The sequence below is a fragment of the Rhinolophus hipposideros genome, assembly GCF_964194185.1.
Source record: "Rhinolophus hipposideros genome assembly, chromosome: 6".
Classification (NCBI taxonomy): domain Eukaryota; kingdom Metazoa; phylum Chordata; class Mammalia; order Chiroptera; family Rhinolophidae; genus Rhinolophus; species Rhinolophus hipposideros.
In genome coordinates this window covers 72,671,027-72,741,986 of record NC_138052.1, presented here as the reverse complement: position 1 = coordinate 72,741,986, position 70,960 = coordinate 72,671,027, and the positions used below count along the sequence as shown (strand labels likewise).

The 70,960-nt window shown below is 35.7% G+C and overlaps 3 protein-coding genes across 42 annotated transcripts in view; 1 reads left to right on the top strand and 2 right to left on the bottom strand.

Annotated features, from left to right (window-relative positions):
• The window catches only part of ABI2 (abl interactor 2), a 95,059-nt gene extending 88,214 nt beyond the window's left edge, over positions 1–6,845 (bottom strand). For 27 of the 37 annotated variants that reach the window (XM_081050824.1, XM_081050848.1, XM_081050856.1 and 24 more), the window contains exon 1: positions 6,420–6,773. In XM_081050824.1, coding sequence (XP_080906950.1) covers positions 6,420–6,536 — 117 coding nt within the window. In that variant the 5' untranslated portion in view covers positions 6,537–6,773. Of the gene's footprint in view, positions 1–6,419 lie in introns of all 37 variants that reach the window. The other 10 variants (XM_081050839.1, XM_081050827.1, XM_081050853.1 and 7 more) reach the window with 7 other exon arrangements.
• Positions 6,846–18,773: 11,928 nt separating this feature from the next.
• Positions 18,774–70,336, bottom strand: CYP20A1 (cytochrome P450 family 20 subfamily A member 1). Of its 4 annotated transcripts, XM_081052048.1 has the most exons (14): positions 70,184–70,336; positions 66,158–66,207; positions 65,376–65,542; positions 62,616–62,758; positions 50,836–50,874; positions 50,488–50,655; positions 42,125–42,203; positions 38,542–38,657; positions 37,705–37,759; positions 34,850–34,970; positions 31,325–31,436; positions 30,086–30,150; positions 20,626–20,715; positions 18,774–20,478 (listed from the first exon to the last, which is right to left on the bottom strand). In XM_081052048.1, exons 1-14 carry the CDS (start codon positions 70,253–70,255, stop codon positions 20,328–20,330), a joined length of 1,428 nt encoding a protein of 475 aa, XP_080908174.1. In that variant the 5' UTR covers positions 70,256–70,336; the 3' UTR covers positions 18,774–20,327. The 4 variants fall into 4 exon arrangements, with proteins under 4 accessions (XP_080908174.1, XP_080908175.1, XP_080908176.1 ...); XM_081052049.1 differs by lacking the exon at positions 50,836–50,874 and having other exon boundaries at positions 70,184–70,308; XM_081052050.1 differs by lacking the exon at positions 20,626–20,715 and having other exon boundaries at positions 18,783–20,478; positions 70,184–70,308.
• LOC308499040 (histone H3.3A-like) lies at positions 56,714–57,124 on the top strand (the record flags this gene model as incomplete). Its single annotated transcript, XM_081051825.1, has 1 exon — positions 56,714–57,124. One exon carries the CDS (start codon positions 56,714–56,716, stop codon positions 57,122–57,124), a length of 411 nt encoding a protein of 136 aa, XP_080907951.1.
• Positions 70,337–70,960: the final 624 nt, after the last annotated feature.

Here is a 70,960-nt window from a genome sequence, read left to right as displayed (position 1 = left end):
AAGTTGTGGTACATTTATACAATGGAGTATGACTCGGCCATAAAAAAATGAAATCTTACCATTTGCAACAACATGGATGGACGTAGAGAGTATTATACTAAGTGAAATAAGAAAAATACCACATGATCTCACTTATATGTGTAATCTAAAACACAGAATAAACAAACAAAACAGAAATAGATTCAGATACAAGGAAAAAAAATTGATGGCTGCTAGATGGGAGGGGGATAGGGATGGGGAAGAAGATGAAGAGATTAGAAAGTACAAATTGGTAGTCACAATATAGTCATGGGGATATGAAATACAGTATGGGGAATATAATCAATAATGTTGTAAAGACTATGTAGGGTGCCACATGGGTACTGGACTTATCAGGGGGATCAGTTCATAGATTGTGCAGATGCCTGACCACTGCATTATACACCTGTATATATATACACACACACACACACACACACACACACACATAAGGTACGTATATATTACATAGTACAGTATAGAGAATGTAGTCAATGGTATTATAACAGCAATATACAATGTCAAAGATTAGAGGGTTATCACTTAGTGAGGAGTATAAATGTCTAACTATTACATTGCTTTGTAACTAATAAATAAAAAACTAATAAAGAAAACTAATTTTTGAAAAAAGGTTCACAAACACGAAACAAGGAACATCTGGCCATAGCATGCCCTGTACCTTTTGCTAAGCAACCCAAAGGCCAGCACTAGTAGCAGCCAGCCTTAGTTCACAGCTTAGCCTTTCCCAGGCATCTCCAAGCCCAGCACAAGTGGCAACCATCTGCAGATGACTTTATAGCTCATACTAAATGGCCCTGAGCAGAGCACAGGAAGCAGCTGACCTTGGTCTGCAACAGATCCCCTCCCCAAAGGCCCCAGAACCAACATACCTGGTGGCCAGCTTCAGACCAGACCAAAGCACCCCCTGAACACCTCCACAAAGGACACACCCAAATAACAGACTTGGCAGGCACCAGAACCCTGCTACCAGGAGTCCTACTCCACAGGGTCAGCCCCTACACAACAGTTCCTCCACTATAGTCACAACCAGTCCTCACAACCAATCAGCCTGAGGGTTAATCCCTCCCATTGACGTCCAAACAGCATGCAAGGCTAGCTACAACAGGAGGTACACACAACCCACACAAGGGGCACACTGGAAGCACCCAGCAATGGTGACCAGACAGACGTGCCACTGGGCTTCACAGAACACTTACTACATAAGGCCACTCTGATAAGACTGGGAGATATAGCAGCTCTACCTAGCACATAGAAAAAACACAGGAAGGTAGCCAAAATGAGTAGACAAAGAAACATGTCCCAAATGAAAGATCAGAACAAAGCTCCAGAAAAAGCTAAACAAAATAGAGATAAGCAATGTACCAGATGCAGAGTTCAAAACACTGATTATAAAGATGTTCAATGACCTCAGGGAGAACTTCAACAAAGAGACAAAAAACAGAAAAATGGAAATAGAAAACACAAAAAAGAACAAGTCAGAAATGAAGAATACATTAGAGGGAATCAACAGATTAGATGAAGCAGGGGATCAAATCAGTGATTTGGAAGATAATGTGGCAGAAAACACTCAATCAGAACACAAAAAGAAAAAATTAAAAAACTGAGGCCTCTGGAACAACATCAAGTATACCAACATTCACATCATAGAGGAACCAGGAGGAGAAGAGACAGCAAGGAACTGAAAACCTATTTGAAGAAATAAATGATGATGCAAAACTTCTCTAACTTGGCAGAGGAAATAGTCATACAAGCCCATGAAGCACAGAGAATCCTAAACAAGATGAACCCCAAAAGGCCCACAACAAGACACATCATAATTAAAGTGCCAAAGATTGATGACAAAGAGAGCTTTTTTTTTTTCAATTTTTTTTCAATTTTTTTTTTTTTTTTAGTTTCAGGAGCACAAAACAATGTAATAGTTTAGACATTTATCATTTACATCCCTCATACAGTGTCAACACCGCTCCCGACAAAGAGAGAATCTTAAAAGTAGCAACAGACAAGCAGTTAGTTATCTACAAGGGAACTCCCATAAGACTATCAGCTGTTTTCTCAACAAAAATTTTGCAGGCCAAAAGGGATTGCCACAAAATAATGAAAGTGATGAAAAGCAATGACCTACAACCATGATTACGCTACTCATCAAAGCTATAATTTACAATCAAAGAACAGATAAAGAGATTCCTAGACAAGGAAAGGCTAAAGGAGTTCATCACTACCAACCAAAAAAGATAAAAAAATATGAGTAATAAAATGGAAATAACTACATGTCTATCAAAACTTACTTTAAGTGTAAATGGATTAAATACTCCAACAGATAAAATGGCTGAACAGATAAGAAAACAAGACCCTTACATATGCTGCCTACAAAAGACTCTCTTCAGATCAGAAGACACACACAGGGGTGACCGGTTGGCTCACTTTGTTGGAGTGTGGTGCTGCTAATACCAAGGTTTCCAGTTCAATCCCCACATGGGCCACTGTGAGCTAAGCCCTCCTTAAAAGAGTCAACTATGCCACTGTAGCACGAAAGCGATATGTAACCAATGACCATGGCTGTTTCCCAATAAAAACAAAAAAACAAAACAAAACAAAAAAACACACACAGAGACTGAAAGTAAAAGGATGACAAAGGTATTTCATGAAAATAAGCACAAAAAATCAAAAAGCTGGAGTAGCTATATTTATAGCAGACAAAATAAGACTTAAATCAGAGGCTATAACGAGACAAAGAAGGACCCAGTAATCCCACTTCTGATTATTTGAAGAAACCCAAAACACTAACACAAAAAGACTTATGTATCCATGTTTGTTGCAGCATTATTTATACTGTGGCCAAGACATGAAAGCAACCTAAGTGTCCGCCAATAGATGAATGCATAAAGAAATGGTACAAATATACAACAGAACATTACTCAGCCATTAAAAAGAATGAAATCTTGTCATCTACAACAATATGGATGGGTATTATGCTGAATGAAATAAGTCAGAGAGAGACAAATACCATATGATTTCACTTATATGTGAAATCTAAAGAAAATGAACAAAACAGAAACAAACATAGAGAACATTTTGATGGTTGCCAAATGGGAGGGGGTTGGGGTAATACATGAAGGGGGCAAAGGGATTAAAAGGTACACATTAGTCATGGTGATGTAAAGTATAGCATAGGGAATATAGTCAATAATATTGTAATAACTATGTATGGTGTCAGATGGGTACTAGATCACTTCATAAGTTATATAAATGTCTAATCACTATGTTTTCCTCCTGAAACTAATATAATATTGTTATGTCAACTGTAATTGAAAAATTAAAAATTATTTTTAAAAATCCTTAACAATTACTAAGTTCTTTTTTACAGGCAAAAAATAAAGAAAATCAATTGGGTAAATACCAACAAATTGTAGTTATAACTTTTTATCATCACATTTTAGAAAAAAATACTTTGACCATCATTTTCTCTAGAGGTTGAAGTAACAAAACAAAAATCACCTAAAGTTTTACCAAAGATGGTTTTTATATTTCTGATGTTAACTGCATTAGTAACCTGGAAAACTACTACTTACAACCCTGCTCTGCTCTACTTGTAGATTTTGTGTGCATGTTCATATAGGCAATATCTAATTATTCCTAATGCTGATAATGTATCTGAAGGATATTTTTATAAGACAGAAACAATTTAAACAGTACAACTGTTTTCAAAAGGACCGTGCAATCATTTGCCCTCCTTTACTCAATTTCACACAATATAATTCACATATATTCTTATTTACCTTATATTTTTGGATATTCTTATGTATGAAACCAACTATTTATAAACACTAAGCAAAGAACCTTACCTTTTATTACATATGAGCAGATGGGTCCTTTTTCTGCTTTACAAGCGTAAATTACATTTTCACAAAATAAAACGAGTGTTTGGTTAACTTGAGGTAGTGGTTATGGCATGAAGCTATAATAAAGGCTAAATTAACCATTTGGTCACCAATTAACTTTCATCTATTGCAGGGTCAAAGGCAGCATTAAAACCCCAGCTAGTCAGTTCTTTGGGTTACAAGGAAAGATATCCAAATGTGCAGCTGCGTCAGCACAAATCACTATCACCATGTTCTATTTATCAACTTTACTACAAACAAATCATATAAGAACTGTCATCTGGGAAGAGAATATCAATAATATACCCACTAGATCCTAAAATAGATGATAATATAAGAGGTAATAATGTAAAATCTATTGTAGATGGTAAATTGAAATATTTTAAAATCCAAATCCGTTTCTATTAATCAATATTCATACTTTGAATTTTAAAATGCCACCACACTAAATTTTGAGTCCCACTGCAAGACACATAATGGTGGCAGTAACATTCTCTTTTCAGCTGGAAAAAATATATAAAAAATATAAAAAGACAATCACTGATCCCTTGAACCTGTCAGCTTTATTAACCCATGTACTTTCACCTTTACGTAACAATTGTAATCTAAGGGGAACCGAACCATACCTTGAAATTACAATACAAATTATCTTCCAAGGGGAGACGAATCTGTTTCTTTTCTTACCGGTAATAAGTGCAAGCCAATCACTTTCCCACCGTTTCTCTTCTGACCTTTAATTCTTTGCAATAATATGCTGCATGAGGCAATGCAATTACCACTTCAACCCTTTGGATTTGCCTCTCGTAGAGAATATGAATTCCCTGAGATAGCAGAGCTTCCTTCAGTCCTTCTTCCCACTGGCAGTCCACTAGAGTATAAATTGACACACTATATGGTATTCATCTGCTCTCCCAGCAGCCCCTCCTACTAACTGCACTATGGAATTCTGTAGACAGTAGGAGTGCATCAGCAACCCTTGACACAGTGCCAGGCCATAGAAGGCTTCTGAATACATTTAGGGGAAAACTGAGCAACTGAATCTTTGAATCTCTCCTACCCCATTCAGTATCAGAAGCGCACCCTAAAAATATGGACAACTGTATTTTTGATTATTTCTCTGACCCAAGACATAGTCTTTCTTTTCCTACTAGCCATACTTTCAACTGCCTCCTTGGAGAGAAAAGCCTTGGATCACGACTGGTTCATTCTCCAATATAAACATTCCCTATAAGATAATATAGAGTTCAGTATATGTCTAATCAAGTAAAATCTCACAATACCATCCCTGATTAACCACGTGGTCCTTACAAAATTTATGAAACTATAAATTTTAATACCTATTTTTTCAGTTTACACTAAGACTTGAGAATGCTTCCCAATATAGCTGATGTTAAGGAGGATGCCTGGAGACATGGGAGCCGGAAATAAAAGACCATAGTGAAGGAACAATTTAACATACTTCTTCTATTTCCACCTTTATCCCAAAAGGATTTAAATGGGAAGGGAAAACGTGATTCAGAGTCCGCCATAAAGAAAACAAAAGATGCTGAATTTGCAAACTGTGCGTTTTAACCTATTCTTTCAAATAATTTTTAAAGCATTTTTGTTGTTGTTAAATCCACAGAATCTTTGGTTCATCCAGGAGCAGCTGAATCTCATCTCACCCTATCTCCCCCACCTCCACACATACACACACAGCGCTACCATATGAGTCTCGGTGCCAAACCAACCATCGGGGGAAAAATTAAACCATGAGGTTCGTTTCCTAATTTTCTCTGAAAAATCGTCACAATTCTTTTTCCCACAGGAAAACAAATTACCTATTCTAACGGGATGGGGCGAGGGAAGTTTATCATGCAGCTTCTCCCTCTCCAAAGGAGGAAAACAGCAATAACTTCCGAGAGACAACTGCTCTGCTATATCAAGGGTTAGAACCTAAAACACAAGCAAGCAAGCCAAAAAAAAAAAAAAAAAAAAAAAAAGGGTCTCGGGGGGTATTCACATGAATAGAAAACTGAAGCAGTTTACTTTTCAGCAACATAGCCCCTTAAATATCTTCCAAAGCTTGGGGGAAGGGGATGACCCATCAATCGCCCCACTCTCCTGCCTTGTAGGGGAGCAGGATTCTGTCAAATTGAAAATGCCACTCTCCGCCTCCTCCGCCATCCCGAACCTTGAATGGCACAAAGTGCGGGGGCGACCGAGGGCAGAAGTGAAGAGGTAGGGACCCCACACAAACACCGCACCGAGGATTAATTCATGGCTTTTAAAAATGTTTTAAAGCTAGAATTGCATCCAGCCAGAGGATTCTCACCCATTCCCCAGCCCCAGCTCCCACCCTGCTCCTCCCCCAAACCGCGGGCTCAGCTGGGCCGTGTCCCCGCCGCGGCCTCGGCCCCGCAGCCCTACGCCCCCAGGCGCGCGGTGCCCGGCCCGGGGATCCCCCGCGCGCCACTCACCACCCCGCGGCCCCGCGCGCTCGGGCCAGGAGAAGCGTCGCACCTGGATGTAGTTGTTCTCGCAGTAATCGGCCACCCGCTCCAGATTCGTGTAACTGTCGAAGAGGGCCCGGCGGCCCCCCGGGATTTCCTCCTCCAGCAGCATCTGCAGCTCCGCCATCTTCACATCCTCCTCCTCCTCCTCCTCATACAGACCGCAGAGGTACCAGCGGCAACAGCGCCAGGGAAACCCAAGACTGGGAGAGGAGGAGCAGAGGAGACCGCGGCAACTCGGGAGGAGCGAGAAACACCCCCCGCGCGCGACAGGGGAGGGGGCAGCAGGAACGGGGGCGGGGCGCGAGCCGACGGACTCCGAGGACGGTCACCGCGGCTACAGCCGGCCGGGCGCGCGCACGCGCGCTCCCCTTTCCCCGCCCCCGGGCGCCTGAAAAAGATTCCCACCCTCGGCCGCTCCGCCCGCCCCTCCCCCACTTCCGGCGTTTCCTAGCGACGGCGGGAGTGGGGGCCGGGATGCGCGCGGGAGTCGGGCGCGCGGTTAACCCTTCGGCCCCCACAGGTTGAGGAGCTGGGGAAGTACCCCCGGCGGCCTTTGTTAGTCCGGCGTGAACGCGCTACCCGGCCCCGCCTTCTTCTCGCCGGCGCCCTCCGCGATTCCCCTGGGTGTTATCCTCAATCTGGGGGCCAATGCCGTGGTCATCGGCCTGAGGGATAATGTCAGCCTACAAAACTTCCATGCAACTTTAAGCGCCGCCTTACTTTTCATTTTTCGCTTCATCTTTTGACCTCATCCATCCTATTTGGGACAGATAAATTCCAAATTCGTTGTCCCAAATTTTCTGCACTTCGACTTTTTGTGCATTTATTTGCCCCCTAAAGCTGTTGTTCCCGGCCAGGTTAGCATCTGTTCTGTTCTCCTTTGCCCAACCGCTGGACCTCAGCTTTTTGTGCTTGCCCTCTCTGACTCTCTTCCTCACTGACAACCTTTTCTGTCATTTCTCTGGTTCTGTCAACTTTGTTTTGTGGGGGTTTTTTTTGGAGTCAGTAAAGTTTTGAAAACGGTTTCACTAGTACTATTTTTATTCCTCACAGTATTATCACATGGATAAAATAAGTTTCTGTGAAAGCACCTTAGAAAACGTTCAATGCTACAAAAATTCGAGGTAGACCATTTTGATCTTGCAGTTATTCTGTACTTATTTACCAGATGCTGTATCTTTTTCCCCAAATCCAGTTACTCCACGAGTTGTAATCCTAAAAAACCAAAATTCTTGACAACTGCTGAGATATTATGAAGTCCATGACCTTTATCTGTACTGTGGAAGGTCAGGGTTGACTACAGTTGTAGTTTAGAACAGGACCCATTATTTTAACTCTTGTTCATGCTTTTGTGATCTCTTGTTCCCACTACATTAACTCCCTCATTTTTTCCCAGATGGTAAGGGAACTACTGGGGGATGCCAAAAAAAAATGTATACAAGTGGACACTTTGGTCAACATTGCTCAAGCAGTAGTTCGCTATAATTAAAAGTGTCTAGATGCTGATGGTAACCACTTTGAGCACCTCTTGTAATTGCAGAAGTCAAATGTAACTTGTATTCATCTTTTGTTATCGGTATTTATTATGATTTTAATAGTTTTCCCTTCTTAAAACGTGTATACATTTTTTAGCACCCTCTGTATATCAAAAAAATCATTTTAATGCCATATCGTTACAAATTTCTGGAGGAATCGATGATGTTGATGTTATATTGGCTTTATGATGAACATTAGCAAATTGTTTTGAGTTTCCACCATGGAACCCAAATTAAAAGACAATGAAAATGTTGATCCAGTCCAACTAGTTTTATTCTTAACCACTTTAAACATCTTCTGTATTAGTGGTTCTCAAACTTCAGTTGTGGGGAGCTTGTTAAAAATGAAAGCTACAGTGTCCATCTCCAGAGACTCATTAGAGAGCAGTAGTGATGGAATGGGGTAGTTACTTAAATGGCACATAAATTTGCTTCAGGGAATAAGACACTTATGAATAATCAAGTGAATGAAACATTAGATCAAGCAAACTTTTCTTTCAGAATAAACTTCAGTGGATCAACAGGCTACTGTTGAACTGTAAGGAGGCCAGCAGGTGAGTTAAATGATAGACACTCTTCCCCCATTACACTATTCACACCTAGCAATCTTTCAGTCCTGCTTAGCAATTACCCCAATAAACAAATCTCCCTGAGGGATGATTCTTCCTCACTGGAATAATTGTGTGAAGATTCTAGTACTTTCTCCACTAAATTGGTGACTGTCTTCTTTGGATCTTAGCTTCCTTATCTGAAAAATCAAAGGGTTAAATTAGGGTCAGTTCTCACACTTCAGTGTGGATTGGAATTACCTGAAGGGCTTGTTAAAACACAGATTGCTAGGTCCCAACCCCAGAGTTTCTGATTCAGATGGTCTAGCCCAATTTATATTTATTTCTAAGTGTCCAGGTGACGCAGAGGAAACTGCTCTCTGGCTCTGAAGATCTATGATTCCAATTTCTGGCAGCTGGGAATCTCCACTAAAAGAGTTTTACTCGGCGGAATCTGAGGACCCAAGGACATAGACACTTCTGCTGCCACCAAGATAACTTAAGCAAAAAGGAAGACAAACCACAAGAGCCATAAAAGTACATGTGTGTTTTATGTTTATATGTTATCTGAGAGGTGGAATTGTAGAGGGTTTTTTGTTCATCCTAATTTTCTAAAATGAATATGCATTCTTTTTCAAGAGTCCAGTCTCCCCAAATTAGAATACTTTTATGAATGCAGCCCAAGATGACATTTTTAAAGTAATTTTATCAGCTTAATTCAAACATTAAAAACTCCTATTTTTTTTATATATTAAGCCAGTCATGCCAAAGTTGTTTTTGTTTTTTTTAATCTAATTGCAGTTCTTTGTATTTAGTGACAATAATTACACCATCGCTTCATCCCCAATTTGAATAAGAATGTTGAACAACTCAAGGCCAAGAAGAGAGCCTGATGGCTTGCCCCTATAAGCTCACTTAGTTGTTTGGAGCCATTATCAAAATACAGTAAATTTGGCCAGTTGTGAATGTGCCTTAGACTTACACTCATCCAACATTTCAACATTCCTAGTCACAAGGCTGGTGAGAGAGTGTCAAATTCTTCTGCTGAAATAAATACGCACTGTCTGTGGAATTCCCCTGATGTATATCGTGCTAGTAACTCTATCCTTATATGAGGAAAGGTAAAGGACATACAGTGTTTGACAGTGTGGGCTCTAAAGAAATAAATGTTGCGTAACAACTGTTTACATTGCTTGTCTTACGATAACTAGAAGACACAACTGTTCACTCCAAACTTTCCCCTCAGATTCTTCCTGCACACCGACATGCTAATTATTCATAAACACTGTTTTCATCATTAACTCTCTGCCCCCAAATTTTCAGTCTCTCTTTTAAATGACATCAACCTATCAGCTTTAGTATCCTTAACATAAGTAAAAAGGTTGAGTAGTATTTACTGTTATTTTCTCATATTTTTTAAATTTACTAGAGAATAAATAGTATCTATGGCACCTAAAGAATAATACCAGCTGTTTCATATCCACACAATGGCAGTTCCTATAATGGTTATCACCTTTCCAAGTCGTACATTAAATGCTTGGAAATGAGTAAATACGAAAATATTAAATGTCTTTCTTCTCCACGAAGATACTTTGGACAGTTTTTCTTTTTTACCTTGAGAATTTCAAAACTAGTTTTTTGGCTGCTATGTGATTTTATCAGGCAACACCAAATTTGATATATATGTATATAATTTTATATATATATAAAATATGTCAATGAAAGAATATATATATGTGATTGAATGTATATTTCAATGAAATTTAAGAATTCCTTCTTGTGCAATTAACTTCTCTGTTAGAGATACCACACAGTACTCAGTAGAAATGCAGAGTTTTTTATTCAAAGACATGGTTAACTGAGTTCCCATTCTCACCCCAAACAAGAAAAATAATTATCAGTGATTAATATTTTCATAGTATTTATACACATTTCTGGGTTTTAATCAGATTTGAGACAATCAGAAAATTTTAATATCAAGTACATATAATTTGAACATACTGAATCTTGAAACAAATGTTCTGCATATAATCAAGATGGCTGGAAACTAAGATTTATATTTTTAGATAAGCTTTATCATCTGAAACTTTGGTTTCAGTTTTAGTAATACAAACTTTAGTCTCAATTTTAGGGATATTCATTTAATGGTTAAAAAGGTACCAAACTATTTTTTAAAAAGTGTTACTGTGCAAAAGAGCATTCCATGATTTATAGCTGTATGAATACACATTTTAAGAAATAAGTTAATTTTTAGTCTTTTTATTAAGGAAATGATAAACATACAGTATGGAGAATAGTATAATGAATACACAAATACCCATTCATGAGATGTAGTAATAGCTGCCATTTTACCTTACCTTATTCTTATGCTAAAGAATTTAAAAATTATAGTAATTATGACATTTAAACCCTAAACACTTTAGAACGTATCTCTAAAAAATCAGGACATTTTGCTACATAACCACAGTATCTTAGCATACCAAACAAAATCAATGATAATCCCCTCATATTATCCAATACCCAATAAAAAGCCTTTTTGAAGAAGAAATTAACTCTTATATAGAAAGGAAATACCATATACCGAGATACAACCTGGAGGGATTATATTTAAGTACTTAGTAATCTATAATAGTTTCCTGTGAGAGACAAAATAGCTCCCTTCCTTGAGAAAGATAAAGAGAGAAAAAAATCTTTTCCATTAAACCATGAGAGTGAATATAAACCTGCAATTATTCAGGATAATGTATCTTTGTGTATAGGTATAACAATGGAGTACAGTTTACCTTGAAAGGCATGTTTTTCAAGAATAAAAATTCAATTCTTTAGTTCCTACTAAAATTGGCTTTACATATCCCTCCCCCCAAGAAACAGATGAATTTCAGAGCTAACGAATAAAACAGATAAAAGTTCTATCACAGCAGACAGATCACCAATCAGTTCCCAAAAATTAGATTGCTAAAATTAGCTACTTTTGTTCACACTTTTGTTTTAAATTATGTTAAAGATTTTATAAAACTTCAAGCCTCAAAATATATTAACTGGGTTTTTATTACTGAAAACTACTGAACTTCATTTAATAATATGAATTGCTAAGAGTTTAAAATGTACCAATTTTTCTGATTGTGCATTACCATTAGAAACTGTATGCTGAATATTAACTTACCTACAGCATGTATGATTTCCAAAGCTGCCAACCTTATTTTATAACAATCTGTTTCTTGTCTGTAACGTCACAAAAAGGTTATACTTCGACAAGCCTGCTAACTAAACACCAAAGTACATGGTAATAAATTTCACTTGTGTAGTTAAGTACAAGGTTGATGAGAATAAGGATATTATGCTTCACTACTCGTTGTGTTCATGAAATGGAATGTAAAAGAGGTTAACAGGAAAAAAAGAATGACTCATGATTTTCTTTGTCAAAGTAATTTTATGTAGCCTCTTGGAAAGAAAGGAGCAGGACAATAATTTTGGTATTTTAAAATGGCAGGGAACATTGAATTTAACTACACTTAAGATATATCAGTAGGATTTCTTCCTTCCTCCTCCACAGGAATTAACAATGTATTTCTCACCGATTTCTGTTAGCTACTTCTATTATTTAAATGTCTACCCAGATGAATAAGTGAATGATTCATATCACTGAAATATTTCATATAGTTTTATTACGACATTTCAGGGAAAAATACCATTTTACCTTCTAGCAGAAAAATCTTTGACAATTATGATTAAAATACAGGAAAGTAAGAGTTCCATCAGTGAAATGGGGTCTAAGATGAGATTTTTAGTGTACCAGAGAACTTTTGCAACTTCCCTAAAATATGTGTACTATAAAATTTCTTTTTTTTAAAGTTTGGCATCTATTTACTGCCTATTTGTAAATAATTTTAAGACATCCTAAGGAGGTTTAAGCCATGTAATGATAAATCATAAATAAGACATTTGTGGTGTGCAAGGACAATTAGCATGCAACCAAAAAGTATAGCCCTCAAAAACCACTGAGTCATACACCATGCCATGTGAGGTCAGATATGCCATGTGAGCTTCATGGGCAGTCCTGCAGAACCCTGTTGCTCAGAAGGGCCCTATGCTAGAAGATTACTGCGTTAAGGGGAACATAGTGAAATTCTTAAAAATTCTATTTTTGAATTTGTGTTTTGTAAGTGAAGTCAACAGGACCATGAAGCACACACTGGGGGTTTGGAGGCTCCCTCCTGGCCTCCCACACAGGTTCTTGGTGAGCAGCTTCCTATTCCCTGGGCCCCACCTGGGCACCCCTGCTGATGACCATTGCTGCCATCTGCCCAGGGAAGAAATAGTACTGCATTTGCAGGGAGCTGGTGACTGTGGCCAAGGCCTCATATTTTCATTTTGCACCGGGCCCCATAAATTATGTAGTCAGCCCTGATTGTGCCTCTTACAATAAACTCTAAAACCTTTATAAACATCATAGCATAGACTGTGGGACATCTTTTTTCAAGTGTTTGTTTTTACGAGACTATTATCTGATTTCTCTCAGTTATCAATAACATAGTATACTAATTTAGCCAGTTATTTTTGCTGAGGGGGCCTTTTCTTTGTTTTAAACTCTTCCCTTAGAGAATAAGATGAAACCAAAAGGAAATCATATTCTGCACAAGTTAAAAAAACAACTGTATAAGCCTGAGCAAATTCCCATACAACATAACCTTTTCAGCACAAATTTCCCTTATATAAGGGGATTGGATTACAAAATATCCATGGATTCTCTTAAATATAACATAGTATTCCAAAAATCAATTAAAACTAAAGTAAATCAAAACTAACAAATTAATTGATCATACTTCTTACCTCGACTTAATTAACTGGCTTCAGGGGGTTCTTAAATTATTATAAAACAATTTTTAAAAACTGCACTACAGAAGACCTAAAACATAAAACACAAAGCTCTTTAACAAGCATCTGAAAATTTCAGGCACCCATGTTAAGAGTTTTTAAGTAAAAGTCCTAGGTACTGTTACTAAAAGGTACCAGTGACTACCCCCTTATTCCACTGCTAAATAAATTTGTCTTTCCAGAATTAAGGATGAGAGTTCCTTCCTCATAAACTTTGAGTCTCCAAAATCTCTACCCTTCTCCTGACCCACCCAACATGCAAAATAGAGCCTGATAGACAAGGGTATCTAAACTAGGGTAAAGGAAGTGAAGAGGTCTGATAACCGTTTCTAGCATTGCTAGATTGGGGTATCTCTGTGTGCATGCCTGGCCACTGTAAAGAAGCTTATATTAGACTTAGGTTAGATGATCTGTAGATTAGATTTAGATGGTCCCAACAGCGCTGGATCAGTGTTGGGTCTGACCAAAAGATTTGGGCCAGAATCTCCCAAACTTCCTAGGGCCCTCCTAAATATGTCCTCTGAATAAGAAAAATAAAGAAATTTCTATGTAAAATTTCATCTTGGGTTTGAAACCAAATCAGTCATTGATTCTGAAGAGAACAAGATGACATTTATCTTGGTAAAATCACTGTGCTATAGAACTGCCCTATTGCTTGTTTTGCATTTTCAAAAATTGTGTAATTCCCACAGGGCACCATGCCCTGATAGAAAGATAGAAAGATACCACAGTGCCTAATTCTTGTGATTAAACCCTGTATTGGGAATGATGAAAACCTCAAAGAGACAGACAGAAAATTTATACACACATTAAGAAAGGTTGCCATGGCAACTTTGCTTGAAGATAAGTATTTTTAAATCTAAGTAAATTTAACATTCAAAACACATTTGCATCTCCCTCAAAGGTTCTGTATCAAGAATATTTTTTTAAATTTGCACTTCCTTCTGAATCTACACCTCCTTGAAAGCTTAACAAAATCCTATGAATATAACAAAGCATAGACTTAGGCACATATTTTCAGAAGAATGTGAGAAAAATCCAAAGAGAAAACCCAACAACATTACTACTCAGAAGCCCTAGGCTTCTTCCTCTAATTTTTAGATTGTGAGCAGGCTACGCCATATAATCTGTACAAGGTCCTTTTAAGCTCTAGAAATCAATTATCTATTAGCTGATGACCTTGCTAACACAAGCAACAAATCATGAAAGTTGAACACACCTAATGCTGCCATGTTATTAAGCAACAATTCATACAAATGACTATAATAAATATTGCTCTTTGACCTACTCAAACCAGTTCTGAGCTTTATTTCTTGTCATTCTCCAAGTTCTCCAGTATTCCTATTTAGCATCAATGTTGACAGTTTTCCTTGACAAGATACCTGCCCCCAAAATAAGACCTGGCTGGACAATCAGCTCTAATGCGCCTTTTGGAGCAAAAATTAATATAAGACCGAGTCTTATATTAGACCCAGTATTATATTATATTATATATTATACTATATTATATATTAATTATATTATATAAGATCCAGTCTTATATTATAGTAAAATAAGACCGAGTCTTACACTAATTTTTGCTCCAAAAGACGCATTACAGCTGATGGTCCAGCTAGGTCTTATTTTCGGAGAAACACAGTAGTTTAATTCTCTTGTTCATACACTAAAAAACAACAAAAATAATGGTTTGACTTCCAACAGTTCCTTGTGCTTCTTTCCCAAGGCCTATAACAGAAGCCTTTGTGTTCTTCGTCATGTAGTCAACTATAAGTCCTTCTCGTGTCCCTTTCAGACACTAACCTAAAGGGTCCTTGAGCTGCTTCCAAACCCAGGACCAAGAGTGCTAGAGGGTTAAGCTTTGGGACATAGGAATTTTTAGTCCTCCCTCCTGGGTAAAGCACAGAAGAGAGAACACAGTAACAATGTCACGTCTGTTTTGTTCACTGAGAATATAGATACCAAGTGCCTTGCATAAAACCTGACACGCATTAAGTGCTCAATAAAAAAACTGCTGCTGGACTAAAGAGGTCCCATTTCTTTAGATAGGAATGGAAGTCAAGACAGGTGTACAGGAGAGAGTCAGCAGAGCTAGAGAAGGTGATGTGCTCTGACAGAGAGAAGAGGTAGAGGTAAGGGAGTGAGAGAATATGGAATTCAGGTGGTTTGGTTCTAAGACTATGGTCATTGCTAATCTAGAGACTCTCTGGAGCATGCGTAGTTTAAAAAGCTATCTAAGATAGATGTTCCTCGAGATACCTATTTGTCTCTTGATCATGTTGGACAAAGTGGGTTCTATTCTATAGAATACTACTTCCATGAAAACACTGGTTTTATAGGTTAATAGGTATAACAAAAAAGGAATACCGTCATCAAATACATTTGGAACATTTAGTGTTAAAATAGGTTTCTTTACAGAACTTCTCAGCACTTCCAATATATTAATATGCATTATAAATACGAGAAAAAATATAGTATGGAGAATCTAAGCATGAATATGATCCGGAATCTCTTTCTCAAGTATCTCACAGAATAGTGTTTCATGAGACACACTTTGGGAAATAATGCTCTTGCTAACCTAATAAAAAAATTCTGATCCCCAAACAGTTCCAGGTTTAATGATGATCTGATAAGGTACAGAAGGAACAAAGGACTACTTGTTTACCAACGATTTTGGCTGGTATTTTACATAACTATAGCCTATTATAAATTATGTTCACACCAAATACAGGCATCACTGAAAGGTATCCACACAAAGGTATTCCTAAATACTTCCAGTAATGAGGTACTTAGCATATCACAAAGTAGTATAGCATTAGAGATAGTTTGGCTACCTGGAAATCTTTTTCAACTATTAAGTAACTTCAATAATTTCCTTTGTTCTACATGCACAGAAAACCTCAGTGAAGACTTCATTCATTTATTCAAAAATATTAATTGCCTTTTTGGAGACAGGTACTTTACAATTTTATCTATAATACAGTTACAGTAGTGAGGCAGCACAGTTTCAGTCCTTACTATCATGTGTTAAGTATTAAAACAAGAATTTGCAAGTATTTTAGATGTAAATAAATGTGTGTGTGTGTGTGCGTGTGTGTGTGTGTGTGTGTGTTGTTTTTAATTACTCAACAGGGTATTTGTGACTTATTTATTTGCTCATGGAATTTTATCACGTGCTATAACAAGATCCAGTCCCATTCTCTAGAAAGACAGTCACCAAACTGTAAACTAAATGGGGAGTGGAACTGGAAAAAGGAACGGCATTTCCTGCCTTTTGTTTGTTTCCTGGATGTTTTACAAAATGGCTCCCAACTCTAAATTTAAAATTATCTACACATTCATATCTATTCATTATCATAAAATTCTATAAATCAAACATTAAATTGATTTCTATTTTAAATGTCTATTCCCCCCCAAAAAGGAATATTCCCTGAGGCCCTTACAAGAATTAAATAACAAAGGAAAATGTTTAAACTTCATTAAGTAAAAATTAACCATATTGTTATAACAACAGTAAGTAAAAATATATATGTATGTGAAAACAGGAAAAAGTTTAAACAGTTGTACAAATGTACTAATGCTGTGATGGCAGCATTAGTGTTCTTTTTTAGTATATGTGCTGCCGAAGCAAGCACTTTAGTGTTCTTTTTTAAGGTTTCTTTTAAATTGCTGTTACAGTACTCTTTTAATCATTTTCTTTAGCTATTATGAATAGTACATCATTTAAAACTATTGCTTGAATCCCTTTTAAAGAAGAATAAAATATACCAATAAGCCCCACTGAAGATATTAAAATAATTTGAAGATTTAGATGTTTTACTGTTTCTTAGCTAGTTCACCTACCTTCATTTATAGTCAAGAATGAAAACTATTTTAGTGTCACTGAATCTACTGCTATGTTCTAAAGACTAAATGAGATAGGTATATAAAGTATTTGGTTTGTAACAAATGCCTGTTCCAGTCCCCTGTTCTACTTTCAGCTTAACTAGTACTTGCAAGATTTTCAGCCTCACTCCTTTTTATCTGTGCAGGTCACTCACAAAGGTCCAAAGCAACATTCTATTAAGGCTTTTTGGCTGTGCTGATTTCCTCTAACTTGTGCAGTAACAGTAACTGCTTTGTTGTCATACACCCGGTCCCCTCCCAACCCAAATCCTCCCCTTCTACCTTAATCATTGGTCTTAGTAACTTTGGAAACAGGCACAGGACTGACTAAGAAGAAAAATAAGGTCACTAGTATCAATTTGTTGACATTATAAAAACCTGCCCTGAAAATAGTGTCCATTTCTCTCACAGCTATCTTCTCACAGCTACTAAACAAGTCCTTAATGCTACTGGTCACGTCCTCAGTTTTACACACTTGGTAGAATTGCCTTTTTTTAAGTTTTTGAATCTGTCAACAAAATTACATGTGAAAAAAAGTACATTATATAAGTTAACAGTGCTTTTTAGGGATCTGGAGAAAAAATTAAGATGTCTTCAGGGAAGAATCTTAATCTGTTTGCCCCAGAGTCCGAAAACAACAACAAAGATTTTTAAGATTTCCTCTTAAAGTTGAAATGCCATCTCAATTTGGACTTAATTATACTGGAGATTTTTCTTAAGATAGTGGAATAATTTATTTCTTAAATGCTCATTGTAACACCTAGTATGTTGTCCTAGGACTTTAGTAACTTAGATGTACAAAAATATAACTGTTTTAATAGACTAGATGGAGAAGTAAAGACATTTTTAAAGTTGAAAAACATAACAAGAATATTGGAAAAGGAAAAGAAAGAAAAGTAAGAATGCCAAAAATCTGTGCTTACATTCTAAGTGAGAAGAATACTAATATTCCAAGTGTAGAAAATGCTACAAAACTTAAGAGTCCTGCTAGGGTCATGCTACGAGACATCAGTGACACTGAGGCTACTAAACTTTCCGTCATTTGATAAATACAAAGCGCCAAGTAAGAACAGTGACCATTCACTTATTTTATACATATTTATATATTTAAATAGTTAAACATATTTAAAAATATATATTTTTAAATCCTCTTGAGGATGATTTTTGAAAATATTTTGATAATCATGTAACTATGGATAAAATGTGCTTATTATTAGCTGATTTTTCTATCCTCTATTTTCCTTGATTCCAGTCATTAGTAATTACACAGTGCCTCATTTATTGGCAATGTGCCAGCTCCCTTACACTGGCTCAGCTGCTGTTTTTGCCTTGATCACTGCTGATCAAGTCTCACTTACTTTAAAATTCCACTTATCTCATCTGATTTTACCAACACTTGGTTTACATATAAATTGCCTACTCTTACCGAGTACTGGCCTACTCTGCCAGTTTCCAAACCAATAACAGTACTTGGATAACGAAGAAAGATGTGCTACATACACAAAAACATAGAAAATGATAGGTGGGTGGGAATAAATTTACCAATTTATTTTGAAACATACCTTTCTAGAAACAACATGATGCTAGGAACTAAGAATACATTTGACTTAAAGTTTTAGAATTTAAATTATCCGTAAGTTAAATATTTTTGTCAGAAATAAAGGCTGCATCTAATTAAATTCTATTGTTAACCACTCATAACTAGGTCTAAAATGTTAACTAACCATAAACACAGCATAAAATAACTCAATAACTAGGGTGCATTCTTGACACTAAATTTACAAGTGAAATTCAGCAATGTGAAAAATAAGCTCATTTGCAAACATTTATCATTTTTCTTCCTTTCCTCTCTATCTGCGCTTGGCATATTTCCTTCAGTTGTTTTCTTTAAAAATGTATTTTAAAAAAGAATTCTTTAAGAACTGTGTAACCAAAAATAGGGGACTAAAATACAATGCTATCAATAAAAAAGTGCTAAATATAAAACTTATCAGTACTAAAAGTGTAAATTTTGAAATATTTTTGAAATAGTCCCAATACTTCTTTGCTTGCTAGTGAGACTATTTTTCTAAAAGTTTAATAGCTATTTCCTCCTGTAAAAGTTGTTTATTCATGTCTTTTGTTCACTTATCAATTGTATGTTTTCTTAGCAATTTGTATCACCTCTGTATAAGTAATATTTCATTATCTCTTTCTGTCATATAGTTGGCAATTATTTTCACCCATCTTTGTTTTCTTTTTAATTTGATTTTCGTTAGTGCTCTCTCACTTCTTAATCATGAATTTATTATCTTAAGAATATGACATAATAATGAATAAATTTAGAAATTCTGTTTTTTCCGCAACTAAGAATTAGTGGAATAATTTAATGCCAATAAGATTTCCAGCAAAACAGAAGGACAGACAAGCCTCAATCTTAGTTTGTCACTTAGGAGAAGAACTTCAAAACACATTCAAAAACAACTGTATTATTTTCAAAATGATCAGAATATTTCAAAATGATGAGCCTTATATAAGTCATGAAATGAACACTATTGTCCACAGAGGCATAAAATTAGCAAATACAAGATAGGTTACCCAATGAATTACTCAAACCTAATAACAATGATTAAACACAAACTAACTTATACTCAGAAAATAAAAATATTAATCCGAGAAATAAAATTATGGGAAGTCCTTTATTTTCCCTTTAAGGTGATTTACTGGAAGTATGAAAAGGAGTAGGATTATGTTTCTCTTTTATGATTATTCAGAAAACATGATTCCCCAAATTGTGCAAAATAATTTCTCACTTCAGGAATATTAATCTTAGCGAGAAAAAAAAAACAAGATAAAGAATACAAAAATAATGGTATAGAAAGTGATAAGACAAAAAAGTAGAAAGCTTCCCACTATCACTATTTTGATGCAGTAAGTATAAACATGTATCATGCATCAAGAAAATCTGATATACAAAAATCCAACTTACTTAAAGTACTAGTAGGTGCTTATTGCACAATGATATTTAGTTTATAAAAAGGATTCAATGCAAATTTTCTAAGTGGTCATTTTCAACAAAATTAAATGTATAAAGTATTAATATCTCTTTGAAACAGTGATCCAAGCTTCTTCCTTGGATGATGTTACCAGTTCATATTTAGTTTCAATAACTTGTCCCGCTACAGAAAACAGGTGTAGCCTCCTCACCAATACACTCAGAAGTACTGTGGTCACCATATACGCAAACCTAGTCAGGAAGAAAATTGACTGGTTACTGAAGATTAACAATTATATAATTATATAGACTGCTCATTCTCATCAACAGTGATCATCAAATTTATAAGTACAAAGTCTGACATCTTTCCTTTCACTTTACTTTCCTCTATCATCTCACCTCAACTCTGGGCATTCCTGCGTGCCTGAGAATCCAAGCAAGGAGAAAGTTTTCATTATTGATTCATCATTAAACCGGTCTGGATCAAACCTAAAAAGGAGATTTGGACTAATCACAACAGAACTCCACTGGCATTTTACATATTTACACTATAAGAATAGAGGTATGTAATAAAGTTTAAAAATTACTGAAAATAGAAACTGCTATCACATTATTATATTTAATTTTCACCTATTATTATGTTCCCAAATTACTGAATATACAGTCTCTTTTTGCTTAGTTTATTATTCTAAAAAATAGATGCAAAATATATTTCCCTAGAACCAGCAATGAATAAAATCGTAACGAGTTTACATCATTTTATGAGATAAAAGGATAAATCATACAAAAGTTTGTATCCTTTTACCAGCTACTCCATATTTCCCCCACGACCATTCTACTCTGTTTCTACGTTTGACTTTTTTTTTAGATGACACATATAATTGACACTTGCAGTATTTGTCTTTCTCTGTGGCTCATTTCACTTTAGCATAATGTCCTCCAGGTTTACCTATGGTGTGCAAATGGCAGATTTCCTTCGTTTTTGAGGCTGAAAAATATTCTATTTTATATACACGTGTATCAATCTTTATCCATTCATCCATTGACAGACACTTAGGTTGTTTCCATACCTGTGAATAATGCTGCAATAAATATGAGAGTATAGGTATCTCTCCGAGATGATTTTGTTTCTTTTGGATATACACTCAGAAATGGAACTGCTGGATCATATAGTAGCTCAATTTTTATCTTGAAGAACCTATTTTTCATAGTAGCTGTACCAGTTTACATTCACACCAACAGCATACAAGGGATTCCATTCATCCACAGCCTCACTGAGCAGCATTTGTTATCTCGTCTTCTTGATGATAATGCCATCTTAACAGGTGTGAGGTGATTGATCTCTCGTTGCATTTCTCCCATAAGTGATGTTGAGCACCTTTTCATGTACCTGTTGGCCATTTGTATGTCTTCTCTGGAAAAATGTTTATTTAGGTCCTTTCCCCATTTTTAATTACATTATTTTGTTTTTTGCTATTGAGTTATAGTTCCTTATATTTTTTGGATATTAACCCTGCATTGGATACGTGGTTGGCAAATATTTTCTCCCATTGCATAAGATGCCTTCTCAGTTTGTTGATGGTTTTCTTTGCTGTGCAGAAACATTTTAGGTGACATAGTTCCACTTGATTATCTTGAATTTTGTTACCTTTGCTTTTGGTGTCAAATACAAAAATTACTACCAAGATCTATGTGAAGGATCTTATTACCAGCTGTTTTCTTCTAAGAGTTTTAGGGTTTCAGGTCTTACATTTAAGTATTATTCCACTTGCTTGGTGTAAGATAGGCATGTGGATATCCTGTTTTCCGAGTACCATTTATCGAAGAAACTATCCTTTCCCCATGGCATATTCTTGCCTCCTTTGTTGAAAATTAACTGACTACAAATACATGGGTTTATTTCTGGACTCTCCATTCTGTGTGTCTACGTGTCTCTGATCTATTTGTCTGCTTTTCATGCCTATACCATACAATTTTAATTACTATAGCTTTGTAATATAGTTTGAAATCAGAAGTGTGATGCCGCCAACTTGGTTGTTCTTTCTCAAGACTGCTTTGGCTATTCTGGGTCTTTTGCAGTTCCGTATGAATTTAACGATTAATTATTCTATTTCTGTGAAAAGTGACATTGGGATTTTGATAAGAATTCTACTGGATCTGTAAATCCTTTCGGCTAGGAAGAATATTTTAACAATATTAATTCTTCCAATCCACGAACACAGGATCTTTCCATTTATTTGAGTCTTATTCAATTTCTGCCATCAACATTTTATAATTTTCAGTATAAAGATCTTTCACCTTCTTTGCTGAATTTTTCCCAAGTATTTTACTCTTTTTGATGTTAATGTATATGGGGTTATCTTCATTTTTCTTTCTGATAGTTTGTTGCTAGTGTAAAGAAATGCAACTAAGTTTCATACAGATGGCCCCCAACTTATGATGGTTTGACTTAGGATTTTTCGACTTCATAATGGTGCAAAAGCAATATGTATAAGATACATAAGTTATTCAACACTTTATTATAAAAAAGACTTTGTTAGATGATTTTTCCCAACAATAGGCTAATGTAAGTGTTCTGAGCACATTTAAGGTAGGCTAGGCTAAGTTATGATGTTCGGTAGGTTAGGTGTATTAAATACATTTTCAACATGATATTTTCAACCTACAGTGGGTTTACTGGGACATAACCCCATCATAAGTCAAGAAGCATCTGTATATTCATGTTGTATCACACAATTTTACTGAGTACTTTTATTCTAACAGATTGGGGTGAAATATCACCTGCAAATAGAGCCAATTTTACTTCTTCCTTTCTGACTTAAACACCCTTTATTTCTTTTTCTTGACTAATTGTTCTGGCTAGGACCTCCAATACTATGTTGAATTAAAGTAGTGAGAGTGAGTAACCCTGTCTTTGTCCTGATCTTAGAGGAAAAATTTTTTCAGCATTTCACCGTTGAATATGATGTTAGCTGCAGGCCTCTTATACATAGCCTTATAGATGTTGAGGCACATTTGTTCTATACCAAATTTGTTTAAAGTTTTCATAATGAAAGTATGTTTAATTTTGTCACGTGCTTGGTAGGTTTTATGTTTCTAGGAATTTATCCATTTCTTCTAGATTATCTAATTTGTTGGCATAAAATGGTTCATAATAATTTCTTACGATTCTTAGAATTTGTGTCATCAGTTGTAATGTCTCTCTTTCATTTACAGTTTTATTTGAAACTTCACTCATTTTCTTAGTATAGCTAAAGGTTTATCAATTTTACCTTTTCAAAAGACCAGCTCGTAGTTTCATTGATCTTTTCTATTATCTTTCTAGTCTCTATTTCATTTATTTCCACCGTGATCTTTGTTATTTTCTTCCTTTTACTAATTTTGGGCTTTGTTCTTCTTCTAGTTCCTTGAGGTGTAAAGTTAGTACATTTGAGATCTTGCTTTTTACTTACTGTAGGTGTTTATTGCCATAAACTTACCTCTTATAACTGCTTTTGCTACATCGCATAAATTTTGGTGTGTTGTGTTTTCAATTTCATTTGTCTCAAGTTATTATTTTATTTCCCTTTGGATTTCTTCTTTGACCCATTGTTCAGTAGCATGTTGTTTAATCTCCAGATATTTGTGAATTTTCAGTTTTTTCTTGTAATTGATTTCCCATTTCATACTGGATCTTTTTTTCCTAATAAAATATTAAATTTTTCCTGGGATTTTGAAACATTTAATCAAAAAAGAATGTCGCGGTAGATGAGGGTAAAGGGGATCAAATATATGGTGATGGAAGGAGAACTGACTCTGGGTGGTGAACACACAATGGGATTTATAGATGATGTAATACAGAATTGTACCCTTGACATCTATGTAACTTTACTAACAATTGTCACCCCAATAAACTTTAATTAAATAAAAAGATCAATAAAAGCAAGTAAGAATTAAAAAATAAAAGAATGTGACATTTTATAAGTTAGGTTTACAAACTAGACACATTCCTAATATTAGCAATTTATGTATGTATACATTGTCTAAGAAAATGAGATTTATGAAGACATCAACAAAATATTTATTTAAGAGTTCATTATAAGCTATAGCACTTTGCAAATAAGTATCAAGTTTAATTGTGATAAACCATTGTGAGCAAATTTACCTATATAAAAACATTAGTTAGTCACTTGAAACTAATAAATAAATTAATTAATTAAAAAAAAACATTAGTTAGTTAAATACAATTATTTGGAAATATAAATTATACCTACAGCTGTTTTTTCAGTGAGATGCCTCCTGTTTCCCAAAACCCCTACCATGGTAAGAAAGATGCTTGATATGATTTCAATCTTCTTAAATTCATTAAGACTTGTTTTGTGGCCAATATATGGTATGTGCTGGAGAAGGTTCCATGTATACTTAAGATAAATGTGTATTCTGCTGCTGTTGGATAGGATGTTCTGCATACATCTGTTATTCCATCTGGACTAATGTATAGTTTAAGTCCAATGTTTCCTTATTGATTTTCTATCTAGGATATCTATCTATTATTGAAAGTGGGGTATTGAAATTCCTTACTATTAATTTATTGCTACCTATTTCTCCCTCAGATCTATTAATATTTACTTCATTTATTTAGGTGTTCCAATGTCAGGTGTATAAATATGTGCAACTGTTAAATCCTCTTGATGAACTGACACGTTTACCATTATATAATGATGTTGTCTCTTGTTAGTTTTTGGCTTAACATCAATTTTGTCTAATGTAAGTTTAGCTACCCTGCTTTATTTTGGTTTCCATTTGCATGGAATACCTTTTTCCATTCCTTCACTTTCAATCGATGTGTCCTTATATCTGAAGTGAGTCTCTTGTAGACACATACAGTCAGGTCTTATTATTTTACCCATTCAGCCACTCTGTGACTTTTGATTGGAGAATTTACTCCATTTACACTTAAAAGAAATTGATAGGTATGGATATACTAATGCCATCTGGTTAATCGTGTACTAGCAGTTTTATAGTTCCTTTGTTCTTTTCTTTCTCTTTTGCTCTCTTCCTTTGTGATTTGATGATTTGCTGTGGTGGGATACTTTGATTCCTTTCTCTTTCTACTTTGTGTATTTACTACAAGTGTTTGCTTTGTTGTTATCAGGAGAATTACATGAAATATATTACAATCATAACCATCTATTTCAAATTGATGACAACTTCACTTCAAATGCATACAAAATCTGTACATTTTGACATTCTCCCCCAAGATTTTACGTTTCTGATGTCACATCTTACATCTTTTTATATTGTGTATCACTAACAAATTATTGAGTTTTAGTTATTTTTAACACTTTTGTATTTTAACCTTTATACGAAAGTTATGTTATTTACCCACCACCATTACAATATTAGAGTATTCATTTTAAATATATGAATTTACCTCCAAACGTGAAATTCATATTTTCATGTTTTCATGTTACTAATTAGCATCCTTTTACTTCAGCTTGAAGAACTCCCTTTAACATTTCAGCCTTTGTTGTTCTAGAAAACTCTTTTATGTCCTTCAATTCTGAAGGACAATTCTGCCAGGTAGAGAATTCTTGGTTGGCAATTATTTCTTTTAGCACTTTGAATATATTGTCCCACATCCTTCTGGTCTTTCCAGTTTCTGCTGAAAAAGCCACTGACAGTCTTATGGGGGTTCCCTTGTACATAACCTGTTGCTATTTTCTTGCTGCCTTTAAGATTCTTTGTCTTTAATTTCTGACAATTTAATTATAATGTGTTTTGGTGTAGGTCTCTTTAGATTCATCTTTTTTAGTACTCTTCAGGCTTCCTGGATCTGGATGTCTATTTTCTGGTAGGAAACTTTTCAGTCATTATTTATTTGAATAAGCTATCTCTGCACCTTTCTCTCCTTCTTCTTTTTCTCGGACACCTATAGGGTGTATATTTGTCTGCCTGATGGATGCCCATAAGTCCCTTAAGCTATCGTCACTCTTTTTTATTCTTTTTCATTTTGTTTCTTTGATTGAATGAATTCCACTGTCCTGTCTTCAAGTTTGTTGACCCTTTCTTCCATTTTACCTAGTCTGCTGTGGAACTCCTCTATGGAATTTTTTCAGTTCTATTTAGCTTTAAGATTTGCTTGGTACTTATTTAGTGTTTTCTATCTCTTTTTAAAATTCTCACTTGGTTCATGAATTCCTCACCTGACCTCTATTATACTGAATTCCCTATTGTGTAAACAGCTTATATTCATTTCATTAGGATAAGTTTTTGGAGATTTATCTTTCTCTTTTGTTTGGAATATATTCTCTTTTTCTATGTCATTTTCTATGACTCTCAGTGCTGGTTTTTTCACATTAGATAAAACAGCCACCTCTTGCAGACTTAACAGCAATGTCGTGTAAGAGATGAACCTCATTAATTAGCCCAGATTGAGCTCTTAATTCCCTCTCAAACTTTTGTGATTATTCAAGTTGCTATATTTGTTTGTAGGGGCCCCCAGTAGTGAAGAATATGCCAAGTCCTGCCTATGTCCAAAAGGAGAGGATCTCAGTCAGCACCTAGACGCAGATTGATTAGAAGACGGACTGTCAGGCAGTAGCTGAGAAAGTCTGCAGTCAAACCTCTTCCAAAGAGAAACCGGGAGATGAGCATTTTTGTTCGTTCCTTCTGTGTGGAGCCCAGGTGTATAGCCACAGGCAGTGCTCCTATACCCATCTTAAAACTGTTTCTTTGTTTGCTATAGTCTTGAGGGACTTGTAAATGCAAGTCCCATTGGCTATCGCAGCTAGGTGATTAGGGCTTATCCCTCAGGTGGCAGCCATAAAAGCTGGACTGCTAGCTGTGGGGACAAGTTGCTTCTTGGGAAATACTGGTAAGTTGGCTTTATTGTTGGACCAAGGTAGAAAGAGAAGGCGCTGGAAGTGCCCACTGGCTATTTCAAGCTCTGGGAGAGATCACAGTCAGCACCTAGATATGTGGTAATTAGAGGTCACACCCTGAGCCAGTAGTCTGTGGTATGCAGTCAAACCCCTTCCAGACAAAAACTGGGCAATAGGCATTTTTGCCATCTCCCTTTGCATTGAACCTTGGCGGCTAGACATAGCAAGTACCTCCACGCCTGTTACTGCTTCTTTGTTTGCTATTGTCCTGTGGGACTTATGAATACAAGTCCCACTGGCTATATGAACTAGGTGATATGGGCCATGTCCCTCAGATGGAAGTTGTAAAAATTGGGGCACTAGATGTGTATACAAAGGAGATACTGGTAACTTGGTTTTATTGTTGAAGGGGGCTCCCTAAGGAGGGAGATCACCACCAGTACCTAGATGTGTACTAATTAGAAGCTAGACTCTCAGGCAGCATCTTGTAAAGTATGCAGTCAACTTTCTTGCAGGGAAAGCCTGGGAGATGGGCATTTTTGCCTTCCCCCCATTCTGAGCCCTTGGGAGAGAGCCTTGATGCATGCTTACGCTCCCATCGTGCCCCCAATAAGAGCTGCTTCTTTGTTTGCTGCAGTCCTGTGGGACTCATGAACACAAGTCCCAGTGGCTTTCAAAGGTGTTTTCAGAGCCCAACCCTCAGACGGGAGACTTGAAAGTTGGGGTACTAGTTGTGCAGTGCAAACCATCAATTCTCAGGGAAAAGCTGGAAGTTGGGATCCCTCCTGATTGGACGACACTGTGCTGGGGGTGGAATTTATGACAAGAGTGTGTCTCAGACTTTCCTACTCATTTCAATGTGGGTATTTTTCCCCACAATGTGGGTATAGAAGTCTCTCAGCTAGTTTCTGAATTTCTCTAAGAGGGAATTGCTCTTATGCAGCAATACACTCAGTGTATCTGTGGAAGGAGGGAAATTCAGGAATCTGCTCACCATTTTGGTCCCAGTCCATACTGAGGTCTTTGATGTTTGCCTTCATTCTTTTCAGTTGAGAATTTTGTATTAGTTTAGTTTTTTTAAATTAATAATATTTTATCACTTGATATATAGTATTTACATTAGTATCCATTTAAATCATAGATTTGACCCAGGGTTTCTTGCTCTGAAACACTGCCAATATTGTAACAGTAATCATACACTTCTATGCATTTTTTTTGGTAAATAAATCGTATCTAGACATTTTTCTATAGGAATAAGTCAATGTCAGTTATTCACCCAAAAAGAAAATATAAAAATGACAATAAAGTATCACCACATGCCTATTAGAACAACTAAAATAAAAAAAAACAGTGATAATAGTTAATGCTATTGTTAATAACTGAGGTTGTAGTGAAAAGGAATCTCTCAAAAAACACAACTGGTGAGAATCTCTGAAAATAGCCTTACAGTTTCTAGCAAAACTAAACATACACTAACCATATCCCCAGCAATTATAATCTTGGGCATTTAACACAAAGAAATGAAAGCTTATGTTCACACAAAACGTGTACACAAATGCTTAAAGCAGCTTCATTTATAATAGCAAAATACTAGAAACAACCCAAATGTCCCTAGGTGGATGAAAAGTTGAACAAACTGTGGTATATCCATATAACAGAATACTAGTCAGTCATAAAAAAAATATGTAACATCACACATTGACCTCAAGAACATTAAGTTTAGTGGAAAAAAGTCAATCTCTTCATTCTTCTCTATGTGGCAATTCAATTTAAACTATAATTAATGGTCTCCACAGGGTCTATCCTAGTCCTATGTACATTTTTGTTAGTGTGAATTGTCTCTGAAGCATCATCTCAGGTGCTGACAAAAATGAATCTCTGGGCCTTCCACAGGTATGATTAGGAGGAGCCTAACTTCAGAAAGCTTTTCCTTAGCATACGGTATTATTACTAACATTTCCTAAATTTGATTACATTTGATTCCTTAAAGTGATTTCCATATTTTGACATATATTCCTTTCAGCATTTTCAATTTGTAATCTAGAATCCCTGAGTGTTTTAAGGATAGAAATAGTGTGAAAAGTTCCAGCAAAGTTCTTATATTTTTTCATTAAAATTTATCAAAAATTTGGCATTTTTCCACGAGAATTTTTAAAAAGATTTTAAAATTTGAAATTTTGGTTTTTTCAAAATTTTAAGCATACATTTTCCACCAATTATATCTTCAATTTTGCTATAAAAGCCACTTGGAATATAAAATTTATAGTTTTTACTTATAGCATATTTTGAGGTATTGCTGTTTCATTTCTTAATAGATTTCCTTTAACATCATTATAATATTAAAAACTAAAATGACAGGAACACTTAATGCCCCATGTTTATCCACCAGAAGTAGGTTTCTCAGTGCTTCAACCATGCCACCAACCCTGTCCCCCTGTGTTGCACACAGCTGTTTTACCCCCAATCAACTGAATATATATATCCTTCTTCTCGGGCAATAAATCTTAACCCATTTCCTTAAGGCAGATTTTACTAAATGCCTATCTAGGAGGCAAACAAAAACAGCTCTGTTCTTCAATTTTCCCCTCCCTTGCCATTCTCATACTTAACACATATACACACAAAACTTATTTTCTAAATTTGACTAAAGAGCTTAATATTTGAGACCAAGTAGGAAAACAAAGAAACTGAATAAGTAATACCCACTTAAACACAAAACGAATTCCAAAATTCCACTGAAATTAAAGGATAGTTGTAGAGATCAGGTAATTAAACAGATCTTAGGATAAAAGTAGTAATAGGAGAGACAAAGTGTAGCAGAGAGCAGATTCATGAAAGAAAAAGTAGTGAGCAGAATATATAGGGAAGTCAGTGGCTTTCTTTTGTTGTATCATTGTCACATATTGAATTTTCTCCTCAAAACTTGGAAAAGGAATACAAAGCATAAAAACACATAAATATCAATAATCACAATGACAATGACAGACATTTCATACTTGTATGGCGATGGCCAAGTACTGGGATCCTGAAGTACCACACCAAGGGCATAAAGGACAAGGGTCTGTGGGGAAAAAATGACTCTAGTTAGTGAAGGCCTACCAGAGACAAAATGACTCCCAGAAAGTCAACTCATCAATGTTCTTTTAATACAGATAATGAACACAAAATAAAAATATAAAATAATAGAAGATAACACAAGCCATTATATTGGTGATCTTATTGAGAGGAAGGCACCCGGTAGCGTGTCACAAAATCTGGAAGCCATAAAGTAATAACAGATTTAGCTGTGTGAAAATTTACTGTATCCAGCAAAAAACAAAATATATCACAAGCACCAGTAAAATTTAAATAATAGAAGAAAAGAAATATTTGCCATATAACTGAAAGGTGGTATATATAACATACAAAAAAACATATAAGCTCACTAGAAAGAAGAGTGAGTTACAAGCAAATAATTCACAAAAGAAGAAAAAAACTGTTTGTATCTGTATGAAAAACTGCTCAATCTCTCCAATGACTAAGGAAAGGCAAATTAAAATAATGAAACAACTTTTCATATAAGAGTCACAAAATATGTAAAAGATTCATAAATCAAGAGGTGGTGAGGATATGGAGCAAAAAAAAATTCTCATACATTGTTGCTGATAATATAAATTGCTTTTAGATGGCAATTTGAATTTAACATGCATATAGAGTTTGACCCAAAAACTCCATTTCTAAGGCTCTACCCAATACCTGTACAAGTGTATAATTTGTTATCAAATAAATAAATTTCCAACTATAGAGACTGCTTAAATAAATGTTGCTAGATGGAATACTATGCATACATTAAAAATAATGAGTTTGATCTGTACCAACTGCCAGTTGTACTGGCAGTCATTATACTCTCAGTAAAGGAAGAAAATTAAAGAACAATATATGAAGAGTAAACTTTCACATATAAATTGTTTTTAAAATACACATACATATCAGAGTATATGCACACACACAGAGTAATATACATTACAGAAAGAGATCTACAAAAATACACATTAAACTAATAACCGCAGTACCTGCAGAGAAGGGAGCTTTTCTTCTATATTGTCTGAACTTTAAAACAACCATGTATTATTTTGTCGTTTAAATGATTATGTCTTGGATTTAATAATAGGTAGCGCTTACTGGACATATTAAATACAGACTAAAAGAATTGAAAAGAATAACTGAATGATTTAAGTATACTAAATGTTTCCTACCTCTCTAGGAATAATAAATTTGTCAATCTTTCCTTCAATATCTTGAAGCCGGGCAGAAACTGGTGTCAGTTTGGCAGTTCGAACAGTTTCACAAAGTACCTGCCGACAATATCTGTTTAAAAAAAATTTTTTTTTGAAGAGCTTTACTTTGGGAGAGGCAGTTTGAAATGTACATACATTTCAAAATGTCATTTAACAACTTTCACAACCTTCCTAATTTGAAATAGTCACATAATAATTTTTTTTCCTTGAAGATGTAAGTCATATATTAGAAGTATATAAAGTCCAATTGGGGAAAGATTTAAATAAATAAAAACACCTTTAAAAGTACCAGAAGAAAACTCAAAACAGCAATTTTACAATTTTTGAGTACAGTCCTTTATTTTTCATAAAAAAATGTAATAAAGGACTTTTCTACTCCAAAATTATAAAAATATTGATATGACAAAAACCATAAAGAAAAATACAAATATTCTGACCAAAGAAAATTTTTTCACATATTGTCAATGATCGTAAGTAAAATTAAAAGACAACTAATAAATATATCTTTAATGCATAAACTCATAACTATTCCTATTCATAATATTCATAATATTCAAAATATTCATAACTAAAATAATCAAACACCCCAATAGAAATACAGAGAATATAAAAAAGCAATTGACAAAATAAACACAAATGGTCTGAAGCATGAAATGATATTCAACCTCAGTAACAATGGAAAGGTTGCCAATCAAAGCAATTTTTTTAATTGCCAGATTAGCAAAGATGAAAAAGAATGATAATAGACAATACTAATAAAAAGTGGGGAAAAAGACATTCATATTCAATGGATGTAAGTATAAATTGGTATAACCTTCTGAAGGGTAAGAACCATATATAGTAAAATATTAAGTGTGCATCATAATGAGAATATTAATAAAATTAAAATATATTGAAATCTTGCCACTAGACCATTCTATTAAACAGTTTCTATGCAGTACATCTTCCAATCCTTGTAAGTACTTCATGGATGCTATTACTATTTTAATATTACAGATTTTTTTTTAAATGAGGCAATTGTTTAAGATCACACAGTAGTTAAGTGGTGTTAACAAAATTCAAACCCAGATATGTCTTATTTCACAGCCCCTATACTATTGCCTATATCTTTAAATGATAGTCTCATTTCTAGGACCTTATTAATAGAAACAACTGGAAATATCAGCAAAGGGGTAAGCATAGGAATGTTGATTGTTCTGAAACAACAAAAACAAAGGAGGAAACTTCTTTTCTTCTTTGAACAAATATTTTTGGGGTACCTACCATATCAGAAGCACTGTGTTAGATACTCAGCTACAACACTGAACAAGACAGATACCCTCAAAGGAACTCAAAGTCTAGTTGACAGAGGAAGAGAGAAAATAAGGGACATCAAGGATGAACAGTTAAAGAAGTTCAGTAACTGTTATGATAAAGAAAGGTGATGGTAATAGGGAACACATGGCAGGAACACCTAACTAGAGAAAGGACTATGCAGAAAAATAAATTTAGGCTGAGACCAGCAGGGAAAAAAAAAACTAGAGAAGAGAGGTAGACAGAATCTAGACAAAGAAGTAGTCTGCAAAAGCCAGAAGATAAGAAAGAGTACTGCTATACCTCTGAAGAAACAAAAGAATCTCACTATAGTTGAATCCAAGGGTATAAAGAGACACAAGTAGTAAAAAGATAAGGTGGGAGAGGAATGCAAGGCTTAGCTCTTGAAATGCCTCATCAACTATGTTAGGGAGTTTAAATTTTACTTTAAGGGCAACCAAAGTCACTGAAGGATTTTAAATTGGGAACTCATCTGATCACATGTGATTCCCCAGAGAAATAAAGATCACTAGCACAGCAATTCTCAACTTTGGCTACACATTAGAATCATCTGAGAAGCTTTTGAAAATCTCTGACGCCCAAAGATTGTTGGTTTAGGACTGGTCCCAGGTTGTCTGTAGTATTTTTAAAGCACCTAAAGTGAGTACAGTGTGCTGTCACAGGCTCCAATAGCAATATGGAGAAAGGACTAGAGGGGAGCCACATTCAAGACTGCTGGACTATCCCAGATAAGCTGATGGTGGTCTGGAGTGGGTGCAATGGAAAGAGCTAAAACTAAACTTCCAACTGAAAATTGTTTGGAAAGTAGAATCAAAAGAACTTGATCACTGATAGGCTGTGGTGGTTACTACACATAGGAATACTGTTCACAGAATATTTAGAGAAAAAAAGAAATATAATAAGTTATGTGTTTTATATTTTTAAATGTTTTTAATTTTTTGTTTTAAATACATATGTATAAATGCATAGAAAAATCTGGAAAAATAATAAAACAGTCAACAATTTATATCCCTTAAGGGTTTATTTACAAAGAATCTTCTACTTCATACATTCCTGTATTATAAAAACTTCAAAAGGCAAATATGTATTACTTTTAAAATTAAAAATAGTTATATTCAATATAATAAATAAAACTTCCAACATTTTGAAGAATCTGTAACAGAATCCTCCCTGTGAAACCCATGGCTTCGAGTTCTTTCTAATGGCTGTATCCCTATCTTCTCTCCTATAGTTGAAAGATGCTCCAAGACAGGGTTGCTTGCTACCCAGTGGCAGACTTCCAAGTGCCTAAGCAGTCACAACTGCTATTTTTAAAAATCTTTAAGTCATTACTTACATATTTTTAAAAATCTCCTATTTCAGCTGTACAATTTGATGAATTTTAGTAATTGTATACAATTGTATAACCACAACCACAAGCAAGACACAGAACAGCTCCCTCACCCTAAAACCTTTACTCTTGCCCCTTTTTAGTTGATCTCCTCCACATTCCTGGTTCCAGACAAACACTGATCTGCTTTCTATCACAACAGTTTTGTCTTTTCTAGAATTTCACCTAAATGAAATTATACTGTAGGCAATCTTTGTGCCTGACTTCTTTTACTTAGCATAATGAGATTTATCTATGTTGTTGTGTGTATTGATCTTGTTACTTTTTATTACTTGGTAATATTCCATGGATATAACACAATTTGTTTATTCACCAATTGATGAACATTGAGACTACTTCCAGCTTTTTGCCATTATAAATAATATTGCTATAAACATTTGCATACAGGTCTCTGTGTGGACATTTGTTTTCACTTCTCTTGGGTGAAAGCCTAGGAGCAGAATTGCTGCATTATATGGTAAAGTGTATGTTTATAAGATTCTGCCACACTGTTTTCCTATAGGACTGTACCATTTTCCATTCCCACCATCAAGTTATGAATGTTCCACTTACTTGACATCATCGATACTATTTTATACAGGCAGGCTAATGTAAAGCTTTCCGAGAGTTACCTTATGGTTTTAAAAAATTAAATTATCCATTAAAGTCTGTTGGTAAACATTTTAAGTCCTATAAAGATCTATAGCTTTCCTAATGATTAGCATTAGCTTTAAATTAGATAGTGAAACCAGTTCAAAGATACCGTTAAATGATGTCCTCTTCCTTTTATGCTTTCTTACCTGAGCTGCTCAATTTTCTCTGTAGTAACAGGACCCTTCCCAAAAACGTGGTCTATCTCTTCATACAGTTTTTTCTGCACTTCTTCAGAGGTGGTTAAAAAACAGATTGCCCAGGTGCACACTAAGTGAAAATTTATATTAATATACAATGAAAATAGCTAATTCATAGTTTGGGTGCAAAATAAAAAACTTACTAATTTTTTTCGTATTTTCCTTTCTTTCTTACAGAAGATATATATATATACTACCAAAAAAATAAAACAAGGTTGTTCACAGGATTTGTGCTTCATTGAACAGAACATAAATATTTACAGAATGCTCCCCAAAAGAGATATTGCAATCTGGAAGATTTCTTTCTTAAAACTGACAAGTAATTAAAGCCATTTAATGCATTTACCTCAGGTAAAATAATGATGATAGTAAATAAATTTCACATCTGGGGGAGTGTTAAATGTTGATAACTTTGATAGATTGTCTGGTTCACTCAACCATATGAAACCAAAACCCTGATATATTCGTTCACTCAGGAACCCTGATGAAATGTTTCATACAAATCAAAGTGGCAGATTTACCTATAAATCAATATTTTCAATTTTTACTTGCAATGGTAAATACACTGGCTCAAGAACTGAAACTAGTTATTGCTTAGGACAGTGGATCTCAAAAATTACCTGGGAGAGGCTGATGGCACAACCTCACATCCACAGATTCTGATTCAGTAGGTTTAGGGTGGGGTGCAGCATCTGTACTTCTAACAAGTACCACAATTATTTTGATGAACACCAAAATTGAAAAATCATTAGCTTATGGCTTACTTTTGGTTGAAATGGCTTATGGATTATATTCATTGTGGAAATGAAAAGCTAAGAAAATTACATAATGAACATAAAACAGAGAAAATAGAGTAGTTATATTTCCGTTAGTAATCCACTGGGATTACAACTACTCAAAGAATAGAATCATCCAGACGTATAGTACCTCTTTCCCTAAATTATGCTTGAGATGACTCTATATACAGCTCTACTTGTTCTGTGTCAAATACTTCTTAAAATACATTTACTAATTTCTACCTCTACTTATTGTCTTTCCTGAGCTAAGGGCTGACTTAAATTTGTCTCAAAGTTACTTGTTTTTAATGTTTGCTTAATTTACATATTATCTAATTCCTATGCCTGAAAAAGACTTAATTCACCTTCTGCACTAAATATTATCAAATAAAATCTACAGAGACCTCGTACTCAATTATTTTGATAATTTACTCACATCTGGAGTTCAAAAAAAACATGATGAGTAACCGCCTGTCCTTAACTTTTGTCTACATATGCTTCTTTATTATGACTTTTGAGTGAACTGTATAATTTCTATTTCTTTCTATTTCACAAGTCACATGAAAACTTGTGCAGTGTACAATATGTGTATGTATGCAATTTTACAACAATGCACAGTAATATACAATATGGATTTAGCACAAAAAATTGAATACAGTAGGCACTCCTATATCCTGCTTGACTATAACATCACTTAAAATATAACTGTATAAACTTAATAATCTCAAGCATTGGTTCTTTTCTAGAACTTTATTAAATATAAACTATGACTGGGAATAGCTTAAAAATGTGATTTTTTTAAGCCACTGAACATTCTTTAATTACAATAATGAACCAAGACACAATTTTATAATTGAAAGATACCTTGGAGGTAATCTAGAGCTAAACCCTTATTTGAGAAAGGGAGAAAATGCAGAGATCAGTATCTGGCTAATAAATAGCAGAGGAAGAACTTTAGTTAAGGTTTCCTGCCTATCTTGCCTCTCAAAAACTTCAGAGGTGACTTAAAAAATAACCAAACCACATACAAAGAAATAGCAATACTCTGAAAATTCCCCCCCCAAAATGCAAATAAGATTAAAATATTAACTCAAACTTGGAAAAGATCACTTTCTGTGATATCTAAGGCACCAATGACTCAGATTTTTTTTGAAGGTCTTTAGCAAAAATATTTTTTAATGTAATAAAATTTTAAAACAAGCATTTTTTTAAAAGTTCAATACATTATTTTTGACACATGCTTACCTTAATTCCATTTAATCTATAATATATGGACATCTCTAGATGTCAAAAATTTTACAAAGAAAAAGTATTTATGGGAAGTTTACATTTGTACTCATCATTTATGAGAATATTTCCTTAAACAGAAGAGTTGTAAATGAAATCCTTCAAGGGAACATAATTTTTTTTTATGTTTGAAACTGTTTTAATACTTCCTTTAGAATTTTATGTTTGTATACTTTTATAGATACACATAAACTTTTATAAATATTGTATGAACGACTGGTAAACTAAAAACCTGCTACACTAAATACTGCTAAACTAAAAACCAGTAAGGAAACTTAGAAACATATCACATATTTTAGAATTTTAAATAAAAATCACCTTCAATTCCACCATAAGAGTTCTTTTAAATCATGATTTCTGTGACCTATCTCTTCTGTTATTGGTAGACCTTAATAATAGCAGACTGGATTAGAGTCAAAGTGAAAAGCCTCAGTAGGAAATTGAAAAGCTCACTGTTCCGGTTGGAAAGGTGTCAATAGCAGCTCATTTTAAAGGTACTAACTAGAATTCACGATCCATAAACTGTGTCAAAAATTTTATGGCAATGTTCAGAGGTGACATAGAACACCCAGGGTGAAAAACAAAGGTACATGTGTGAATGAAGCCTTTCCAACAAGAATTAAAAACAAAGAGGGAAGGGAAATTATAGAGGTCTTGTAAACGGCATTTCCTTTATTTCAGAATACCTTTACCCTTGTACATTTTGTAATCTAGCTCAAAAAAGAATCAATTTATACTTACATTTTGCAGTTATTATACAACTGGCCAGAGAAAATATCATACTGTCTTCTAGGATCTAGGAAACAAAACCAAGTTTAGAAATAATGTAGGGAATTAGGTCAAGGAAAGGAAAACAGTGTATTATTTCTTTACGATGATTTCACTTAAAATACACACACACACACACACACACACACAAAAACCAAACCTAAATACTGCATTGCCTTTTTGATGCAGTAAACATTTATCTGTAATATTAGTATCTCATGATACATTTTTGCAAACAAACTGGTTCAGTCCTCTCTTTCTAGTTTGGTCTGGTGCAGCAATGAAGCCTCTGGAACAATGAAGAACCAGACACTGTCCTTGGAGCCTGATTCAATTTCTACGCCAACACACACCCAGAAAACCACTTCTGTCTATGAGGACTTGCACATATAGAGTGGGGTTGAAGATTCTTACAATAAATGGGTGTGGCAATAATGGCTCCACACTTGTCCTTTGCCTGACACCTCCACAAACACAGTGGTGTGCTGGAATACACACACACTGGGAACAAGCCAAGACACAGCTGATCATGCTGGCAGAGCAGCTTAATCGATACAGGCTTATATAAATCCTCCCATTTTAGGATCAGAGAAGTTTGCTCAATATTTGCTTACCCAAACATTAAATAACATATAGTTGCTTCAAAGAATTTAATAATAGGAGACTAAATAGTTATACTATTTATGGATGATGTAAATAAAAGAGAAAAAACACTGAATTCTAGAAGGGTATTTGGATTAAAGTGAACAAAAAACATTCTGTACATGTGTGATTATTTTTTATCTAATAAATATTTAATAATTATATCACCTGTTGGTCATTGAGTTTCCCCTGTACTAAGGAGTCAATAAAAATAGATTGACTGAAGTTCCTTCCTTTTCGTTCTTTTATGATTTTCTGTAAAATAGATTCCAGTTGCATAAGGGCTTAGAAAAGAAAAACAAAAAGATTTTAGAATATAAGCACTTGTAAAAATTGAAATTTTTAAATATTTCTGTACAATGTTACTATTGCAAAATAAAATTTTCAATGATAAGAGTAGTGACCAACAATTTTTAGAAATTTATGTTTAAACTCTTCTACTCTGTTTTCCTTCTTTTTGCTAAATGTTACATGCATACAGAAGAGTACATAAACCACCTATGCATAACCTCAGGAATAATTATACAGAAAACACCCATAGTATTACCACCCAGGTCAAGAAGTAGAATAATGCCAACACCTTGGAGGCCTCCACACACAACCCCCGTCCCCACCCCGTATCCACCTTCCTTCTAAATTCTCTCCTCTTAACTTCATTCTTTTCCAAATCAGGCATCACTCCTTTATGGACAGAAACAGGTGTGAAATAACCAGAAAAGCAAATTTCTGAAATCTAAAACATAATAAAATTATCCAAAGATTATTTCTCAGTCCCATCTTACTTGACCTATCACAGAATTTGATGATGTTGATCACTTACTCTCCAGGAAACACTTTTTCATTTTGTTCCAAGGATTCCACACTCTCCTGGACTTCACACTTTTCTCCCACTTTACTGTTTGCTCATTCTCACTCAGCTTGGTTGATCCCTTCTCATCACTCAAATTTTTAAATTCTAGAATGTCCTGGTCAAGGCTTAAGTTTTTGGACCTCTTCTCTTTTTCTATTTACATTCATTAGTTTGGGGACCACCAGTATCAAGGCTTTAAATACAGTCTATGTACTTAACATTCCCAGATTTATATTTCCAGTCAGGGGATCTCTTTTCCCTAAACTCCACACTCACATCTAATAAAGCCCTTAGCATCCCAGTTGGATATCTGAAGCATATTATACATAACATATCTAAAACTGAACTCTTGATCTTTCCCCACAAAGGTGGATCGTCCTACTCTTCCCCATCTTACTTCTTAATAACTTCATTTTCCAATTACTTAGATCTTAGTGTCTCCTCTCTTATACCCCACATCTAATCTGTCAGCCAATGTGGTGGTTCTAGCTTCAAAATACAAAATTTTCTCCATGACTCTTTTTTTTTTCATTCTATATTTTCTGGGCCTGCATCCTAGTCCAAGCCACATTATTTCTCTTGCCTGGTTCATTGCAATAGCCCTGTAAGTAGTCTCCCTGCTTCTGCTCTGGGCCCCTGTAACCTGTCAAAGCAGCCAGAGTGATCTTTTAAAAACATAACTCAGACCATAACTCTGCTCAAAACCTTCCAGTGCCTTCCTATCTCATAGTAACAGCCTAGTCATACAATGATCTATAAGCCAGACAAAATATGCCCCTCTTCCCAATTTTTCTGGTCTCATCTCCTTCTATTCACTTCACTCCAGCCATATAGCTCCCTGTTATAGATCAAATACACCAGAAAGAATCCCACTTCAAGGACTTTGCAATTACTTTTCCTCTACATGAATATTCTTCCCTGGGACATGAAGATGTCCACATGATCTGCAATGACTGGTTACCTTATCTGTTGCAAGTGTTTGTTCAAAAGTCACCTAATCTTAGTAAGGCCTTTCCTAAGAAGCTTATTTAAAACTGTAACCTCTCCACCCCTAGCACTCCCTATCCCCTTCCTCATTTAGTTTTCTCCATAGCACTTTATATCTTTTAACACACTATTCAGTTTACTTATGTAGATTATCATCTGCCTCTTCTCACTAGCATGTGCTGCCACAAAGACAGAAATTTTTGTTTCTTTTGTTTATTGACATCAGCCAGCCACCCCCAAAAATACTAGGCCATTATAAATCTTCACTAAATATTTACAGAATTGAATAAACATAATAACAATATATTAAAATGAGAAATTATTAACACTGTATTGCAGTGGTTCCCAAACTTTGCTACAAGCTAAAATCACCTAGGAAGCTTTTCAAAAAAAAATCGTAAAGCACAAGTCACACCTCATACAAATTAAATCCAAATATTTAGGACAGAAAGCCAGGCTTCAACATTTTTTAAAATATTCAATGTATAGCAAAGTTTTAGAATTATTACTATACATTCTCAACCCTGCAAGTATATCAGAATAATCCAGAGAGCTTTTATTAAAATATCTGAGGCCCAGGGCACCTCTATCCAGATTCTGAATAAAGTGATCTAGAGTGGGGCCTGATCTTCAGGATTTATGTAAGTTCTCAAAGTGATTCTAATGTACAGACCAGAACGAGATTTACTCACTTAAACAAAGGAAGCACTGATCCAGCCATGGATCCTATTCCTACAAATACCAAAGTATAATCATTTTCAGTAAAAAGCTCAGATTTGATCTATGCCCATGTGACAGCCCAAGGAACATATGTTGTTAGATAATCTACTTAATATAAATTATTAATTTTTGTGTTATATTAATTGTGCCAATAGTTGTAAAATACATGTTTTATTAAGGAGAATTAATCCAAAAGCATCCATTAAGAATCAGAGCATCCATCAGAATGGTAATGGAAACCAGATAGCAGAAAATGTGTTAATTAAATTGGCTTTTCTAGATTTATGTTGGACATGAAGGGAATGACTAGAATGGTAAGCCCCATGAGGACAGAGATCTTTGTCTCCTATACACAGAATAGTGCCTAGTAAATACAGGCCTCAATAAATATTTGTTGAAAGAATCCTGCAAAGCAATACTATTACATATGGAAAATAATCCATTATTCCAATGCAGTTTAAGTATTTATGTATTTTAATTTACCCTGCCTATTTCCAAAAAAGGAATTGAAACAGATCAGAATAAAGGTATAAAAGCATTACAATCATTAAATTACTGACAGAATATATACAATTTAAAAAAAGGGAAAGAATAACTTTGGGGAGCCATCTAAAACTAAAAATTGCTATTTTCTATGTAGATTTTATAAAGTTATAACCAATGCCAAATAATTTTGAAAATATCTTTATTCAATTTGAATGATAAGAATTTTTTATGTTGCTAATTTTTTACAAATATCTACAAAAGATTTAATCATGCTGATATCGTTTCCTTAGCAATTCCTGTATTGTTGGACATTTAGATTGTTTCTGGTTTTCTACTTGCAGAAATAACATGAATAGAAATATTCATGAATGTTTTCTTCTTTGAGAAAATTTCATCCATTATTTATGGCTCTTAATATGTACCATCAAATTGCCTTCCCAGTATTGTACCCGTACACTTTCCAGTAACCTACAGGCTGTACTAGCTCTACAGCGTTCTCATTCTGCGGTGAGTGCTGGAGTTTCATTTACTAATTCACTACATTTTCCTCTTTTTTGTTTAAAAAAAAACTTTAATTATAGGAAATGTTAGAAAAAAAGAAATAAAAAATATATATGACCTATAATCTTATGATTCAGAGATAAGCCTATTAAAATGGGGGCACATATCCTTTTGTCCTTCCTAAAAATTAAAAATGGCAAAACTTACCATCTTCATATTGTCTTTTCCGAGTTGTACTTTTATCAAGTGATCCATCTAGAAAGCCTTTCCCAATCTCAGACCAAACCTGAAAATAGGAAAACATACCTATTATCTAATAAGTAGATTTTCTAAATACCACCAAGCAATCTAAGCAAATCTAAGCAAATCCAACAGATCTGATAATTAAGCTCCTACTTTAAGTGAACTGTATAGTCATTTACTCGATAGTCTCTCAGGATGGTGTACAAATATATTTTAATAGTTTCAGTCAATGCACTTTCAAACTAATTATAAATGGAAAGTCAAAAGTTCCCTTTCTTTAAAAGAAGTAGGAATGGAGAAGAAAAGAACATGGGCAAAGAGTCAATACTCAATTTTTTATTATAATGGCACCAGTGAATAAAAAGCAAACTCATTGGGAATCCCAAATTTTACTTCACCTGCAATTATTGACGAGCATTAACTAAGATCCAGAAAAAGGTTAAAAATTAGTCTAAGGTTTGAAGTCTAAGGTTAAACAACAGAATAGGCTTCCAATAATTTCAAAATTGGGTAATTAGCTTTCCCCTGAAAAAGCTTTAACTTATTAATAACTCAAAATTTCTGAAACACGGGGAAAGAACACACCACTTACTAATCGATGCTAAATATTTGAAAAATTATTAAGTTTTAAGAGTCCTCAACTCTTACCTTATAAAGATATATCTTTCAGATTAAAGGTAAAAAATTAAACTATTGTAAGTACTGTAAAAACGTATAGTAAATGTTTACATTAAGAATATCCTTAAGGAAAGAAAGGAGTTTCTTAGCATGACACTGAGCACAGGGCAACAATTCATAATGAAAAAGTTGAATTCATTTAGTTACTCCATCCCGAGAACAAAAAGCTAAACAGACTGAAAAATCAGCAACTCTTCTTGAATTTGTAAGACAGGGGGAGGACCCAGGGGAAACTGAGCCTCCAACGACTGGAGAGATTAGCGAAAACAGGGAGTCCCATCTTACCAGAACAGACTCACAGCAGAAACCACCTCAGGATTGGAAAACCTGAAGTGTAATTGACAAACTGCTAGCGGTTCACTATATACAACTCTTGAGAGTTAAAAACTCCAGGGAGATCGAATCATAGGGGGATGCACTAAAATATTATGAGAGTTATCTCCAGGAGCTCAACCAGGTTCCCATAGTAAATACTGGAGAAAAACCCCTTTGAGCTTCCAGCAAGGGAATTTGAAAAAGGAACCAATTTTAAATAAGCCAGAGCACTGTTCTTAACAAGGCCTGCCCTCTGATGAAACTATAATAGTTATAGCTTCTATAATAGTTATAAAGAAACTATAATAGTTATAACCTACCGAGTTTATCAGACCCTATCTGACTTGGGAAAGGGAAATACCCAACTCCAGTCGGGTCTAGCCTTCCACGGAGGAGAAGCATACCAAACTCCAGCCCACTCTAGCCATCGTGTCCCACCTAAGAGGGGAGGAAAAATGGAGACACGCTAGCGAAGTTCACAGTCCAGAGGCACAGGCTCACTAAAAGACTGAGACCTAATCATAGGACCATGGAATGCTTCCCATTTCCCCACTCCTCACCACTACACTACTAAAGGCCTATTTATACCTGTTTCTTTTACCCAGTAATCACATTTGGCTATCAAGAAAAAAATTACAAGGCATACTAAAAGGTAAAAAACACAATTTGAAAAAATAGCAAGCATCAGAACCAGATATGGCAGGGATGCTGGAATTACCAGACCAAGAATTTTAAACAATGATTAACAAGCTAAGGGCTCTAAAGGATCCTTAGGTAAAGGATAAAGTAGAGAGCATACTAGAACAGATAGGCAATGTAAGCAGAGAGATAGAAATCCTAAGAAAGAACCAGAAAGAAATACTAGAGATCAAAAACACTAACAGGAATGAAGAATGCCTTATTAGTACACTGGTCACAGCTTAGAAACAATCTCTGAGCTAGAGGATATATATCAATAGAATCCTTGAAAACAGTTTGTTACAAAACTACACATACTCTTACTATATGATCCAGCAATAGCAATCCTTGGTATTTACCCAAAAGAATTGGAAACCTAAGTCTACACAAAACCTGCACACAGATATTTACAGCAGCTTTATTCATAATTGCCAAAATTCGAAAGAAACCAAGATGTCTTCAGTAGGTGAATGGATAAACTGTCGTACATCCAGACAATGGGATATTACTCAGTGCTAAAAGAAATGAGCTATCAAGCCATGAGAAGACATGGAGGAAGCTTAAATGCATATTACTAAGTAAAAGAAGCCAATCTAAAAAGGCTACGCACTGTATAATTCCAAACATGACATTATGGAAAGGGCAAAACTTTGGATAAATAAAAAGAACAGTGGTTGCCAGGAGTTGGGAGGGGAGAGAGGAGAGATGAATAGACTGAGCACTGAGGATTTTTAGGACAGCAAAAATACTCTGTATGATATAATGATGGATGTATTTCATTCATTTGTCCAAACCCATTGAATGTACAGTAACCAAGTGTGAATCCTTAGGTAAATGTTGGGTGATTATGATGTGTCATGTAGGTCCATCCTTTGGTAACAAATGTATCATTCTGGTGAGTGATGGGGCTACATGTAGAAGCAGAGGGTGTATGGGAAATCTCTGTACCTTGCTCTGTTTCATTGTAAACCTAAAACTGCTATTAAAAAAAAAATAGTCTTTTTCAAAACAGCACTATAAAAGTAAAAGCAAATAAAACTGAGATAAAAATAAAGTTCTTGCAAGTTAGTAAGGAAAAAAAATAACATCAATAGAAATACGGGCAAAGGATACTGACTGAGAAGGCAGCCCACAAAAGAAGAAACACAAGTGTTCAACAAAAATATTAAACTATATTGAACCTTAAAAACAACAAAAGAATTACAAATCTTAATCATGAAATGCCATTTTGACCTATTATGCAAATATTTAAAGGAACAATAATTCTAATATTCTAATGTCAAAAGCACAAGGAAAGTGCACAGTAAATGCTGCTGGGGATTGGGACAATGTTTTTGGAGGGCAGTTCAGAAACACAGTACGCAACTGACTGTGAGGTACATTTCTTCACAGCCTAACATCTGTGACATCAGTTTGCATCTTACAACTGATGTCATCTCCCAACTGTTCTCAGCCACGTAGCAGGCATGATGCAGGCATCATTGCCTCTGCATTCACAAATTGTTTATTATTCCTCTGACAAGACTGGACAACAGCAACTCCTTGGTGTTTCAGATATTAAAATATCACTTGAAGAAAGATTTCAAGTCATGCTTAGAGTCTGAAAACTTCCTTTGACAACTAGCAATGCTAAGAATATACCAGATTCCTACCCAAACTGTATAATTTGAATCTACTCAAACCCAAATTGAGGGACAGTCTACAAAATAAGTGGCTTGTACTTTAAAAAAATGTGAAGTTCAAGAACAGAAAAGAGGCGGCTGGATGGCTCAGTTGGTTGGAGCGCGAGCTCTGAACAACAGGGTTGCCGGTTCAGTTCCCACATGGACCAGTGAGCTGCGCCCTCCACTGCTAGATTGAGGACAGGGAGCTGCCACTGAGGTGCCGGAGGGCTGGCCGGATGGCTCAGGTGGTTAGAGCGTGAGCTCTTAACGACAGGGTTGCTGGTTCAGTTCCCGCATGGGATGGTGGGGTGCGCCCCCTGCAACTAAAGATTGAAAACGGTGACTGGACTTGGAGCTGAGCTGCACCCTCCACGGCTGGATAGAAGGACGACAACTGATGGGTCCTGGAAAAGCACACTGTTCCCCAATATTCCCCAATAAAAATGTGTGTGAGAGAGAGAGAGAGAGAGAGAGAGAGCGAGCAAGCAAGCAAATCTGAGGAACTGTTCCACATTAAAGAGGTTTGACCACTAATAGTAAAGAAATTTGAATATGAGCTCTGGATAAGAGAATAGTATGTTAAATTTCCCAAGCTTGAAAACTATGTTGTCACTATGTAAGAGAATATTCTTGTTTTTAGTGAACACAGGCTGAAGAATTTAGGAAAAAAGAGGTAAAATGTCTACTTTACTCTCAAATGGTTCAGGTGGTGGGGGAAGCAATAGAGACAGATAAAGGGAGGGGGGTTCACAGTGTGAGGGATATAAATGATGAACGTCTAAGTATTACCACGTCTTGTACACCTGAAACTAATAAATTAAAAAAAAAAAACATAAAGAATGAATGACTGACAAAAGCAATTCGGGCAAAACGTAAACCACTGGTGAACTGAGTAAAGGATATATAGGAGTCCCTTGTACTACTTGCAACCTTTCTGTAAGTTTGAAATTATTTCTACTTTGAAGTTATAAGAAAGAAAAAGGCAGAGTAAAAAAATACCAACATAAAAACATGCAAAATCAGTATCAGCAGCTTAGAAAAAACTCCTGGAAATAATAGTGGAGGTCTCTTTTTATTTTATTTTATTTTATTTTTTTGCAAAATAAATCTGTATTTTTTAATTAATTAATTAATTTATTTATTTATTTATTTTTAATTTATTAGTTTCAGGTGTACAAGACAAGGTAATACTTAGACGTTCATCATTTATATCCCTCACACTGTGAACCCCCCTTCCCCCATCCACTATCCCTCCGACCTTGCACCGAGCCATCACATTATATAAATAAAATTATAGTTGGCATTCATTAATGTTTAGCTTCTGGTATACAGTGCCATGATCAGGCATCTACAGTACCCCTTAGGTGGTCTCCCAAATGGGAGGTCTCTTTTTAAAAATGCTGTCTTGTCAATGTGAAAAAAAATCACAAATCAATAACTGAGTCAAAAATGATTGTTCATTAAAATCTGAAGACATTTTAGAAACTCCTTAACCAATTTATTTTGCCTGTACACATAGAGTGGTTTATTCAAGGAAGTGGAATTTAGAGTGAGTTTTCCACTTTTATTTTTACACTCCTGAATATGTGAATGTTTTATCAGAATGTATACTTTTTAAATCATCAAATAAAAGTAATAAAATCATTTTAATGGGAGAAAAACCATAATACTAAATGACAAGGTGGTAAGCCACAGTTCCTAGTGATTGTGTTAAACAAATTATCTTGATTATTTAACTTGTTTTTATAGATTTGAATAAAATAAGGAATGATTTCTCAGAGACCCAATATGCAGTAAATGACCTAAGTATAATTTGAACCAAATAAATTAATGTTGAGAATGATAAAAAAGAGAGAGTATTATTTACTCTAGTTTCGAGAATGCCACACAGATGGCCAACAGACATGAAAAGATGCTCAACATCACTTGTCATCAGGGAAATAAAAATCAAAACCACAATCAGATACCGCCTCACACCTGTCAGAATGGTTAGCATCAAAAAGTCAACAAGTAATAACAGGTGCTGGCCAGGATGTGGAGAAAAGGGAACCCTTATGCACAGTTGGTGAAATTGTAAATTGGTGCAGCCACTATGGAAAACAGATTAGAGAGGCAACCAACTGAATGGGAGAAGATTTTTGCAAACAGTGCCTCCGATAAGGGGCTAATATCCAAAATATGCAAGGAACTCATCATGCAACTCAACAACAAAAGAACAAACAACCCAATTGAAAAATGGGCAGAGGACCTGAAGAGAAATTTCTCCAAAGAGGACATACAAATGGCAAATAGACATTTGAAAAAATGTTCAACATCAATAATCATCAGAGAAATGCAAATAAAAACCACAATGAGATATCACCACACCCCAGTCAGAATGGCTATCATCAACAAGACAAATAGTAACAAGTGTTGGAGAGGCTGTGGAGAAAAAGGAACCCTCATACACTGTTGGTGGGAATGCAGATTGGTGCAGCCGTTATGGAAGGCAGTGTGGAGGTTCCTCAAAAAATTAAAAATAGAATTACCGTATGACCCAGCAATCCCTCTCCTGGGTATCTACCAAAAAATCTGAAAACATTTATCCATAAAGACACGTGTGCTCCAATGTTCACTGCAGCTTTGTCTCTGGTGGCCAAGACATGGAAACAATGAAAATGTCCTTCGATAGATGAATGGATAAAGAAGTTGTGGTATATATACACAATGGAATACTATTCGGTGTTAAGAAAAGATGATATAGGAATATTTGTGACAACATGGATGGATCTTGAGAGTATAATGCTAAGCGAAATAAGTCAGACAGAAAAAGCAGAGAACCATGTGATTTCACTGACATGTAGTATATAAACCAAAAACAACAAAAGAACAAGACAAACAAATGAGAAACAAAAACTCATAGACACAGACAATAGTTTAGTGGTTACCAGAGGGTCAAGGGGATCAAATATATGGCGATGGAAGGAGAACTGACTCTGGGTGGTGAACACACAACAGGATTTATAGATGATGTAATACAGAATTGTACACCTGAAATCTATGTAATTTTACTAACAATTATCACCCAAAAAAACTTTAAAATAAATGAATAAACAAACAAACAAACAGATAAATAAATAAATGAAAAAGAAAACAGTATAGAGATTCCCCAAGAAAATTAAAAATAGAAACTGCCATATGACTCACCAATTCCACTTCTGGGTACTTATTCAAAGAAAATGAGAACATTAATTTGAAAAAGATATATGCATCCCTATGTTCACTAGAGCATTACTGATAATAACGAACATATGGAAGCAACCTAGGTGTCTATCGATAGATGACCAGATAAAGAAAATGTGGTATATGTATTCAACAGAATATTATTCAGCAATAAAAAAGAATGAAACTGGCCGGCCCGGTGGCTCAGGCGGTTGGAGCTCCATGCTCCTAACTCCGAAGGCTGCCAGTTCAATTCCCACATGGGCCAGTGGGCTCTCAACCACAAGGTTGCCAGTTCAATTCCTTGAGTCCCGCAGGGATGGTGGGCAGAGCCCCCTGCAAGGATTGAACACGGCACCTTGAGCTGAGCTGCCGCTGAGCTCCCAGATGGCTCAGTTGGTTGGAGCGCATCCTCTCAACCACAAGGTTGCCGGTTCAACTCCCCCAAGGGATGGTGGGCTGCGCCCCCTGCAATTAGCAACGGCAACTGGACCTGGAGCTGAGCTGCGCCCTCCACAACTAAGACTGAAAGGACAACAACTTGACTTGGAACAAAGTCCTGGAAGTACACACTGTTCCCCAATAAAGTCCCGTTCCCCTTCCCCAATAAAATCTTTAAAAGAAAAAAAAACAAAACCTTGCCATTTGCCACATGGATGGACCTAGATGGTATTATACTAAGTGAAATAAGTCAGACAGAGAAAGACAAATAGTATGATTTCACTTATATGTAAAATCTAAAAAAAAAAAAAAAAAAAAAAAGGGCAAAACAAATTAATGAAAAACAGAAACATACCCATACATAGAGAACAAACTGATGGCTGCCCAAGGGGAGCAGGGCAGGAATGGGTAAAAAAGGTGAAAGGGAATAAGAGATACAAACTTTCAGTTATAAAATAAATAAGCCATGGGGATGTACTATACAGCACAGGGAATATGTCAATAATATTGTAATAACTGTACAGTGACAGATGGTTACTAGACTTACCATGGTGATCTAAGGTATACAAATGTCGAATCACCATGCTATATACTTCAAACTATTATAATATTCCATGTTAAACTTTTTTTAAATAGAGAATAAAAAATTTTTGTTTTTTTTTAAATAGAGAACAACAAATTCCACATGTGAATCTAGAAAAGGCAAACAGTAAATCAACTGTAGATTGAATGAGCCTTTCTTCAAACCTTATTTCATTACTACAGAGGGTGCCAAAAAAATGTATATACATTTTAAGAAAGGAAGAAAACCATTAAGATTGTAATACTCAATATATACAAGTCACATTTGACTTCTGCAATTACAAGAGGTGCTCAAAATGGTTACCATCAGCGTCCAGACACTTCTGATTACAGCGAACTACTGCTTGAGCAACGTTGACCAAAGTGTCCACTTGTATACATTTTTTTGGCACCACCCCCCCCAATATTTTAATACTCCATTGGCTTTAACTTCTTCCTATATAGGACACATTCTACTTATGTTAAATATAGTTTTTCTCTTTATTCTAGAAATCAGTGTTATTTAATAACATACAAGTAAGTACTTGTTGAGTATTAAAACTTCTTCAGTCATCTACTATTTAAATTTCAAAAAGTAATTGATTAAAAAGAGTAATTCTTAAGTTTTTTAAAACCACAACAATTATCTCTGCTTGCACTGATGTTTTTTAGCCCAAAACAAAGAAATGCTATACTATAGAATCTTAAACCTTCTTAAGAGGCAAAGTCTGTGTTATTCAACTATCCAATTTGATGAAAGAATAATTTTAAATTTGATCCTGGACTTACTGTACCATGATTCTTCTGGAAGCGAATGACTTCCTGGTCATCTTCAAATGCACTACCCATGACCATCTGTGTGACAGACTTCATAGCAAAACCAAGCATATGCTGGCAAAGGGGTATATGCTGGGACTCTGGGTAGGAGAGCCATTTATCTAATAATTCTTCTGAAAGCTGAAAGAGAACAGAAGACCACAATGATTTACTATTTCCTCTTGCTAAATCTTAGAAAAATTCAGCAAGCAGATTATTTCATTGAGGATACAGCTCAACTGTGCAATCAAGGTAAGTATCCAGGTGATTACTTCATCTGTCAGGCTAACACTACTAGCGCGGCCTATAATTATAACATACCCTCAATGGTTCAAGTTCAGATTCTGTCAAAGGGCTGATCTGCAAAACAAATAGAATAACCACAACAATAAAAACAAAATATAAATTAAAAGTTCAAAGGCTGGTAAAACCTTAAACCTAATGGAAATTCAGAGACTAAAATCCTAGTATCTAATTAAAAATAGTAAAGGTCCACCACAGAATGCTTGTGATATAGTAAACAATCAATAAATACATGAATATGTTAAAGTCTTAGATATGCTTTAGTAACAGAAAATTCTCAGTCTGTCATTTCTTCATCTAACAAGGATTAAATCCCTTGTGGAATAAAAACAATGTGCAGGAAAAATATCAAAAGCTTTAGAGTCAGAAAAACTTTGGTTTTACTTCTTGTTCTGTCACTTAAAAGTAATGTGACTTTGAGCAATTTAACTTTTCCAAGGTTCGGGTGTCTCAACAATTAAAAGGGGATGACATCTCCTACCTTGCATGGTTGCTGTGATGGGGATAATTATACCCATGTTACATAATGTGTAAAGGTTTTGTGAGGTTATATATATATATAGACTTTATATATATATATAAAGTCCCTTTCATGTTAGGAACTCAAATTTAAGCTCTGTTCCCCTAATTAACTCCACGAAAGTTTTGTCACAATATAAAGGATTAAAATTAATTTTCTGAGAAACAGAATATTCAAAATGAAAAGATTAGTACTACATAGGCTTACACCTACCTACTTAAAGTGAAGTATATGGAACATAACACCTTTTTTTGAAAAAGGGGAAAGGAAGCCTTAATGATTCCACAGTATCAACATTAATGAATTGAGGCAGTTAATATACTTGAAAAGAACTCTGAGACTTGGATGAAGTTTGAAGGAAATAAGAAGATAATGATTATAATAGAACATAACTACATAATTTTACAAATTACTTTCATATTACTAACAAAATAATTCCACATATTTTAAAAGGCTATAACCCTGTAGTTATTATAGAAACCACATAGCTTCCTTTATACTAAAAAGTAAAATGATTTTGGAAACAAACCATTAAAGCAAGGTTATTTCTAGGTGAAAACAGAAGAGCCAATATAAATTTGTCTTATAGGTAATAATGCAAGTTTCAAATAGAAAGGTAAACACGGCGGGGGGTGGGGGAAGCTTTCTTGTAGAAAAAAATAAAACATATTAATAGATGCAAGATAAATCCATAAGATTTCCTTTTGTAAACATTTTCTGAATTTGTTTCAGAAAACATCATTTTTCTTAATAAGCATGGGAGTTTTGCCTCAAAACAATTCTAGGAAAAGGACATAACTTGCAACCATCCAGCTTCGCGCACAAACAGGAAGCCCAACTGGTGTCAGTGTTCACCCCTTAGGTACTGAACTGCAAGACCGTACCTTCTTTATCCCTCAGTCTACTCTTTAAAGTCTAATCCTACACAGGCCTTTTAAAATTGTCGGGCCCAACCCATGTGACATGACACCCTCATGATTTACAGCCTTAGTGTTGAGATATTTGTTTGAATTTATTCTAAGCACCACAAGTCAATGTTGAGCCTTTACGTTGACCCTTACCCTTAAAGCAGAATTTACTTGGGTATAAAGTGTGCATTTCATTGATTTATTTGTTCATTTAATTTTTACAAACTGCTACATTGTTGTCTCACCATTAAGTATGTGTCTTTTTTCCACTTATTTGAAACACCACTTATTAAAGTCATTTATTAAACATTGAATTCCGGTATGAATTTGAAGCTATTTCTTGACATTGTCTTCTTGATCCAGATACAAGCCATCATCATAATTTTGAAATTTTATTGTATGTTTATGTTTCCCATTACTGTTCTCTCAAAATGCTCTAGAAGAGAGACTGATTTCCAGAATGGTGGAGTAAGGATCTTGGTGATCCCATTCTCCCTCTAAAACACTGAAAATATGTGCAAAATAACTAAACAACTAAAATCAACCATTTCGGCACTTTGGCAATTAGCCAAAGTATCCACTGAGAAGTGTGTATCCAACAACAACAACTGAACCTCAGTGAGACAGTGGGGTCTGTGATGTTGTAACTTAAGGTTATTTACATCTCCCTTCTCTCCTCATCTCAGTAGCATGGCAGCCAAAAGCCAACAGCACTGCAGACAACAGAGAGAACTGACACCTTTGGAACGTCATTAAAAGCACCATCATCACTATTCAGCAAAATCATCACCCAAATTAGAAGAGTAGGTAATCCCTATACTCTATCCTTTCCCAAAAGCAAGGCAAAAACTGTCAGAATCAGCCTCTGAAAAACTCTGGAATACAGTAAAAAACACAACAACCAGGGGAAGGCATGAAGAAGAAAGCTGCTGCTGCTTTGTGTAAGACAGCACTGTGGCATTTTAAACAACCTGCCTACCATACCCACACCCCAGGTAGAAAGCATCTATGAGAGCAGCAGCCCATACTCCTGGTGCATTTTGCTAGGAAGTAATACAGACATTATTCTCAAACAACTGTGGTTGTGATTATCAACCTGTCTGGCAGCTCCCATCAAGGACTGGTGCAAAAGCTTCCCTTTGTTTTGTCCAACTCTGAGCATTCGCAGAGCTAGGATAGGTTCCTGGGTGGCTTCTGCTAAAAACATCTAAAGGCACAGTACTGGCCATAACAGCTGGAGCAAGGCACAACATTTAGGACAAACAATAAACAGACCAAGAAGCCCAGAAAGGAAGAGGTTGCAAGAAGAGATAAATGTGGGAGGAAGAGCTTCCTAAAGCTTCTGCATATACCAGGGAATTAAGAAAGCCATGCACATACCCAAGGGCAGGACACATGCTCCTAAAAGGCCTGAGAAGATTACGTTTTCATATCTAGCAGGTGTTCTGGCTCCATCCAAGTAGAAAGTAAAAGCTAAGGTAGAGTTGTACAAGGCCTGGGTAAGTGTTAAAGGAGGACCCCAATGCGAAACCAATCTGCAAATACTGTTAGAGTATTTTTTCTTTTATATTTCTTTTTTTCCTTTGTTGGTTCCAAATGTGTAAGGTAAGCCTGTGGAAACACCAGCTGACCATTAAACTATGACCATAAACTTTTGTTACTAATACTGTGCCTTGTATCACATAACTGCAGTTATTTGCTCATGGCTTAATCCACTTGTTTTGTACAATACACTATGAATCAATGCAAATATAAGTGATTCATGCAGGATTTTTCTCTAGGCACATATCTAGGACATCTGTTAGAGGATTATGGGAATCTCTTAGTTCATGAATCTTGACTAGATTATATTAGGTGGGAATTTTAACAATTTGTTGATGAGCTGCGCTTGATAGTTCAGTGTTACATATTGACTTATGAATAGAAATGTCCAATCTATAATAAATGCTTTCACCCCTAACAGACTTCTTTTTAGAATAGCCTTTCCAATTTTGTCATGTGTGATACATGTACATTTACGTGAAAGACAGAATTACCCTGTTGAATAATAGGAATATGTCTATGCTGGGATGTTCTTTTATCAGCCATATTTATATGATATATAAATTATACATATATGGATATATATACACATATATATATGATTTATAAACTGTAAAGACCAAAAAATGTATGCCATCAATCTTATCATGTGTCCTGAATTATTCAGGACACATGATACACAATATAACTTACAGACTTCTTCAGAATTTTTACATTAAAATACCATGCTAATTTCAACTTATATAAAATTATATTAAAGAAAAATAAGTCTTGAGTTAAAATCTACCTACAAGCAGACTTACAATTCAACAGATAAGATTTTGGAGTACATATCAGTTGTTCTAAAAGAACACAAGGTTTCTTTTTGAAAAAAGTCTCTAGGTAATTATTCAGTAATAATTGTGAAAATATTAGAATTTCAGAGAAGCATTTTTAATTCTATCTTGCATCACGATAATATTATGACTGCAATACTCAAAAAAGATTTAAACAGAAAAAAAACTAGTTAAGCAAAACTACATCCCAGGGTAACAGAACCAAGCTTTAGAGAAGCAATATGCCAGAATGACTGGCATCAAATCCTAGTCCTGCTATTTACTTGGATAAGTTACTTAACCACTCTGTGCTTTAGTTTCTTCATCTGGGAAAAGGGAGAAATAACAATGTATACCTATAAAGTTCTTGTGAGGATTACATGAGTTCATACAAGCTTTTAAACCAATGAACCCAATAATTTTGGCTATTAATAGTATTACTAAGCTGTCAATTAAAAGGATTCTGGACAATGGTCACAAATTCTAAAATCCAGAAATACTTGTTAAATCAGAATTTAACCCAAAAGTCACTGGGTAATACTGGACTGAAGCACACAGAAGCGAGAAGTTACACTCACAGAATTAAAGTGGAGGTTTACATTCAGCTCTGGAACAGAGACGGTCAGAGTAGGAAGGACTCAGAACTCGTAACATGAGGTTTGAGAGGATTAGAGAAATATCAGAACACACAAAGCAGATCTGGACAAAAAATAAAAGGCAAAAGGTTTATTGTGTCAATATGAATTATACAACTTATTTTGGGGTGATAACTCTGGTAAACAGCACTATTCACTTAAAAAAAACCATTCTCAGAGAAGAGAAGAATGCTCTGACAGCAGCACTCTTCAGTCACATTCTCACGGATTAAACATTTATTTGGTATTTCTGACTAATGCCTAAGCTAAGTAACTGGCTTGGGCTATGGGTTTGACAATAAAAATGTGAAACACATTTCTCACATATGGATCCAGTCTATGGACCAAAGCTTGAAAATATGATGACAAGAAACATGAAAATTGAGAAATAATTTTCCAATTGATTTGCCTTTGTTCAAGGAGGAGAAAAAAATGGAATACCGAACAACAGCAAAAAAGATTGAAATAGAGCCTATTATAAAAGATTAAAGAAGTTATAATTACTTAGTTTGAAGCAGAAAAGAAAGAATAATTAAGGCTTTTAATAATAAATATTACTGAATAAAAAGATATTAGGAAAGCAAAGCAAAGAGAAATGGGCAAAATTCCCTGAAGACATACAATTAAATACAAAAAGATTCTTTCAAAAGATTGGTGTTTAAACAAAATAGAAAAGAGGATTCTGACTGGTGAATACTCAGAGAAAGGCAACACAACTGCTTTCAGGGAGAACAATGAGGGGAGACGGGAACAGTTATGACAACCAAAACAGTCAACCGGAGAGATTCAGAAACATGATGTGAGCATGACCAATACAAAACCTTGAGATACAAAACAAGAATAACAATGAGAGGGTGGCAATTTGGTATACAAGTCTCCTGACGGCCCTGTGAATAATGGCTATCAGAAATGGGAACTGGAAAGGAGAGAAACTAATCACCAGCCAGCCATGCTTAAAGGCCTGTCTGGTCTGTTTTTAGAAGATAAACGATGCATAGAGGAGCCAATTAATGCTTCTGGTAGACTCGGCAAGCCAATCTGAAGTCTTAATAGAAAGTGTGAGTTTTACATAGAACTCCAATAAGGAAAAAATGGCATTAAGCATTTACTAAATGTAATTTTTTTAAAAGTGGATATTATAGGACAATAGTCAATATGGCATCCTCTTACGGGCTATCAAGTATTCCGTAATTCAAAAAAGTTACAAAAATGCTTATAATCAATGCACAGTCAGAATAATTTTAGGAGGAATGAACAAGTTATAGAGGATGAGAAGGAAAAAAAATAAAACTGACCAAGTGGCTATTATATGCTAAACGCTGTTAGGAACGTTTAAAAAGCACGTCGTAATTGGTATGATGTCTGGAATTTGCTTTAAAGTAATCGAGAGAATTGTGTTCGCAGCCGCCGCAGTGCCGCCTCTAGCTCGCCGAGCTCCAGCCGGAGAAGGGGGGTAAGTAAGGAGGTCTCTATACCATGGCTCGTACAAAGCAGACTGCCCGCAAATCTACCGGTGGTAAAGCACCCAGGAAGCAACTGGCTACAAAAGCCGCTCGCAAGAGTGCGCCCTCTACTGGAGGGGTGAAGAAACCTCATCGTTACAGGCCTGGTACCGTGGCACTCCGTGAAATTAGACGTTATCAGAAGTCCACTGAACTTCTGATTCGCAAACTTCCCTTCCAGCGTCTGGTGCGAGAAATTGCTCAGGACTTCAAAACAGATCTGCGCTTTCAGAGTGCAGCTATTGGTGCTTTGCAGGAGGCAAGTGAGGCCTATCTGGTTGGCCTTTTTGAAGATACCAACCTGTATGCTATCCATGCCAAACGTGTAACAATTATGCTAAAAGACATCCAGCTAGCACGCCGCATACGTGGAGAACGTGCTTAAGAATCCACTATGATGGGAAACATTTCATTCTTTAAAAAAAAAAATTCTCTTCTTCCTGTTATTGGTAGTTCTGAATGTTAGTTCTTTTTTTTTCCATGGGGTCAAAAGGTATCTAAGTATATGATTGCAAGTGGAAAAATAGGGGACAGAAATCAGGTATTGGCAGTTTTTCCATTTTCATTTGTGTGTGAATTTTTAATATAAATGCGGGGACAAAGCATTAATGCAAGTCAAAAGTTTCAGTGAACAAGTTTCAGCAGTTCAACTTTATAACAATTATAAATAAACCTGTTAAATTTTTCTGGACAAAAAAAAAAATAAAGTAATCGAGAGAGGACAGTGGAAGTAAGTATGGTTACAGATAAAATAAGATTGAGTCTAATTTGGTAACTGTTAAAGTTTGGTGACGAGGACATGGATGGTCAATACACTATTCTATTTTTGTTACTTCAAACTTTCCATGATTTTTAAAATTATTTACTTTTATATAACGAGAGAGTAAGTAGAGGGTGTTTATGCACTTGTGATTGAATGTGGGTTTAATCTCTACAGAATAGAAAGGACTTCTATGTAACTCTCCAAATGAGACAGATATAGGCTCATCAACTATAGAAACTCTCCATGAAAAAGGAATGACTCAGCCAAGTTGGAAATATTAATGAGGAGGTATGCTTTGAGAAGAGCAGGAAAAATATAAGCAAGGAGAAATGTTAACAGAAGAATGTGAGGAGGGAAGCAGCAAACAAATGGCAGGAAAATCTTTCTCAAGCAAAGGAGAAGGAAAGGTATTTCTTGAGTAGTTACTGTACCGATAGGTTTTACTGTTTTACATCATTATCGCATATATCCTGATAGCAAATTTGTAATGTGAATATTATCCTCAGTTTAAAATGGGGAAATAAAAGCTCACAAAGGCCAAGTGATACACAAATGATCATGTAGATATTAAATGACAGAAGCAAGATTCAGAGCCTCTTGCCCAAGCTTAACAGTCTGTACTATACCATAATCTATTTCCTAAGCAGCTACATTAAACATCGAACAAAATAAACAGCTTTGAAGTACACAGATTAGGGAAAAGGGGAAGGAAAACACCATCTAAAAAGGACGAGAGATAAGAAAATGGATTTAATTGTTATGTAAGCATACCCAAGCTGTTATGGTAGTTTAGAAAGGGTGCATGGGGAAGGGTACATAACTAAACTGGGACTGGAGTAGGACTTAGCCAGGCAAGGTGGGAAAAATGTTTCCAGGGAGGAAATAGCAAGAATAGACCCACAGAGATGAGAGAGGAGACCATGAATTGAGGAATTTAAGTTGGTCATTCACTGATTTAATAAATATTTACTGAAGGCCTATTCTACACCAAGAGCCAAGTGTTCAGTAGTAATCAAAAAAGAAGAGTTCCTCCCTCCATGGAACACACAGCTTAGGAGACACACATCCAGAGAATTACACAAAACATAATGACAAACTGGGAAGTGCTGTGAAGGAAATGTATAGCATGTTATGACAGCCTGTAAAGGGGGATTTATCTAGGGACAGTGGGATGATCAGAGATGGTTTCCCTGGGGAGGTGACATTTAAGCTACAAGCTAAGAATGAAAATGCATTAAGTAAATGCATGGATGGCTAGGGAGACAATTCAGTCAATGGGAATAAAATATACAGAAGCCTGAGACTGGAGAGAACAAGGTACAGCATAGAACAGAAAACCAGTGTGGCTAGAGTATAAGCACAAAAGAGAATGTGGGAAACAAGGCTGGAAAAGCAGGCAGGCTAAATCACACATGGCCTTTAAGATTACATTTTGGAGTTTGTCCCAGGAACAAAGCTTTCAGGAAAGGTTTTTGATCAAGGGAGTGATGAAATAAGAACTGCATTTTGAAAGTATCTATTCTCAGGGGTTCTGAACTTCAAGTCCACAAACACCAAAGAGTCTAGGAATAGAATCCAGAATTGCATGGATTTGAATGAGGGGGGAAAACATCTTTATTTTTCACTAATCACTTAATAAAATTTAGCATTTCCTTCGATTACGAATAGGCCCTTTGACTTTGTCACCAATAAAAATCTCAAATACGTTCATATCATATTAATTATTACAAAAAGCTCAAAATGATGGTTTTGTCCCTCGTAACATCATTACTTTAAAATCATGGACGTTTTTTAAAACATTGCCAGATCTTGTTATTTAATGCATTAATAATGAACCACATATATTACACAAGTTTTTTAAAATAACATTTTGATAACTATATTGGTATTCTTTGTATTTACACATTTAAAAATATTATTCTCAGAAGTCCATAAGTTTCACCAAACTGCCAAGAGATACACCTCATAAAATAAGTTTAAGAATCCCTGATCCCTGCAGAAAGTAGAAAACAGGTGTGGGGAGAAGGGCAGAGAGAAGGTGGAGAAACAAGCAATCCAGGCAAGATGACAGAAGCTTAAACTAAGATGATGGCAGTGCTGGTGGAGAGAAGGCCAATTTGAAAGATATTTAGGAGGTAAAATTGACATTAAAGACTCCTCTCAAAGTCCAGACGTAAATCCATGCCTATATGCCCATCTAATCTATGACAATGGAAGCAAGAATGTACGATGGGGTAAAGACAGTCTGTTCAATAAGTGGTGTTGGGAAACCTGGACAGACACATGCAAGAAAATGAAGCTGGACCACCTCCTTACACCATATACAAAAACAAATTCAAAATGGCTTAAAGACTTAAATGTAAGATCTGAAACCATAAAATATCTAGAAGAAAATATAGGAAGAAACTTCATGGACATTACCCGGAGTAAGATTTTCACTGACATATCCCCTCGCGCGAGGGAAGTAAGAGAAAAAATAAACATGTGGGATTACATCAAACTAAAAAGTTTTTTCACAGCAAAGGAAACCATCAATAAAACAAAAAGGGATCCTACTGTATGGGAAAAGATATTTGCCAATGATATATCTGATAAGGGATTAATATCACAAATCTATAAAAAACTTACTCAACTCAACTCCAAAAAAACAAACAACCCAATTAAAAAATGGGCAGAGGACTTGAGGAGACATTTTTCTAAAAAGGACATACAGAAGGCAAGAAGACATATGAAGAAATGCTCAACCTCACTAACCATCAGAGAAATGCAAATAAAAACCACAATGAGATACCACCTCACTCCAGTCAAAATGGCTATCATCAATAAATCAACAAACAACAAATGCTGGCGTGGATGTGGAGAAAAGGGAACGCTAGTGCACTGTTGGTGGGATTGCAGATTAGTGCAGCCACTATGGAAAACAGTATGGAGGTATCTCAGGAATCTGAAAATGGAACTACCCTATGATCCAGTAATTCCACTCCTAGGCATCTACCCGGAGAAATCCAAAACTCCAATTCAAAAATCTGTATGCACTCCTATGTTTATTGCAGCACTTTACACAATAGCCAAGATATGGAAACAACCGAAATGCCCATCGGTAGATGACTGGATTAAGAAGCTGTGGTACATTTATACAATGGAGTATTACGCAGCCATAAAGAAGAAAGAAATCTTATCATTTGCAGCAACATGGATGGATCTAGAGAACATTATGTTAAGTGAAATAAGTCAGAAAGAGAAAGACAAGTACCATATGATCTCACTTATATATGGAATCTAAAGAAAAGACTATGTGAATAAACTAATCAGAAACAGTTTTGGGGACACAAAAGGAAAAACCGAGAGTTGTTAGATGGGTGTGGGGGGGTGGGGATAAGGGGAAAGGTGAAGGGATTTGGAAGCAGCTGGTAACCACAAGATGGCCTCAGGGTTTTTTTGAAAATTAATTTGGGGAAGGTATTCAATAATGTTGTAAAGATTTTGTTGGGTATCCGATGGACATGCGTCCTATTTGGGAGACCACCTCAGGGATACTGTGGATACCTGATCATGGCATTGTACACCAGAAGCTAAACATTAATGAATGCCAACTATAATTTTATATATATAATGTGATGGTTCAGTGTGAGGTCGGAGGGATAGTGGATGGGGGGAGGGGGGTTCACAGTGTGAGGGATATAAATGATGAACGTCTAAGTATTACCTTGTCTTGTACACCTGAAACTAATAAATAAATAAATTAAAAAAAAAAAAAAAAAAGACTCCTCTCAAATGTAATCTTCAAACATACTTAGTGTTATAAAAATGCTTACAAAATAATGGTAAGTCAAAAATGCAGAGTCCAAAACTATCCATACAGTATAATGCTGATAAAATTCTATTGCGCATAGAAAAGACTGAAATGATAGAAAGTATTTTAAAATATTAAACATGGTTATCACTGGGTAATGCACATTATTAAAAATGTTTATTTTTTTCCTTAGAACTTTTCTAAGTTTTTCCATATCTTGTAAAATAAATATTAGAAAAAAGTAAGCCTAATTTTAGTTTTTTGCACAAATTTTAATGACAGGATAAAATGTTTATATGTTTTCAAGTGAAAAAGGACATAAAATTCTACATACGGTATGCTATCAATCATGTATACATATATTTATATACATATGGAAATTATGGGTGCTTTCTTTATACTGTTAGATTTTCCATGTTTGCTATAGCAACCACATATTACTTTTATAAATTACATTATATTTGAAGGGCACATTATATTTAATACATTAAATATAAATACATTATATTTAAATGGGTGGATTAGCTTTGGGCAGAATAAAGGGTTCTTAAGATTTAAAATGAAAAGAAAGAACAGGGATTGAGATGGACAGAGTTTGCTGGTGGGGGAAAGACACTGAGAAAGCTCACACGTAAGGGACGCTATAGTCTCAGCAAAGCAGGAGGCAAGGACATCTACAGCGAGCAAAGGGGCTGGGTAGGACCGGCAATGCTCCATTAAGGGTGAATGTTTAGAACAGTCCTATGGGGAACACAGACAACTGTCAGGGAGCACACAGGACTCAGCTAAGGATCATTAGGGACAAAAAAGAAATGGTATTAATTAGTGTTGTTCTCAAACTTTGTAAATCATTTGTGGAGCTTCTTAAAAATGTCAGGTCCCCCACAGTGATTCAGTGTGTCCAAGTAGAGGCCAACTAATCTGCATTTTTAACAAAAGAAGTATTTCCGGTAAGCTCAGACCATGTTTTGGGAAACACTGGTTTAATCTGGCTTGAAAACAAGGGACAAATCTACTGATATAAAAAAAAAAAAAATTCAGATTCTTTTCACTCCTATCCTTCCAATGTATACAGGGAGTCTAGGATTTTCGTTTTGTTTTGTTTTGGTTCATAGTTTTGTTTTAGAATTTCAGGAAAATACAAATCATCATAGAAAGACGAGTACGAAAAGAATAGCAAAGACAAAAAGAATAAAAGAATAAAAAATAAATAAATAAATAAATAAATAAATAAATAAAAAGACAAGACAAGACACCAATGGTCAAAAATGACTATTATCTGTACTGTAGAACTTCAGGCCAAGCTACTTATCACCTTACCTTTAGAAGAAGAGCAAAATTACTCTGCAGAGAATTAGTCACACCATTTTCATACAACTTTTTCCTTGTGTGGTTTTCACTCACAATCCCACCACCAGACTGATATCTTAATAATGACTTTAGCATGGTTTCAAAAGGGTCAGCTGAAACAGAGAAATTAAACATTTCTAAGTCAGTTGCCAAAAAAAAAAAATCTCCAGCACAAGAATATAGAGATCAGGGAGGTATGGAATTGTAGCTGAGAGCATGGCAACTTTTTTTGCACAGCTCCCTTAAATGTCTTTTCTAAATATGAACTGTTCAAGAAGCAATAAAAATTGGGAAGAGTACAATATCCTGACTGGGAATTCTACTATAAATCATTAACACTTGCATAAATTTTCAACCTACATGACAACAATATCTTTGTTTAAAAAATGCTCATTGCACTAATTTTAAAGCAAAATTGATTTTTGTATATAATTATCAAGTATTACAGTTAAAATTATTTAGCTGAGTTCAAAAATTTCTTTTCTCCTTCATTATTTGAAGTGTTTGTTTAATGAGTATATTGTTTTCACACGCAAAATATAACGTCATTGTGATTAAAACAACACAGTAAAATATAACGTCATTGTGAACACTTAAAACAACACAAAGAAGTAAAATTCATCTAAATCTTACCACAGAGATACTCATTGTTAAACATTTTAGAGATTTTTTTTATAGCTGTTAACATTTCTTAACAAAGAGAGAAGACAGAAAAACCTATCAGATTTCACAAAGAGCTACAGTTCCTTCTTTCAGAGCACTTTTCCTGATTCATTAGTGTGCTCATTTGAATACCGTTTTATGTTTCTCCAACACTAAACTATAAACTCCATAGGAGAAGAGTCCATCTGGTTTTACTCATCATTGTATCTCCTGACAGAGCCATCTTTCTATATGTGGAAAACTTAGTGGTTAATAAAATGAACTCAGGCCAGAATGCCTAGCTTCAAGTCCTAGCTTCATCTCAAATGAGGAGTGTGACCTTGGGCGAATAACTTAACCTCTCAGTTCTTCAATTCTGCCTTCTGTTAAATAGGGGATAACCATAATACCTATTCATACAGTTGTTATGAGGATTAAATGAGTTAATATTTATAAAAGGTTTAGAAGTGCTTGCACATAGTAATTGCCATACAAATATTTACTAATTGCCATACAAATATTTACTAAACAAAATAAATCTACATCATCTTAATAAGACCTGAAAGTATTCTCTTATGCAGCCATTGATAAATATTTCTTTGATTCAAATTTTTATTATAAATAGTGTAACATGGCTTTTCTCATTTATGTGATTATCAATTCATGATAAATTCCTGAAGATGTCATTGCTAAGTCAAAGGTCATTGTCAACTTTCTCGCCAGAAAGTTTGTAAAACATTTATACTCTATGCTTCTCTATTCTTTCATCAACAATGAGTTTTGCTAATATTTTCCATCTTTAGTAAGAAAGGTAAAAATTTCATTTTTCTTTGCACACCACTGATTACTAATGAGGTTAAAATCTTTTCATTTACTTTTGTATTTCTTCTTTCTTAATTTCCTTGTTTTTTGGCCATTTTTCTACAATTCCATTTTATTTTTGTTTTCTTATTAGTTTTTATTTATTTTATATATATGGGTGGGAAAGTTTTCCCATTTCTTTTAAACTTTTTCATTGTACCTTTTTATTTTACAGAAATATCGTCATCAATTACTACGCATTATGTGTAATAATAAGTGGCCAACATCTTCCTATCTCTCTTTTTTAACCTTTTTCAAGGTATTTTTATTGTACTGAAATTTTTCTTTTATGTAGGCCGATTCACCAATCTTGTGCTTGATGGCTCCTAGATCTCGCATCATAGTAAGAAAAGGTTTATGAACAAACCCCCTCAAAAAATTTAATATTTAGCCATGTTTTCTATTACTTTTATTTTAATCATTTGGAATTTATTTTGATATAAAGAGTAAGGTAGGGATTCATATTTTTTCCCCAAATAGCTTACCAGTTTTTCCAGTACCATTTATTTCCTTTTCCCCTTACCATAAAATGTTATCTTTATCATATATACTTGGTTTGTCTAATGGACTACTGTGAGTGAATCACAGTACAAGATTCTTTAAATTAATCTAGTTTTACAATACACTGTTCTATCGGATGTTACAAGTATTCCCCTCATTAATGTTCTTTTCTAAACGTTTCTTGGCTGCTCACGTACCTCTTCCAGATGTACCCCAGAACTATTTTTTCAGTTTCCAAAAAAATTCACATTGAGATTTTATTTTATATATGTATATTATATATATATACTAAATATATATACTTATATATATTTATATGCCTATATTTATAAAAAATATATATATACAGTTATATACCTAGAGGGTGCCAAAAATATGTATACACATGACTTACATTCATCTTTTGTTATCAGTATATATTATTACAATTTTAATAGTTTTTTTCCTTTCTTAAAATGTATATACATTTTTGGCATCCTCTGTGTACACACACACACACACACACTCACGCATATACATAAACTGAAGAAAAAAATAATCATTTTACAATGCTGTTTCTTAAATGAGTTAATAAATATAAATATTTCAGCACAATGCCTGGCACATAGTATAAAGAATTCATTAATGTTAGCTATTCCTATCCAAGAACAATGTGTGGATCTTTATTTATAGACATGTATTCTTAAAAGATACGGATCAGCTAATCAGAAAGAAAATTAAACTTACATGTCTTATTGGGGTTAATATGTTGCTTCAGTACATCAACAGTGCCCAAACTAACCACAAGGCGTCTGCCAAACCAGAAAGAGACCACAGGCCCATATCTCTCATGCAAATTAACCAGGAACTCATGCAAACTTCCACTGTTCACAATATCTGGAAGATTACCATCTCTGAGAAAAGACGAACATTTGATTAAACAATCAATTTAACTTGGGAGAATCAGAAAAACAATAGTTGATTATGAATTAACTGTGTCAAAACATGAGACCAAAGGTACATGAAATTCAAATTACTGCAAAATCCAACACTCAATTATATTTGACTTCTTGCTTTCTATAGCTATATTTAGATATGGATTTGTCTGATATTTTGAGAATTCCTAACACTTCAAACTAAGTAAGAAAAGGTAAACAAGAAATCTCTGACTTAGATACTAAAAAACTATCCAATTTTGGCAGCACCTCATTCTTAAGATAGCAATGAACATAACACCATCACAGGCTGATGGAAAACATCAGATCAGCTATGCTAAATTTTTTCTTCTTTCCTTCTATCTTAATCCTGTCTTTCTATTTTCAACTTTGTCTGGCTGGGGGTGAAAGTAATTAAATATTTTGATTTACATAGCCCTTCTTTCTTTTCTTAACAAAGTTTAGGTTGTATGCCAAGAGGTAAACTGAGTGTAAATAAAAGAATTAAATAAGCTGAGTAATCTAAAAATATGGTTTAGTTTTGATAGCAAAAAATTAGGAGCTGACTCTACTTGATTCCAAAAAAATACTCACTTTTCTTCAGTTGGAGTAATCCCCGGAATTCCTGAAGCTTGTCGAGAAGCCTTAAGGAAAATTATTAAAACAGTTTAGTATAATGAATTATCACACATATATTTCCTAAGTCAGATGTGTTGTACCAAAACATCTGCAGGATCTTAAATGATGGCTTCCCAATTCAGTGGAATCTCGGGAGACAGGGTATCCAATACAGGTGAAGAGAATACCCACAATGATAGTAAATTCAAATTACTGCAAAATCCAAAACTCAATTATATTTGACTTCTTGCTTTCTATGGTTATATTTAGTATGGATTTGTAACACTTCAAACTAAGTTAGAAATGACAGTAAAAGAACAATGAGATGGTAACCAGTACTGACTGGAGAAGGATGATGGAGGGCTCCAGAAAGGGTATCTTCACAGGAAAGAAAACACAACTGATGTCTTTGAATACTGGGACAATTTTACTGAGTTGTGTTATGACAGAAATGATGAAATATTTGAAAAAAACTAATGGCAAGTCATTGTGAATAAGCTCTAACGATGTGTAAATATTAAGTATAATCCTTCCTCACTGCCCCAATCCTGGCTTCCACAGTCCTATCAACAGCATGAAGAGGGAGCCTAAAACGCCTCTGTATGCTGGATAAGGTGGCTCCTATACCATCCTCCACACTTCATCAGCAGAAATGAAGGATGAGCCCCAGGACACCAGGTTAAATGCTCTCCTGCCCTTTACTACCATCCACATCTCTCAAATAGTGTCAATAATGAGATGGATCCCAAGTTTGGCATGCACCTGGCAAGATCCAGCAAAACTTCAATCTACTCGATAATTATAATCTCACCACTATCATCTGCCTTGAGACCATCAAAAATAATGACCTTGTTCCTTATATACTGTAGTTCCCCGAAAATAAAACTGGGTCTTATATTAATTTTTGCTCCAAAAGACCATTAGGGCTTATTTTCAGGGGATCTCTTATTTTTTTCATGTACAACAATCTACATTTATTCAAAGACAGTCACGTCATCTTCTTCTGGAACATCATCATAATTCTCCAAACCCCGTATTCCGGCTTGAATTTCTTACAACTCCATTTCCTGAAGAACCATTGGCCCCAATCTCTCATGTCCAGCGATAGAGCTCTCCTTAAATGAGCATTTCTTGTCCATGTAGCCTGCTCATAGTACACTGGCAACACAGCTGTCAGTCGTTTTATCCCATGAATTCTTCACCCAAGTCACGACCTCTTGCAGGCGAGGCTTCACAGTTTCCACGCTGATTTTTCTCCATTCTATTTTCAATGTAGTCATTGATTCCATATGCAAACCCTCCTTGGATGGCTTGTTTATTGCAATATCAAGAGTCTGGAGATAGGCAGTCATTCCTACGGGAATCATTATTTGATCTGTTCTCTCTGCAAGGAAGTTCTTCATGTCTTGAGCGTGATGAGTGATAGCTGAGTCCCAGACGAGGAGACCTCTTTGGCCACCTCGCAAAACAAGTGGCAGCATTAAATCGACCCAATTCCTTGTAACTGCTTGTGTGCACCAGGCTTTTTCGGTTTCAAGAACATAAATGACTGAAACACGTTCAACCTTATCTTTCTTGCCCTTAGCGATGATTAGAGGTGGAGCTTTCTTTTCTTTTCATCCAGACGAATTATCAAAATACAAGTAACACTTTCGTAACCAGTGGAGGGAATGTAGATTGACGAGGCACCCCTCTGATCACTTGTCGTTTGAGATCCTTGGCCCATAAAGACTGCAGTTTCATCGACAGCAATCATGTTGGAGAGTTGATATTTAGAAAAGCTGATGCCATCAACAAAGGACTTGAATGCAAGTGCACGTTTAAGAACTTCAGTATCTTCCAGCTTGAACAGTGTTGTCAATCTTAGAGACAGTTCATATCGCTGAAGGAAGCCATCCAGGCAGTATCTACACTCCCTGGAAGATCACTAGTCCCCTAGCTTTAACTACCATTTCTATACACTGACAGCTCCAAAGTTCTATCACCGGCCTGGACTTTTTCTTAAACTCAAGACTTACATACACAATTATCCACTCAGCATCTCCACCTGGATATCTAAACGGCACTCAAATGTAACACATTGAAACCCAAACTCCTCATCTCTACAAATCCCCACTACCTTCCACCAAAATAAAACTAAACAAAAACAAACAAAACACTAGTCTTCCCTGGAATCAGTCCATTTTTTCAGCTACTGAGGCTAAAAAGTCTGTTTTCCTTGATGCCTCTCTCCCATTTCACATCCAGTCTATTGGGAAATCACATTGGCTTTATCTTAACAATGGACCAGTTCTCACCAACTCTGCCACCCTGGTGGAAGCCAACACCATCTCTACCAAAATTATTATAATAGCCTCCTAACTACTCTACAAACTTCCACCCTTGCCTCAGGCCCACAAGTCTATTTTTAACATAGCAGCCAAAATGATTCTTAAAATTTAACTAACAAAAAAATTAACTTAAAATGTCACCTCTGCTGAAACCCTCAAGTGGCTTCTCACCCTGAGTAAAAGCTAAGTCCACAAAACGGCGTACAACTAAAATCTGCCCTTCATTCCCATCATTTTGACATTATCTTTCTGATTAGTCTTTTCCTTTCAGCCACACTGGTCTTTTTGTTTTCCTGGTCTTCTGGTTTTCCGGGGACACACCAGGAGGGTTTCCCCGAAGGCTTGCATTTGCTTTCTCTGCCTGAAATGCTTTCTCAAATATCTGAATGGCTTGGTCCTTCATCTCCTCCAGGTCTCTGCTCAAATGCCTCCTTCTCTTGACCACCTACTTAAAAGTAACAATCCTGCCTACTACACCCAACTTTATTTTTCTCCATAACACTTAACACTAACATACTAAATGTTGTATATTTCCTGTTTCCCTCCACTAGAATATAAATTCCACAAGTCAGGAATTTTCTGTCTGGGTGCTCATTGCTGTATCCCCAGCATATGGAACCGTGTCTGACACATATTTAGTTGAAAAAATAAAATGTTGCTCCTATTAGTTAATCAAAGCATAGTCTCATTTAAAGACTATCAAAAATTCAAGACCTGGAGCCACTAAATGTGGTTTCTCAGAAAATAACATATACTGGAAACTACAGGTTGGGTAGTTGTAATATTCCGCTCTATTTACGAGCTCTGAAAGTGTTTAAGAAGCTCTTTGGTCATTATCAGTGATGTATTTGGTGGTGTTCAGCAACTTCACACCTTTTTCTAAAAAAACCACTACTTTGCTTTATAGAGCACGTTTTAAAGATAGATTCCTCAACCACTTGCTGCTTTGTTTTCAGAACCACCCCCTGAGGTTGACAAGGCAAGTAGAGAAAGGCTAGAATGAGATTCAGTGATAAAGCAGAGTGACCGAGGCCAGCTCACACAATGACACGAAACTGCACCGAGCTCCTTCCGTCTGCCTCTGAGGCTGTGCGAGGAGCACGACCAGTTAGGCCCTTCAGGACTCCGCATTCTTCTTCTGCAGATCAGAAGACAGATGGAAAGGCACAAAGATGAACCAAAAAAATGCTTGGAGAATCCTCGGGAAAGGAAGGACTGGAGAACCCTGGGGTTTCGTCCAGACACACTAGAAAATGGAATTTGGGTTTGGCAGAGTTACTGCCAAAGAGCCACCCAAAGTACTTGAGACCCGCCCTGTAACGGGTACAACGATGCTGGGCGTGGAAAGGCGGGACCCGAGGAACAGCCCTCAGCCCGCCCGCAGCCGCGCGGGCTTTTCCTCGGCTCCTCGGGCAGCTGAGTCGCTCGCCCGTCTCCTCCCGGGCTTGAGCAGTCGCCGTGCCGCCCGCACGCTCGCCTTTGAGCACCAGGTGTCGCGCGCGCCAGCCGCGTCCCGCACGTGCTCCTATCGAAGCCCTCGCGTGGGGGGGGAACAGGACCCGGAACCCTCCCCTCAGGCCCGCCCCCCTGCGGCCCGTAGCGGGCAGAGCTTTGTGGCCAAGATATAGGCTGGGGAGGCGGCCAGAGCCCTGAGGGCCGATACGGCGGTTACCGGGTAGAGGTAGAGCACGGCTCCCACCAACGCCAGCAAGAAGGTAACGGCGAAGATTGCGAAGTCCAACATGGTCCTTCCGCCCGGAGCCACGTCTCGGATCCCTGGCTCTGGCAGCAGCGCTTCGGCCTGGGCGGGCCTAAGGCATGAGCGTGTGGGAGTGGCGCCCAGCGGAACCAGGGAGCGAATGGACCGCGAGGGGCGTGGCCAACGCCTGGCCGGGCTGGCGGGGAGAGCAATGGAGCGCCGAGGAGCGGCTGCGCAGCGGGAGCCGCACCCGAGGCGGGGGTTACGGTGGACACGACTTCAGGACACGCCCACGATTTGGGGCCGGAGTTGCCCGGAGTTGCCCGGAGTTGCCCGAAGAAACAGAGCCCAGGCTTCTAAAAAACGCCGGGAGTTATCATCGCTCCTCCCCATCATTGCTCTGCCGCGACCAACACTTTTTCCAGTGACTTTAAATTTAAAACCTCTAAAGAAACGACTCTCACAATGTGGTTCCCGGACTAGCAGCAGCAGCACTGCTGGGGAACTTGCTGGAAATGCAGATTCTCCATGCCTTACCAGATCCTCAGAATCAGACACTAGGAGAGAGAGGGGCACAGCAATCTGTGTTTTAACTAAGCTGTTAAACCACTGATCTAAACTAACCTGAACAGGGAAGTGTCAGAGCCAGGCACCTTTAATCATTCCTTGTTTCGCAAAAGAATTGATGTTTTAAGTGCTAGGAAATGTGATTCCGTGACACTCGTGGTGGGTAAGATTTCCTGGCTCCGC

Coding starts and splice junctions, on each gene's coding strand:
- CYP20A1 (XM_081052048.1), bottom strand. CDS start 70,255: ATGTTGGACTTCGCAATCTTCGCCGTTACCTTCTTGCTGGCGTTGGTG. Junction 37,760..38,541: donor GGAAACTCAATGACCAACAG/GTGATATAATTA, acceptor TTTGTTTCCTAG/ATCCTAGAAGACAGTATGAT. Junction 20,716..30,085: donor ACTTGGCCATCGCCATACAA/GTATGAAATGTC, acceptor TCTCCTTTTTAG/GTTTGATCCAGACCGGTTTA.